At 39.1% G+C, this 72,089-nt stretch overlaps 4 protein-coding genes across 5 annotated transcripts in view; 2 read left to right on the forward strand and 2 right to left on the reverse strand.

Annotated features, from left to right (window-relative positions):
- Positions 1 to 1,739, forward strand: part of LOC149084700 (cationic amino acid transporter 4-like) — a 14,599-nt gene extending 12,860 nt beyond the window's left edge. Inside the window, exon 4 of the mRNA XM_089235362.1 lies at positions 1,558 to 1,739. Within this exon, the coding sequence (XP_089091488.1) occupies positions 1,558 to 1,739 (182 nt within the window). The remainder of the gene's footprint in view (positions 1 to 1,557) is intronic.
- Positions 1,740 to 16,383: 14,644 nt separating this feature from the next.
- Positions 16,384 to 32,192, forward strand: LOC149084701 (cationic amino acid transporter 2-like). Its single transcript, XM_089235121.1, has 4 exons — positions 16,384 to 16,808; positions 19,856 to 21,443; positions 22,928 to 23,036; positions 27,842 to 32,192. The coding sequence occupies exons 2-4, from the start codon at positions 19,881 to 19,883 to the stop codon at positions 27,949 to 27,951; spliced, it is 1,782 nt and encodes a 593-aa protein (XP_089091247.1). The 5' UTR covers positions 16,384 to 16,808; positions 19,856 to 19,880; the 3' UTR covers positions 27,952 to 32,192.
- A 544-nt stretch (positions 32,193 to 32,736) lies between these two features.
- LOC149084702 (pantetheinase-like) lies at positions 32,737 to 43,814 on the reverse strand. Of its 2 annotated transcripts, none has more exons than XM_089235123.1 (3): positions 43,706 to 43,814; positions 36,166 to 36,400; positions 32,737 to 34,267 (listed from the first exon to the last, which is right to left on the reverse strand). In XM_089235123.1, the coding sequence occupies exons 1-3, from the start codon at positions 43,774 to 43,776 to the stop codon at positions 32,861 to 32,863; spliced, it is 1,713 nt and encodes a 570-aa protein (XP_089091249.1). In that variant the 5' UTR covers positions 43,777 to 43,814; the 3' UTR covers positions 32,737 to 32,860. The 2 variants fall into 2 exon arrangements, with proteins under 2 accessions (XP_089091249.1, XP_089091250.1); XM_089235124.1 differs by having other exon boundaries at positions 43,665 to 43,757.
- Positions 43,815 to 48,051: 4,237 nt separating this feature from the next.
- LOC149084703 (pantetheinase-like) lies at positions 48,052 to 54,143 on the reverse strand. Its single transcript, XM_089235125.1, has 3 exons — positions 54,028 to 54,143; positions 51,024 to 51,257; positions 48,052 to 49,629 (listed from the first exon to the last, which is right to left on the reverse strand). The coding sequence occupies exons 2-3, from the start codon at positions 51,252 to 51,254 to the stop codon at positions 48,262 to 48,264; spliced, it is 1,599 nt and encodes a 532-aa protein (XP_089091251.1). The 5' UTR covers positions 51,255 to 51,257; positions 54,028 to 54,143; the 3' UTR covers positions 48,052 to 48,261.
- Between the last annotated feature and the right edge of the window lie 17,946 nt (positions 54,144 to 72,089).

Below are 72,089 nucleotides of genomic sequence, written 5' to 3' on the forward strand. Positions count from 1 at the left end.
CGGAGTGCTATTTCCAATGGCTACAGGTTGAAATGGACGACTTCAGTGACTTCAAAGCTTCGCGTGGAGGCTTTCTGCTATAGAAGGTGTTGGGACAGTTGATAACTAACTGTTCTCCTATTTACTGAGAAATTGAATTTTCTGGATGTTATGCCGAAACTGATACTTGGAAAAAAAAGTTTCGGCATAACATCCAGAAAATTCAATTTCTCAGTATATTTCAGGCCGGAAAAATACCATCTGTCCTCCTATTTGATGTCATTTCAAGCGTCCTCCCACATTTCGGAAAATTCGCCCTTTTGTCCTCCTTTTCAGGTTTCCAGAATTATTTCCTTTTTTTTTCCTCCACTTCGAAACACACATTTCTCCATTGATATGAGTGTTTTTGTGGGTTTTTAACCCCACACGCATTCCCCAATTTAGCCATCGAAATTCCCAGAATTTTGTCTGTTTCTGCTTTTTATTAGCAGTTCGGTTTCAGAGTTGAGAAAAGAGTGGTTGTGGCTTGTTTTATTGGTCAGAATAGTGATGCCATCTATAATGAAAATTAGGATAAGTGATGCTACTAAGGGTGCGTGCGCAGGCGTCCTCCTTTCTCAGTTTTCTCTCTCTCTAATCTGGTAACCTTACCTTGAAGCATTTTTCTGGACACGTAGTGACAATCGCAATGGTGCTTGTATGTATATCAAAGAATTATGTAATTGTGTAAAAATAAATATGTATATATTGCATCAAAAATGAAGAGTCCTCTTGAACACTGTACATCAAGGGTTCTCAACCTTTTACAGAGTGTGGGCTACTTTATTGGTTTGGAAACATGTCGCGGGCTTCTTAAGTCATGTGGAACTGTGCCTTGGGTAGCTAAAGTAATCTAAAAGAGCCGTGGGTCACTTCTTTAATCTATAAATGTGCCGTGAGTCACTAAAATGGATCTGGGACTGAGTGACTGGTTACTTCAAGCGACCCGTAAACATGCCACAGGCTGCTTTAGTGTTCTGGAACTTCGCCGCATGAAACTTCATTGATCTGTAAGTGCGTCGAATGTTACTCTATTGATCTGGAATTGTGTCACAGGCTCCTTTAGTGGTCTGCAACTGCGACGCATATTACATGGGTGAACTGAAAGTACGCCGCGGGCCGCATAATTGATCTGTAAATTCCCGCAGGCCGATTAAGTGAACGGAACTAACATTCACAGCACAAGACCGTAATGTGGGATAACCACTATTTAACCTACCTATACTTGTACGAACAATAATGAACAATGATTATGTTTATTTTAACAAAATAAGGATCGTGGTCGCGGGCCACATCCGATGGCCCCGCGGGACGTGGATTGAGCATGTGTGCTGCACGTACTGGATACAATTCGTGAAGGTCTCCGCGGCCTACATTTCACTGGTACAGTGGGAATCCGTGGACATCATCTTATTGGCATAATGGGTGTGAAGAACACAAAAAAACTTAAGAAGCCCCCGTTTGAACGAAAAAAAAAACCTATTTTCTAACAATTGTCACAATAATTATTAATTGTCGTTACGCAATGAATCATTCCAGGTCTGACGGTCTATTTCGGTTACGGAATTTCCCATAGCAAGCTGAACTCTCCATCGGAGCGGGAATCCGGTTGTTGCTGCTGCTGTCCTGGAGCGATTACGGAATGTACTTCGTTGAAGGAATCGCCATCATCTTCAGAGGAAAACCAGTTGGAAAATGCGATTATGGTCACGCATCTTTGAAATCATTATATTTATAAATTGTTATTATATTATATTTCAATAAATATATTATTATCTTCTAAGAGACGTAATGAAAGTGAATATTTTTTTTTTTTGGAATTGGATTTTTCTATAATATGTGACCTAAAAACTGTCGCGAGAGGCATTCAACTGCATTTTTATCTTATCTCAACCCCTTTTCAAATCGTTCTGGTAGGCAATTCTTGGTCAGTGACTCTATGCAGGCTTCGCGATGTATGTATTGTGAACTTTGTTTCTGTGTAAAGCTTTTTATAGTGCTGCCATCTACTTTTAGATTGATGAGTGAAGAGTAACGATTGAATATTTGTAGCGCTGTGGGCCTGTTGCTCTCTCAGGCGAGACTTTTTAACGGGGAAATCGGCTCGAATTCTCGCCTTGAAGTTAGGAACTGTGTCGACGGTGGAATACCATGGAGACAGGTGGAAGAGAAAAATCACACCACAGATGTGAAGAATTTAAGAGAAAATTAGGCAAAAAAGCAATTGAATCAACTAATTTTTCCTCACAGCAGAATGACCTATAGACCTCTCACAAAAGGCAGGCTGAAGGACATGTAGACTGAAGAGTACATGTTTATATATTTTTTGTAAAATGCAAAATTACACTCGCACATCAACTAGGTAAGTAGAATGGGCCTCGCTCCTGGATGTTGGGGGAGGGGTGCACCAGGGAAAAATATGACCCAGTGAGAGGAGGCGGCTATGGACTGAAAAGTTTAATAATTTTGTGCAACACTGTGATAGACCGTAGAACTAATGCGAATACGAGCCGATCTCCCCTGTAAAATTTCTCGCCATAGAGAGTTACAGGGCTATGACGCTACCAATATTCAATCATTTAACTTCATTCAGTTCACAGAATGGATGACAGATAGCAGCACTATAACAAGCCCGTTGCACAGAAACAAACTTCCCGTAAGATTCACAACAAATACACACACATGTACTCATTCGTTAGAAATCCCATCGACTAATATGGATGAGGTGCATGTGTGGTTTAGAGTGGTGGTAGCCTTCGCGATGCCCTGCATATCCATTAATATCCCTTACTTGAATCCCTTCGAGCTATCGTTTCATTCTACTAGATATTGAGCCCATTTGTCAGCAATCAATGGTTCCTAGTTCATTGCATGACCACTCCGGGTCTTGAGTGAGGGAGCTGCGTGGCAGGCTATTGAGGATTACGCGATAAATAATTAGACGGCTCAGAAGAGTCAGTGGTCAATTTTCCGAAAATTACTTTCATACTGCACAGGAGGCTCTACATTGTTAAAACTTTCAGTTGCCAAGGCATTCAACACACTATCTCTATATTGCAACGACAGATAGCGCCACTTATACTGGCCACGGAATCAGTGCTGTCTTAAGGGGACGTCTCACAAAAATGAGAACATGTTCAAATTTTCGAGAATTCCCCAGGTAGGGCGTCAGAAAAATCACTTGACCCGGGGCCCATGATGCTCTTAAGACGGCCCTGCACGGAATAAAATGAGCCTTGAAAAAGCACAGAAAGAAACACACACCAAGACTCTATCGCTAGAAGCAAAGTAAACACTTTTGTCCCTAAGGGTATTACCAGGACGCTTATAAACAATCCCCTACATTTCTAGCTACATTGTAGACATTTAGCGCATCGTGATTGGCCGAAATGAGTGATGAACCATTACGTCACTCATGGTGAAATTTCTGCTGGTGACGTTCATTGTGCCTGAATCCGACATCCACCGTTGGAGTAATGGTTATAGTACGAGACTCTCGTGCCGAAACTTCTACGACCGATTCGGTCTGAAACCCCTCCAAACTTTTGTTGCCATTTTTGTTTCTGATTAAATCAAATGAGGTTCACGTGCATCGAGAAGACAATAATAACGGTTCGCGAAGCGAGCGCCCAGTTATCATTTACCGATTCAAAAAAAAATGCATTCATTTTTCGTTAATGAACTTTGATATTAAGTTTCGCCCGAAACTTCACCTCTCGTGACGTCTTGCTAGCTTTTTTGCTCGCAGTAACCAATCACCGGCGTGCTAATGGTTCCTGCGCTACTAAGAAAAAGTAGGGATTGTAATTACTCTACCCGGACACTCTGAGAAAAAAGATGTCTGCGTACATCATGCACCGGGAGGGAGTGGGATGCACCCCTCTTCGATGAGCCTGTATCCGCTAACGCGTCCTACACATTCCACTTTTGTAGAGCAGAAATTCTATGAATTTCAACGAGAAATTTCTGAAGCATGAAAGATTGCGAATCATTAACCCTTTAAGCGGTTTCTAAAACTTTCCTGATCCGCATTTCGTAACTGTGACAGTGAAAATCGCTAAACCTTCTAGAAATTGCCACCTATTTTCTAGAAGCATACATTTTTTTTCCGTTCTTGTTAGCTGCTAAATGCTTTCCCTCAACACAAAAAAAATAATAATAAAACAAGGAGGGGTGGAACAATAGTTTTCTGTTATTTAGACTGTAAGCACAATCGATTGCAACTTCGAACGGAATCCTTTCTCTCCCTTCTTCTGTTATCAGACTTTGAAAAGAAGCTGAGTCCGCCCACTGACAGTTGATTAACTGGACCGGGGGTGGGGGGGGGGGCGGATGAAGCATGTTATTAGGAAAAGAAAACTTACAACGATATCTGGGCTCAGGCTTGCTGTTTTGAGGCAGTTTTACAAAACAGTTTGTTTCCGCCAATGTAAGGTAGTAGATGTAGTAGACTTCGCCAATGTTAAGTAAATCAGGTATCGTTATAAGCCCTCAGTGACTCAGGTTTAAGAGAACTTGAAAACGTCGAAGTCGGTTTTAACAAGAAAATTTTGTAGAATATTCGATGCCGTTAAACCGTGTTTTACTGTTTTGAGACGAATATTTGTGTATACATATATGATAACATTTCCTGACTGATTGATTCATCATCATCATCGAGCCGGAACTACTGAAGCTGTATCAAATATGGTCAATAGTTTTGTTTCACGACGTCAATCAACTGCCAGTGGGCGGAGAGTTAGCTTCTGTTCAAATTCTGATAACAGAAGGGGGGGGAGGGAGAGAGAAAGGATAATTTCCCTTTGTAGTTGTATACCACTGTGCTTACAGCCTAAATAACAGAAAAAACTATAGTTCCCCCTCCCCTCCTCTCTTCCTTGTTTTATTACTATTTTTTTTAATAAAGACTCGCTTTAAATTAGACCCCTGAGGGGGTCAAAAGGGGGGTTCAAACGTAATATATTGAAATAATCTCGAGCCATAACTACTGAAGCTATAATCATGAAATCTGTTCAGAAGTGTCACTTCATGACGTAAAAAAAGGCGAAGAAGGGGTTTTCCGAAATTCGACCGGATTCGGATCAAAAGGGGGTTTCGAAGGTAACGTGTAGATATCATGCCGAACAAAAACCACTGAAGCTATAGTCAGGGAATTTAGTCAGTAGTTTCATTCCACGAAGTAAAGACACAATTGGGCAGCGTTTTTCGAAATTCGGCCCCTGGAGGGGGGGGGGGTTCAAAGGTTACATAGAGACAGTTGGCCCCCTCTCGATAGAAGGCTCTAGGGTAGAGAGCAATGTAGGCAATGTAGGCTTTCAATGACTTTTTCGCGTCGGTTTTTAATGGAGATAATGATATTCGATATGCGGGTGTTGCATGGGGTAATAAAACCCTCAACGATATTCACGTAGAAGACGTGGAGGTCCTAAATCTTCTAAGAAATGTATGTGCAAGCAAAGCACCAGGACCAGATGATATCTTTCCCAGGGTCCCCCAGGGAATGTGCTAATGAATTGTTGGGGCCAGTCGCACAGATATACAGGAGTAGTGTTGCTGAGGGTATCATCCCAAGAGATTGGAAACTTGCTAACGTTGTTCCGATATTTAAGAAGGGTAGTAGAGAAGCGGTGTCAAATTATCGTCCAGTGAGTTTGAAGAGCTCCCTCTCGAAAATTTTGAAAATTATTATCAAAAGGCAGTTTGCGAAGTGGATAGACGAGAATAATGTATTGTCGGATAATCAGCATGGGTTCAGGAAGGGAAGTCATGTGTAACTAACCTCCTTTGCGTCTATGATTACGTGACTTAGGCTTTGGGTGAGAGAAAAAATGTCGACGTTGTTTACCTTGATTTCCAGAAGGCATTCGATCGGGTCCAACATGGCAAACTCTTGAAGCGTTTACACGAGATTGGAATAGGGGGCAACTTGCTGAATTGGATAGAATCGTGGTTAAGAGATAGGTCGCAACGAGTTATGGTGAACGGGGAATTCTCTGGTTGGACAGACGTCACAAGTGGAGTTCCTCAAGGAAGTGTCCTTGGCCCCATACTTTTTTCACTTTTTATAGACAAACTCGATCAGGGTATCGATGGGATTACTAGCAAATTCGCAGATGATGTGAAGCTAATGGGGGTAATCGGGAATGAAAGCGATAGGGAGTTGCTCCAGACCAGTCTAAACAGGATTGCAGCATGGACAAATGAATGGAGCATGACGTTTAGCGTAGATAAGTGCATGGTCACTCATTTTGGTTCGAACATCCCACGGTTCTCTTACGAGTTGAATGGTGTCTCTATCCCGGATGCAACTAGGGTCACCGATTTGGGAATTCTCATTGACGAGCGACTTAGGTTTTCTGAACATTGTTCAGCGGTGGTCAAAAAAGCGAATAGAATGCTTGGTCTCATTTTCAAAAAGGTCTCTTCACGTTCTCCTCAAGTCATTCTTCCGCTTTTTCGAGGCTTAGTCGAGACCATACCTACAGAGGGACATAGAACACACATGTAGCGTGTCCTTGTTGGCACACGGGGCTCGAGTTATGAAGAGAGACTTCATTTTTTGAATATGTTTACATTGGATGAACGCAGGTGTCGAGGAGATATGATCGAAGTGTTCAAAATTTTCAATGGGATGGATAGGATGGACCATGAACTTTTAGTACACCGCCAATCGACTGCTTTTACAAGGGAACACCAGTATCGATTGGTGAGGGACAATGCAAGGTTATGGTGTCGCAGGGAATTTTTCTCTAATAGGGTTGTCAATAAATGGAATAGCTTACCCCCGGATGTAGTAAATTGTAACACAATTGACACGTTTAAAAAGAAATACGATAAACATGTTGGGGTAAATCGAGAAGCTATCCATTCTTAGAATAAGACAACCATAAGTATTCTTCATGGGCATTGTATAATATTTTATCATGTGTATATATTGTTTGTAATTTGTGTTAATTGCATTTTTAATTGGGTTGCTGTTTTTTTTTTTTTTTTTTTTTTGAAATATATGACATCCATATTTTTATGGGCATCTTTTTATCAGACACCTCGTTGGGCATCTTGCCTGTTGTGGCGTTGTATTTGTATACAGAGAAATCACGCCGAGCCGAATCCACTGGATCTATAATTATGAAATTTGGTCAGTAGTTTTAGTTTATAATGTAGAGACTCACTAAAAAGGTATATTTCAAAACTTAACATCTAAGGGGGTCATATGTAGGGGGGTTTCAGATAACAGTTTTCAGATAACCAAATCACCCGAACGAAGCGGCGGGTTACAGCTATAGTCTGTTTCAGGTTAACTGTGCAGTGAAGAGAAAGGTAGAGAGTGTGTTCCTTCGCCGCAAAATATAGTTGTCATATATCGGAGGTTTAAGATGAACATTTATACTGAATATTTCAATTTTTTCTATGATTTTGAAAAAAATACTGAAAAAAACATCGTTTTGAACCGATGTTTACTTTTTTAAAATTGTTGAATTATAAAAAATATTGGTTACCATTATTAAAAATCCATAGCAACGGCAACGACACTCTGGCGCGATATCCTATAAATTTTCCCCGGCAATATCACTGTCGTGTTTTTTCCGTTACACAATTGTATACTGTATATGTATATTTTTTCTCGTTATTTGGTTGAATTTTCCATAACGATTTAATTTTTCATTCAGGTTTACATGCAGTTATAGGCTTACATAAAAACGAATATTCAATCAGTTTTATTTTCTCCCCAAAATAGGCTTCAGTGAGTTCAGATATTCACTCATAGCTTACAAGCAGTGTTTCTCTTCCACAAGAGCACTGATATTGTTATGAGAGGCCCTCTATAGGTGTAGAAGTTTTAGGTTCTCCTTTTTTTTAATCATTGTTTGCCATGTTTACGGGATAGTTTTAGTTTCTGATCACGGAGAGTGTTGACATGAGTCGCGACTTCCACTCACACGAACGGACACCGTCTTCCACCCACCTGTTACTCCAGATGCCCCTTGCCTTTAGTGTCTCTTCAGATAAAATAAATGAGGGGGGGGGGGGTCCACAAGTGGTTTGGGCTTTCATCTTTTATGTGACAGTTGTGTCTTAATTTTCACCAGAGATAGCCACGCTAAAGTTCTCTGCTCTTCCATTCCTGAATTCCTGAATACTATATTTTTGGTTTTTGAATACTCGCTGTAAACAAAACTCCATAAGAATAATCCGTAATAACCATGAGCAGCACATTAACCGTAGCAAAAGACTAAAACTGTCGTGAAAACAAGTGGCATCGACGTATACCATTCGGGGAAGGGGGTAAGGTCGAGCGACGGAAATTTCGGCAAGAAAAGTGAGTGGAAAAATTCTAAACTTTTCCGTATCATTATCATTGTTTGGTGCTATTCCTGCATTTACACGTGAAAACAGAGTTAATCTGCTTCATCTCAATTTTATTTAACATTCATTTTTTCCATATAAATTGAAGAAAAAATTAAAACTCCCCAAGTTTTTGGGAGTCATGGTTAATATACAGTATTTTAAAATTATACGTTGCTTTCATAATACTGTTTGGATTTTTTTTGTAAATAAATTTCAACTAAGGGAAGGGAAATATTGCAGAAAAATATGACTGTTTTTTGAAATTTTTAATGTTACTTACGGCGCATCAATGAAGAGTAAGTGACACGCTGATAGAAGATAATTATTTTTTCTAAATTTTAAAACACTTTCTAATCAAAAAACAAAACAAATGATTTCAAAAACCTCACTTTAATATTTCTGAAAGTATCGGCAATGGTTTTCTTTTAATTCTATAATTATTACTAATTTAACTGTGCAATTACGTTACACGTGGAAAAGATTTTTCTCAGTGAGATTGGCGAGAATCGGCCATACCTTACCGAGGCCGCGCATCGATACATTGGTTAAGAGGCTTTCGTTCCCATAGCAACGAGGTTCCCTCGTAGCTTCCCCTTCACTGCAAAGTTAACCTGAAACGGACTATAGTAATCATATATATAATCATGGGCGCGGTAGCCCAGGTCGATAAGATACTCGCCTAAAGTACCAAAGGATGTTTAGAAGTGTCTCCAGTTCGTCCTTGTCAGAATACTTTCCTGACACAGGGGTTCAACAGAAACGGTGGTATGTCCGCAGAAAAAATTGCCACCGCAGGAAGTCTCCCATCGAGGGGTTAGCGCACCAACCTCTCGATGAGTATAAAAAAAAACAAGCCGTTCGGAATCGGCAATAAATTGTAGGTCCCGCTCTAATTAGCCCTCGTATATAGAAAAACCGTGGTGCGACAAAAATGATCAAATGATATAATCATAATATAGTTTATATAAGTTACACACAAATTATCTTCATCTATAAATTAAAGAATAAAAATTCAAATAAGCTAAGTGAAAAAAAAACTGAAAACCCGATATTTTTTGAGCGGGGGCTTCTCCCTCTCTCGAACCGGGACTAGTTGCAACGTATAATTCACACATAATTTCTAATATAGCCTAAGTCACATTGGGACCCTTTCCTTGTTAGATGCGGAAGCCCTAGCTGGGGTACCATGTATTAACACTAGACGAATGATTTGTTCATACATCAAAACATTGCTCCTCAAACTGTGTTTCGACTTCGTATAGCAGAATCTCTATTAGATTCTTCAAAAAGATCAGAGCCTTTCTGATTTTGTTGTGGCTCCTGAAATTGAGTCTTTCAAACAGGATGACTCCCAGGTAGCGCTTAGTTTGAGTCGATGGCACGGTATCTTGTTCGCTCTATGATGGACTTCGTGTTTGATGGGATGTCTCCGTTCGTGAGCCATATCATCACACATTTGCTCACATTCAACTTGGCGTTATTTCATGAGTTCCATCTTTCGAACATTCATGATCAGCTCCTGGAAGTTACGTAGCGCCTTCAAGGGCTTTTTGTCGGTTGAAATTAATATAACATTGTCAGCTTATAAACCCAGGATATGCCCTTTGGTACCATAGAATAAATATCCATGAAAATATTGTGGATCATCGGACCCAAGTTTGAACCTTGATTAATTCCTGCGGTTACACATGTTTTTCTGATAATGAGTCGTTTATCTTGACCTGAAAATTCGAAAAGACAAATATGAAGGCAAAAATTTGATTATGATTGCAGGGTCACCCCTACTTATTATATTAAAGGGAATCGTACCAGTGATGGTAACCTCGTCAAGCAAAATTTCCCTCGAAAATTTCCCTTTTGACTAAATTTTTCCCACACATTCCGAAATTTGTGCTGCCATCTATCAGTGTAAATATATAGTAAATTATTTTACACTAGCAAAGCATTGTTTTGCATTTATATATTTTATTCAACAAAAATTGTTTTGTTTGATCTCTCATTATTTACCACGAGTTACCATAACTGAATCGTGCGAATTAACACAACTTCGTAACATTAAAAAAAAGAAAAACACAAATTATATAACTTAAAATAATTCACATAAATTTTAAACGATTTTGAAACATCATAAAAAATTAACGCACTAGACACTAAAGTGTACTTTGCATGCTAACTGATATTATACGTTTTGAACAGCAACTTTTTTCAAATTCTAGAAAACAAATTAGTTCAAACTAATGCTAATAGATGACGCTACAAAAAGCCACTCTTTTGATAATATGTCGCCAATTTGACCACTTTTTTAAAAAAAAACGCGTGGAGCTCAACATCTTGAACAAATTCTCTGTAATGCCGGGATTACATTATAAAAGTTGATAAAATATTACAAAACTTGAAAAACGTAACCAATATGCGGTTAATCCAAGGAGACCAAACCAGATATTAGTGAACCCCAAACCTCATAGAAACATTCAAAAGTTTCATTTACCTAGCATCTAAAAAATATAATACTTTACCAGTAAATCTACAAAGCATTCAAAATGAGTATAATTTTAAAAAGATCCTTGAAAAAGTTTGTACTCTCAATATCCGATATAGAAAATTGCTACTGAACGAGGGAATTAATTCACTGCTTTCTGTGTATAAGTAAGCATGTGCAGTGCCGTCTTAACGCATGGGTCCACCCGGGCCTCAAGAGAAGAGGGGCCTCACAAAAATGAGATCCGGTTGAACTTTTCTGGGATTTAATAGGTAGGGCCTCCGAAAAACCACTTGGGCCGGGGGCTCATGATACTCCGGCCCTGAGCATGTGTACATATGTACCAGGAAAACTCTTGTGTATGGTTTTTTGCCCTCTTTCTTTCTTTGCATGCATCATATATGTATATTTTTTATTATTTTTCTTTAAATAAACGCCTCGATGACTGAAAATATTTATTTACAACACGATCTGACACTGTGGTCGGCTGAAGTTGATTTTCTGTGGTTCCCAACTTCAAGGCGCAAATGCGAGCCGATCTACCCGTTTAAAAGTCTCGCCACAGAGAGCAACAGTCCTACAACGATAAATCATTCAATCATAAGACTTCACTCATGGTTAGAAAAACTGGTGGCAGATGGCAGCACTACACATAGCAAGCATAGCAGAGAAACAAAAAAACGCAACGTACACGCACATTCCCGCATGTACCGATTCATTGGGGGTTCCGCGAGGGGGGGGGGAGTGTGGGCGGGGTGCATGTGTGGTGTAGCAGTAGTAGGTAGGGCCTCCAAAAAATGGCTCGGGGATCCATGATGTTCTCAAGTCAGCCACCTCGTCGGGCAATTTGCCTGTTGTGGCGTTGTATTTGTATTCGTATAAGGTATTTGTATTCTGTTCGCCACCAACCCCATGTATTACGAAATTTGAATTAATCTTCCCATTTTTTCCCCTTTTTTTCTGGATTCATTCTACCTTAATATTCAATCAGACTACACTTTGTATTAGGCCGGGATTACACTATAAAAGTTTGATAAAAGTACTTTTATAAAACATTAAAAATGATACCAATAACATTATTGGTTACATTCTAGAAAATAAAACCGATGATCTTATTGGTAGCATTTATCAAGTTTTATAAAAGGACTTTTATCAAACTTTTATAGTGTAATCCCGGCCTTACACGTGTTCCATGTTTGTGTATAGTTTGTAATTTTTAGGTTTACTTGCTTTTGTTTTTTGAATATTGTGGCATGTCACATTGATTAACTTTTTTATAAGCACCAACATGGTCCATGCGATCCCTGGTGTTTCGAACACCTAATGATGTGTAATTACATGCCATAAATAAATAATCAAAAAAAATAAGCACATCGGTTGCATTGGAGCGAATTTAACCAGCAGGCTTACTGGTTGTTTTGTAAAATATATTCTACCTAACTTTCGCCATGTAGTTACGGATTTGTATCGTTTTCATACTATTCAAGTTTTATGAAAGTTCTTTTATAAAACTTGGAAAATGTCCATTAAAATATGGTTGCCATATATTTCAAAAATACAGCAACCAAATTAAAAATGCAATTAACACTAATTATAAACAATATATACGCATGATAAAATGATAACATATTATACAATGCCCATGAAGAATACTTATGGTTGTCTTATTCTAAGAATGGATAGAGCTTCTCGATTTACCCCACCATATTTATCTTATTTCTTTTTAAACGTGTCAATTGTGTTACAATTTACTACCTCCGCGGGTAAGCTATTCCATTTATTAACAACCCTATTAGAGAAAAATTCCCAGCGACACCATAGCCTTGCATTGTCCCTCACCAATCGATACTGGTGTCCCCTTGTAAAAGCAATCGATTGGCGGTGTACTAAAAGTTCATGGTTCTTCCTATCCATCCCACTGAAAATTTTGAACACTTCGATGATATCTCCTCGACACCTGCGTTCATCCAATGTAAACATATTCAAAAAATGATGTCTCTCTTCATAACTCAAGCCCTGTGTGCCAATAAGGACACGCGTAGCTCTTCTCTGCACCCCTTCAACCAATTCTATGTCCCTCTGTAGGTATGGTCTCCAAAACCTTACAGCATACTCCAGCCCACGAACTAATCCTCGAAAAAGCGGAAGAATGACTTTAGGAGAACGCGAAGAGACCTTTTTGAAAATGAGACCAAGCATTCTATTCGCCTTTTTGACAACCGCTGAACAATGTTCAGAAAACCTAAGTCGCTCGTCAATGAGAATTCCCAAATCGGTGACCCTAAGTTGCATCCGGGATAGTGACACCATTCAACTCGTAAGAGAACAGTGGGTTGTTCGAACCAAAATGAGCGACCATGCACTTATCAACGCTAAAGATCATGCTCCATTCATTTGCCCATGCTGCAATCCTGTTTAAGTTGGTCTGGAGCAACTCCCTATCGCTTTGATTCCCGATTACCCCCATTAGCTTCACATCATCTGCGAATTTGCTAGTAATTCCATCGATACCCTGATCGAGTTTGTCGATAAAAAGTGAAAAAAGTATGGGGCCAAGTACACTTCCCTGAGGAACTCCACTTGTGACGTCTGTCCAACCAGAGAATTCCCCGTTCACCATAACTCGTTGCGACCTATCTCTTAACCACGATTCTATCCAATTCAGCAAGTTGCCCCCTATTCCAATCTCGTGTAAACGCTTCAAGAGTTTGCCATGTTGGACCCGATCGAATGCCTTCTGGAAATCAAGGTAAACAACGTCGACATATTTGCTCTTACCCAAAGCCCTAGTCACGTAATCATAGAAGCAAAGGAGGTTAGTTACACATGACTTCCCCTTCCTGAACCCATGCTGATTATCCGACAATACATTATTCTCGTCTATCCACTTCACAAACTGCCTTTTGATAATAATTTCCAAAATTTTCGAGAGGGAGCTCGTCAAACTCACTGGACGATAATTTGACACCGCTTCTCTACTACCCTTATTAAATATCGGAACAACGTTAGCAAGTTTCCAATCTCTTGGGACGATACCCTCAGCAACACTACTCCTGTGTATCTGTGCCACTGGCCCCAACAATTCATTAGCACATTCCCGGAGGACCCTGGGATAGATATCATCTGGTCCTGGTGCTTTGCTTGCACATACATTTCTTAGAAGATGTAGGACCTCCACGTGTTCTACTTGAATATCGTTGAGGGTTTTATTACCCCATGCAACACCCGTATATCGAATATCATTATCTCCATTACAAACCGACGCGAAAAAGTCATTGAAAGCACTACACATTCTCACGAAGGTATCTAGTACCTTCGTGAGAATGTTACCGATAAGCGCGTATTGTTCTTTTATTTCCAATTTCTGTTAAACATCTCTAATCAAGCTTTTATAGTGTAATCCCGGTGTGTGTGTATTACTCCATGAAAGTTTTATAAACAAGTATTTTACAAACTTGGCTAATGTAACCAATTAAGCTGACCAGTTACATTTGCTCGAATGTAATCGATAAATTGATTAGATGCATTTCTAAGTTTTACAAAACAACTTTTATAAAATTATATTTTTTCGGCGCAGGCGCAGACAGGCATTTTTATGTTAAAGAATGTATGCCGTGTCTGACACAACACGGTGAGTATCTGTAGATGTGAAAAAATCGATCCTTTTCCTCCACATAATGATCTGTTCATCGTTGTCATGTGCATTTCAGAAGAGCAATATTTTGTCGTTCTCCTTAACTTAGTTATCATCAAACTTTTATTCGTTTATTTTGAATGTAATAGATAACTAACTGCTTTCATTTACCCATTTTAGGTATGGGGAAGTATCAAAAATTATATAAAAAGGGAAATTTATAATAGTATAGTATAGAACCGAGCACGCCCAGGCTCTGTCACTTTTGCGATATAAGGAAATTTATAATATGTAAATAGCGTATATATCATATAAATATATTATGTAAATATGTGTGGGTAATTCAAATGTGATCGCTGCCACCCAGCACTGTGAACGGGGGCTGTTCCCGCAGTATGATAGTAATTTTGTAACCTTGAAAATTTGTATTATGAACTCATGGTGATATTTTTACCCAATACTACCTTCATAGTAATGTTTATGTGCATTACCAATAGTATAAAAAAAAAGGAAAATTTTTGTAATGTAAATAATGTATGCGCCTAATTCAAATATGAATGCCCAGCACTGTCAACGGAGGCTATGTTTGATTATTCCCGTCGTAGTGCAAGCAGGCTCTGTGTGTTTTCTGTGTGTGTGTATATTGCATATTCTGTAAAAGGAAACGGAAACAAAACTGCCCAGCACTGTAGACGGAGGCTTCGTTTCCCGTCACAGTGGAGACGCTTTGTATATATATATTTTGTATACATTGTGTATTTAGACCATTCTCAAATCTCTTCCTTTCAACATGTAGCTTCTTCTTCTTTCTTGTCCACAAGTCTTTTCCACACTTCTTTCGAAATCCCAGGCTGCGGTCTCCGGCCCTCATGTGTCACTGGGCGCACGTGCAATTTTTCTCCCCTATTCATTGGATTCAGTCACCCATTTTTGTCAACGTTGCATCGAGTTGGTTTCTGTCTTCATGGGGGAGAACGACGCGAGTGATTCGAAACTTGCGAGCAAGGGAAGCCACCACTATAAATCTTTGCCAACTTTTCCGACACAACTTTACCTCTTTTGAGGTAACGGTAGTAAGGTGCTTTGCATAAGTCCGGGGTTGTGAGCGGACTGATCTTTCTATCTATCTAGGTATGGGGAATGTAGCAATGCCAATACAGGCTGGAATGAGTAGTCAAATAAGAAATGGAATCTTTCACGAAAACAAAAATATGTATCTTCTTTCTAAAATGCTATTGGTTGCAAGTTCTCAGTCCTATCACCATTCTCTCGTCACATCGATTCAACTAACAGTTTCAGTTGAAATCCCTAACACCTTTCAATGGGCCTGGTCAATTGACACTGACAAGCCACATTGAACAAGGTGATGGCAGGAACACTATAATCCAACCACGAGGGCTGTACTAGAATGGAAAAAAAATTCATAGGGATTCTTCATTCTGATTGACGGCCTGTCAATTATAAATAGGCATAATAGTCCAGGGAAAGAAAACATTACGCTCTTAGACACAAATATAACAAATTTAGTTGCACACGAAAGCTTCATAATTGAAAATGTGCTTGGATTTCTTCAAAAACCATTTTTGGGGGTGTAGGAAAACATCGCAAAATTAGTCGTATAAATTAAAAATCATATAAATGAAAGAAAAACAGCATAAATTTCCTATCCCTTGGGCCGGGAGCGCAGGAATCGTCTTATACCTGAGACAAACGTGTAAATGTGAGGGTGTATGAATAAGAGATCAGTGTAATATGCAGAATGGCTAACCATAACAAATTCATGAAGGAAAGAGAGGTAAAACAAAGAGCACACAACGCACTGGGCCACGTGTCTGAGTTGTTTTCTTCTTTTTTCTCTTCAAATAACAGCCGTATGTCTCTCTCTCTCTCTCTCTCTAAAAATATTGCTTTCGTTGTGTACAGAGACGTCTCTGCCGTCCGGAGCTTGGCTCGTAAAATTTCCATTTGAATGGAGCAACTCTCAAATATTCTCAAGAAAAATGGGAAAAGAAAACAAAAAAAACAAGGAAGTTTGTTTTCCGTGAAGGCCGCCGTTTTTCAATTCGAAAAGGCTGAGGCGTTAGGCCTATTTCTCATTCTTAATATTCGAGGTAGGCAGGCGGGAAGCACGACACATTCGTAATAATGCGGACATTACTATTCGAAAGCAGTGATTCGATCCGTCACGGACTCTGGTTCTTAACCTACAGCGGCAGCGGCAGCAGCTTCTTCGAGTCGGTCCTTCTCTGAACGACACGTCAATGAGTGACTTTAACTTGAAACCAGAGACCTACAATTTCGCTTGTCGGTTTCAACACATTATACATGGTAAGATTTGAATATTTGTCTCATGTTCTTGACTCAAACCTACAGTCCAGGGACCTCTAACACAGGGCCGTCTAGTAGCCGTGTTTCGTGGCCCATAGAAAAACGGGCCACGAAACACGGGCCCGTGAGAAATGAATGAACCCATTGGGAAACGATTAACTTAAAAATAATAATAATTTGATTATGCTCTAAGTGTGTTCAACCTATAGGAGAGTGCGGGCCACTTCACTGATTTGAAAAACGTTTTGCGGGCAATTTGATGAAGTGATCGGATCACTTGAAATGTGATCACATTTGCGGAATCTGCAAATGTGCCGCTGGAACTGTGCCGCGCGTAACTTGAATGATCCGTAAATGTGCTGCGGATCGCTCAAGTGCCCTGGAAGTGTGACGCGTCGGTCTGTGAATACGCCGCTGTTGACTAAAATGATCTGAAAGTTTGCCGCGGACCATTTGAATGATCTGTAACTGTGCCGTTTTTATGTGTAAATACGCCGCTGATCCCTTTAATGATCTCGGAATGCGCCGCGGGACACTTAAGCGATCTTGAATTATGTCATGGGCCACGCATTCGCGATGTGAAATTCCACTGCGTCGATTCACTGAATCGATCTGGAAATTTGCCCGCAAAGTTCATTTTTACAACATTCGGTTTGGAGTCACGGGCCTCATCAGATGACTCCGCTGGCCACTGGCTGACTATGTACGGATTAGGCCCTCTCGAGAATAATACTAATATTTTGAGTATTAATAATATTGTGTAATATTTTGGTATTGTGTGTGATGTTGGACCCCCGATGCTCAAACATATTTTGGGGTCTCTAATTTGATATATTTCTGTACAGAAAAGTCGTCACATTGATAAAGGGATTAGTAATTACAGAATTTACACAGAAATGACGAGAAAAAAATATCATAATTAATGCACGAAATAATTTCGGAATTGATGAAAGAAATAATTCCAGTATTATCGAAATAATTTCATAATTGATAAAAAAAAAGGTCTAATTAGTGAAAGAAAAATCCCAGAATTACGAAATAAATAATTGCTTAAATTATTTTTGAAACAATTTCAAAATAATTGCATAAATATAATTGTATAATTGTATTAACAAAAGTAATTGTAGAGTCATCAATAAAAATAATTATATAATTAATAAAAGAAATAATCTCAAGATTTTTTTGAAATGAGAAATTTTAAGGTTCATTGAAGAAAAAAGTAATTTCTTAATAATTTTTTGGAAAAAAAATTAATTTCTGAAGATTCGTTGAAAGAAGTAATTTCAAGAATTATCGAAAGGAAGTAATTTTTTAAGATATTTTGAGGAAAGAGCAGAAATTTCTAGAGACGTAATGAAGGAGGAAATAATTTCAAAATAATTACCGAAATAGGTAATCACAAAATCATTTAAAGTGATTTCAGAATAATTAAAAGACGTAATTAATAAAAAAATTATTCCAGAACTAATCAATATCGATAATTAATGAAAGAATTGACTTCAGAAGAAATAACAGCCTTCAATTATTTTTGTCCTTGTTCAACTCGGGGAACAATTGGCTATTAGGATGTCAATTGTACCGGAGAGCCCTTCACATCTTCAAATTACAAATACCTCATTATGAGTTAGTTGCCCACGGGCTTCGTGGGAAGTTAGTGTATGGCCCCGCCATGTTTGAAAGGTCGACTTCTTGTTTTTTTCTGGCGCACATGAATTCTCATTTATCATCAATGGTCCAAATATTACTGTGAGATAATGAATACTACCTCAGGAAAGCATTCCAACATCTAGACACAGAGCACAGAGACGCCTTCATGATGAAATAGTGAGGGGAGCTTGAGAATCCTGTTTGGTTAACTTACCCCTTCCCGACGAATACGATTCGCCATACGGGGGTTCCCCTGAAAGACCATTTATTTTCTCAGTGAAAAAAAAAAAAGAAGTAAATTTCATCTTTGGGGCCACTCAAGTATTACATAGGCAGATTTTCAGCCATTTTTGACCCCCCCCTTACCCCCCCTTGTCAGCAAAACACTGACCCCCCCCTCCCCCCATCAGCAAAATTTTGTCAGCAGCTTAGAAAATTTCATATCTTCAGAAGGGGATGGTTGATGACGTAAGCAACCTTCAAACCCCCCTCCTTGTCATCAAAAGTCAGCAAATCCGAACTCCCCCCCCCCCCGATGCTGACGTAATACTTGAATGATCCCTTTCCTCAGGAAGCACTATTAACGTCTCTCGAGCAGCAATTTGGTGCCCATGGATCTTACCACAAAAAGAATGGATCTCTTATAAAACAAATAATGGAAAAAAAATTGTAGAACACTATATACATAATTCATAACTGCATACATAATTATTCATTTGTAATAATATGCTCACAATATGTTAATGTAATCATATGCTTATAATATGCAAATATAATTATATGCTTATAATATGCAAATATAATTATATGCTTATAATATGCAAATATAATAATATGCTTGCAATATGTTAATGTGATAATAAACTGACAATATGCTAGTGTAATAATATGCTGACAATATGCTAGTGTAATAATATGCTGACAATATGCGAGTGTAATAATATGCTGACAATATGCTAGTGTAATAATATGCTGACAATATGCTAATGTACAATATGCTAGTGTAATAATATGCTGACAATATGCTAATGTACAATATGCTAGTAAATAATATGCTGACAATATGCTAGTGTAATAATATGCTGACAATATGCTAATGTACAATATGCTAGTGTAATAATATGCTAGTGTAATAATATGCTGACAATATGCTAATCTTTCTCTTTAATGTAAAATTCATGTTGTAAGTTGTCCGGTATATAAAGAACTTAATCCTAAGCCCATGCACAGAAAAAGAGTTGCATTGTATTGGAGGGGCAAATAGTCTCAGTTCCCAGGTCTCGGTGCCTGTGTCTTGTCATGATTCTGTAACATTTAGTGATAATTTATTGTAGTAATACATATCTAAGTATTACACCTTTGTTCTTTGCTCTTATTATCCTCTTATCTTTCACGTGCAGTTGAAACGTGTCAAGAGTGAGCAACATGTTTCTTCAACATGTCCTACGCATCAAGACCCTAGACATAGACGACATCCTCACAACAAAACTGCGAAGATGTCTCACCGTCGTCGATGTCTCGCTTATTGCTGTGGGCAACGTTCTCGCACCATCCATCTACGTTACGGCGCCGATATTGGCCAAGGACGTAACTGGACCTGCGTTACCGCTATCCTACCTGCTGGCCGGGATGTCTTTCTATTTCACTGCTTCTTGCTATACCGAACTCGGTGCTCGTTATCCCAAGTCGGGCTCGGCATATTGCTACACATACCTGGCACTCGGAGAGCTTCCGGCTTTCTTAGTGGGTTGGTGCGACATCATGGCCAAAGTACTCGAGATCTCATCCGCGGCAAAGTCATTGAGTGCTTACCTGGACTATCTGCTTGGTGGTGCTATCCGTGATTGTTCCATTCTATTATTCGGGAAGGCAGACTTCATGTTTGCGTCAGATTATGTGGACATTGTGTCGTTTCTTGTGGCTTCGTCGATTGTAGCTGTGCTCTGTTTCGGAGTGAGGATTATGTCTCGCCTAAGTAGCGCTTTAACGCTAGTAAATATCGCAGTGATGGTCATCTTGTGTGGAACTGGAATCTACATGTCCGATATTAAGAACTGGGCTGGTGATGGTGTCCATGGCTTTGTTCCGTATGGATTATCTGGTGTCCTGGCAGCAGCGCCATCCTGTTTGCGGGGCTATTCAGGTTTTGACGTGATCTCGACAACCGCAGAAGAATCCAAAGATCCAACGAGAGCGATACCAATATCATCATCTATAGCCATGTATGTGCCGATCATGACCTACATGACAGCATCATCTGTGTTGACACTGATGATTAATTATAGAAATATCAGTGACCGTGATGGTTTCTCAGAACTTTTCGAGAAGCGACATCTTGAATGGGCTCGAATCGTAGTATCCGTTGGCACTTTCAGTTCGATGTTGACGTTTATCGCGGGTAATATGTTTGCATTGAGTAGAATTGCTTTCTCAATGGCCAATGACGGTTTGATGTTCGCGAAATTCGCAACACTGGGCAAAAACTCTAAAGCCCCTGTTATCTCCGTGTGCTTCTTCGGTATACTAGCTGCTGCACTTCCGGTGATTCTGGACATGAAATATTCGGAGGACCTACTTTTATCCGGATACATGATCTCGTATATTGCGGTGGGCGCGTCGTTGCTGGTGCTACGCTACAGACCGACTGAAACTGCTTCCGCCAATCGCGACGAAATAGCAAGTATCGGAGAGTGTTCTATAAACGTTGGCGAGAATGAGTTGGCTGGCCAATTCAAGAAGCCGTTTGACGTCATCGCTCGTCACTTTTTCCGTCGACCGCTTTGTCCGGGAAGAATGGTTACTGTGCTGGTGGTTCTGATGGTACTTTCGATGCTCACGTTGAGCAGCTTCTTGAAGTTTTTGGCCGGTCAGGCAGGAGCATGGGACTCGTGGAAGATGGCGGTATTAGCTGTGCTCTCATTTGTTGTTTCGGTGACGTTCTTCGGAATCGTCCTCCACACACAGTCAACCACCCCACTGCGGTACAAGGTAATGTTTCTGTTCTTCATTTCATCTGCGGGTTGTTTTAAAGTAAAAACATCTAATGGTGAATCTAAGATTCTCAATTACCTGAACCAAAACCCGGTACACCCGATAAGGTGTGCCAAAACCCGATATGCTAATTCTGATCGAATTTTCTCGAACAACTAGAAAGTGAACAGCATTGTTAAATGATAAAATAAAACTTTATGACCCCTTTGTAAACCCTCGTTTTACGAACTTAGCACGTTCCTCAAGTCCATTCGTAAGCCGAATTGTTCGTAAACCGAAACAATTTTTCCCGTAACAAACAGTGCAAAACGAATTGAACCGTTCTTGGCCCTACGAAGATTTCTGGGGTGCATTTTTACATGTGCATGGCGTGAAGCGAATGAAAATCATTAAAACAGTAACTTTATTATTTTAATTATTTCCATAAGAGGCCGTTCAAATATTACGTAAGCAAATTTTTAGAAATTTATGACACCCCCCCCCCTTTTCAGCCAAAGTCAGCAAAACGCTGACCCTCTCCCTCCCCTTGTCTGCAAAATTTCATCAGCTGTGCCCCTCTGTATCCTAACTCATGTTTTCATAAAGGGTGGTTGATGACGTAAGCATTATCTAAACCCCCCTCCCATACTATATACAGAATCCCACAAAACCACCCATAAAATCAGGGCCGCTTTAGGGCATGGACCCACTCGAGCCTCACCACCTACATTTTGCAGCAGGTTCCCTAGCAGGACCCCGTCTAGATTTTTCACAGACCCCCCCCCTCCTATATTAAATTTATAGTGAAAAAAACAAAAAATGATGAAAACCATATCAGGTTCCGGGCTGCAGCTCTGTCAGTCGCACTCTTGTGAGGTGTCACGCCCGGGGGTCTCATGTCCATAAGTGGCCCCACCTTATGATATTTCGTATAGTACAATAAATTTTGAAAATAAGTAGGAAATATGTAGGCTGTTTATTTCCGGCTAAGTATGGGACTACCATATCATCACTTTTCCTAGGGGGGCCCCCATGATGTTGAGACGGCCCGGAACGGAACTCGGACTAGCGGGGAGCTCAATAAATTCTAGGCCAGTGGTCTGGAGGCCAGTCTTATAAGCAAAATTTTCGTTCAGTATAAACTGACTGAAAAAATCAATTCAATATGTATAAAGGATCTTGCTTGTAGATGAGGGTCGAAAACTCTGATATGGTTCAAAGGGGCCCACGGGCAAAAAAAGGTTAAGAAACACTGGTATAGACCGTTATATAGAACGTCGTGCTCCAGGGCAGTGAATAAAGTTCTCATTCTTGTTTGTCCCCCGACTCGCCACCAGGCGTTAAATTAATTAGACTACACCCAGATGACGAACAACCATGGATACATGGTTTAATAAAAGAAACATAAATGTACTTATACAGGTTTTTGTCACATGTATAGTAGGATTTTAAGCGTCCTAGCACAAATTTGACAGATATTTGCTCTTCTGTTCAATATTCAGGTTCCATTGGTACCGATCATACCTTCCTTGAGCATATTCATCCACATTCTCATCTTGATAAATCTTCATTCCACAACGTGGATGCCACTTGCGGCGAATATTATGCTTGGTAAGAGATTTTGTGCTTCTTTATTTGTTATAAGAAGTATTTAATGAAATAACAATTCGAATTTGGTGGTAACAAATTTATCCAAAATAAAGGTGCAACCAATAAGGAGCTGGCGCTGTGACGTCACAAAACTTGCGTTCGCGTGCGAAATAGACTCTCGTGTAGCCAGGAAGGGACTTTGCGGTGTCACGGGGAGTAGGGGAAGGTAATAAACTGTCTTTGTCCGACGCAAACCGTGCAAACCAACCCTCCTTCCAACTGTATTTCCTTACATCGCGGAACCTCTATTGACATCCCTCCACAACCCTTCGTCCCTTCAACCCAGTGATGGTAACTCGTGGGAATTTCCCATATTCATGGGAAAAATTGGCTAAAATTTGCCCAAGTGGGAAATTTCTTAGCATTTGTAAGAAATTTTGAGAGTTCATCAAACAAAATAATTTTTGCAAAAAATTAAGAAATTAACGCAGTGCAATACTTTTCTATTGTAAAATACTTGATTATGTGTTTGCCCCGATAGATGGCAGCACATTTTCTGAGTGCATGGGGAAAATTTAGTGAAAAGGGAATTTTTTGAGGGAAATTTCGCTTGAAGAGGTTACCATCACTGCTTCAACCCTTCCCATCTGCTTCCCGGACCTTCATCGCACAACCAGTTGGAGGGGAAGCTTGAAACATTACTCCGACCCACCCCGTAGGATATGCGGCATTATCTGTAGATCGGACGCCAGAAGAGCAGTCCAGACCAGCACGAGAAAAGAGACACCACTTGTGTCCCAACTCAAGACAGCATTATCTTATGCCAAAACTTAATATTATGGTTAAGATCCTGTCTGGGTTCCCACTTATCCTGACTAATTTCTTATTAACCGCTGATTAGCAAATTTAAGCTTTACATTTTTTACAAAGCTTTAAAACTAAAATTTATATGTTTACAATATCATAAATCAATAAAATCCCTCATGTGGGACTTTTACAATTTATTTTTCGACAATTAGCCGTAATTTATGCGGTCTTTTAGTTTATTGCCTGTATTTGTAGGGTTCTACACTGTCCACTGGTACACAGATGATCTGTGGCCCACTTTTTCCCTGTTCTGTTCTTATTCATAAATTTTACGTTTATAATTTTTGTTAATTGCGTTTTTAATTGGGTTGCTGTATTTTTTAAATATATGACATCCATATTTTTACGGGCATCTTTTTATCAGCCACCTCGTTGGACATTTTGCCTGTTGTGGCGTTGTATTTGTATCCTGCACCTCGCTATTTTTACATTTCTTCTCTGATTTGCATTTTCCTATTTTATATTCTTGGGATCCACGCTGTTTTGCAGCATGTAGGACTCCCACATTGTCTTGCCAAATGATTAAAACCCCAGCATTTAAAACACTGGAGGGGTCTCGATGTGTATATTGCTCCACTTCCCATCAATTCAGTATACGTCTTTGGATCTACTTGCAGAATCAAATTATTTCTACCTCTAAATTCGTTATTAGTAATCACGTTTTTCCTTCTACTTCCTTTTTCATACTCCAATTCGCATATTCACTCTATTATTTCATCCTCTTTAATTTATTTATCGACTTGATAGATTATAATTTTCGGGTCTTTACTACTTTTTCTGCCTTATATTTACATTTTAAATGTTTCCTGGAATTTACTCACTAACATTTTTCGACTTCAGTATTATCTTTAGTTTCTATTATCACTGTCCCTTCTTTGGTTTGCCCCAGTGATCTTTAATTCTTATTTTATTCTGTGCGGGTTTAAAATCTTCTTTTAACTCTTTAAGTAAAGGCCCATTTACACGACGCAAGCGCTTTAGTTGGTAACTTAATTTTTAGTTGCCAAGTACGATACAATGTATGCAGACGATAAGGGCCGTTTACACGGCTTTAGTTGGCAAGTGCGCAAGTGCACAAGTGATTTAGTTGGTAAGTGAAATAAGAACGGTTCTATTTTTTCCGGTTAAGTAGACCTATGCGCATGCGCCAGTGGGCGTGAACTGTCGCTCTGGAGGGGTCTTTTTGCTCTCTCACGGAGGGGTTTATTTTGATCTCAAGCGTGAACCTGTTCATACTCCGTCGTCTCCTGAAGTTTCACTAGAATTCCGCGGAAATATTGGATGGCGAGGTGGCCAGAGGACACAAGCTTAAAGTTTGTTGAAAAATATCTTCGCCATGAGTGTTTGTTGAACTATTGAAATGAAAATTACCTTAACAAACAAGCTAAAAATTATGCGATGTTGGAAAAAGCTATGGAATATTCTGTCGACGTGATGTCAGGAGTTGAAAAAAATTGAAGATTCAAAAACATATATCAGGTGGGGAGGATTAATATGTTAAAAACTGGAGAGAGGAGGGTTTCGAATATTTCTCTCGTCCAGAGCGAATTTGCTGTCATCTGTTGTAAAAATACATGATCAAATATTTAACATAAAGATGTCATCTCTATAGATTAAATTCAAAAATAATAATGATTTCGAAAATTTGGAAATAATTTTTGTTTAATGGATTTTTATTATTTAATTTTTAACCCTTGGAATTTTCTACGAATGCCAAGAATCTTCTCCCGTATTTTCGGCTTCCATAATTTATCTCCTCTTCAACTTCGATTAAAATATCATGTAATCGATATTTACAACTTAGAGGAGAAATAGAGAAATCTTATATTTCTTCTCGATGACTTACGTAAGTTTATAATATGTTGTGTATTCTTTTTTCCCCCTGTGGCGTCATCTCTCGCCCCCCTTACGTGGGTGGCAGAGGCGAAAAAAGGGGACAAGCGAACTGTTTCCCTAGCGTGACCTACTTCTTGCTCAGTGTGTTGCTCTCGCGCAAGTGAGAAAAAAGTTTCCCCTTTTTTATTGAATAAATTTATATTCTTTAAAAAATATATCATATAATGTGCCCACTAAAGCGTTTGTCTCGTGTAAACGGGCCTTTAGTTGGTAACGTAATTTCAACATACCGATTCTTCTTGAAACTGTCCACACGATAAGTGGTAAGTAGGCGCGCATTGGATAATTTTTACGGAGGTGAGCGCAGTTAGCGCATGCGCGCTTCAGTCTACTCAAATCCACAGAGAGAGACAGACGCACAACGCGCGGGAGAATAATAGTAATAATTTTTTATTTATCTGGCATTCAGAGAGGTGCTTTTTTTAAAGCTCATAGCTTTCGTAACGATGGATGAAGATGATCAGGTAGAACTTACGATTACTGTGATCAGAGTCACATTATATGATATTTTTTTTAAAGAATATAAATTTATTCATTTTCACTTACTCAAGGGGGGTACAGTTATATGATACACATTGAGGACGATGTATATTCTGACTCCAATTGAAGAAACGGTTGATAATATTTAAGTTCATTTAATTTTAAAAAACTATTTACATAGGTTAACAATATTAATTCCAAATAATAAAAAAGGAGAAACTCTTTTCTCACTTGCGCGAGAGCAACACACTGAGCAAGAAGTAGGTCACGCTAGGGAAACAGTTCGCTTGTCCCCTTTTTTCGCCTCTGCCACCCACGCAAGGGGGCGAGAGATGACGCCACAGGGGGAAAAAAGAATACACAACATATTATAAACTTACGTAAGTCATCGAGAAGAAATATAAGATTTCTCTATTTCTCCTCTAAGTTGTAAATATCGATTATATGATATTTTAATCGAAGTTGAAGAGGAGATAAATTATGAATTATGTAAGCCGAAAATACGGAAGAAGATTCTTGGCATTCGTAGGGAATTCTAAGGGTTAAAAATTAAATAATAAAAATTCATTAAACAAAAATTATTTCCAAATTTTCGAAATCATTATTATTTTTTAATTTGATCTATAGAGATGACATCTTTATGTTAAATATTTGATCATGTATTTTTACAACAGATGGCAGCAAATTCGTTCTGGACGAGAGAAATATTCGAAACCCCCTCCCCCCCCTCCAGTTTTTAATATATAAATCCTCCCCACCAGATAAAAAAATTGAAGATTCAAAAATATATAACTCCTGACATCACGTCGACAGAATATTCCATAGCTTTTCCCAACATCGAATAATTTTAGCTTGTTTGAACAAGGTAATTTCCATTTCTATAGTTCAACAAACATTCATGGCGAAGATATTTTTCAATAAACTTGAAGGTTGTGTCCTCCGGCCACCTCACCATCCAATATATCGGCGGAATTCTAGCGAAACTTCAGGAGACGACGGAGTATGAACAGGTTCACGCTTGAGATCAAAATAAACCCCTCCGTGAGAGAGCAAAATGACCCCTCCAGAGCGGCAGGTCACGCCCACTGGCGCATGCGCATAGGTCTACTTAACCGGAAAAAATAGAACCGTTCTTATCTCACTTACCAACTAAATCACTTGTGCACTTGCGCACTTGTCAACTAAAGCCGTGTAAACGGCCCTTATCGTCTGCATACATTGTATCGTTCTTGGCAACTAAAAATGAAGTTACCAACTAAAGCGCTTGCCTCGTGTAAACGAGCCTTAAGTCTTTTTTACCTCAGTTTATAACTACAGGATTTCTCGATTAAGTTGGAGGGGAAAAGAAAAAGTTGTGTTTTGTGAGGAAAAAGAAACCGTTTCAATTTTTATGATGAATGTTCCTTTCCCTCACAGAAATTAACTCGTGTCGCTTTTACTGTTATGTCGCTATAGAAGTTTCACTTCAAAAAATGAGAAGATGAAATTGAAGGAGTGTCTTTACATTGAAACATAACATATTATGCATTTATAATCAATTATTGGTGTGACTATATATAAGCGTACCGTTCTTTTTTTTTCAGGTCTGTGCATTTACTTCTGTTATGGCTCTTCCCATAGTCGTCTCAGAAGAAATGCGAAGGAAGTTAGTGGATCTTCAGGAATTAGTGGATCTTCCCAAGTGGATCGATAGGAAATCAACAATTGCGGCCATCCACTTATACCATGGAACGATTGATTCACATTCAAATTGAGTGAAAGTTTGACGTGCGTCATTATGAATTCCAACATTTGGCCTGCGCTGATCGTGTGAATGACGAAGTAAGCGGGTGAGTGACCAAGCGAGGGGCTGAGTGACCATATGAGTTGAATAGGTTAGTGAGTGACATCACGGCGCCCCACAAGGTTGCGGCTGACGGGGCTTCAGTCCTGGAGCCCGGGACGATTCTCGTCACTTATTTGTTTTTTCACGCTATAAACTTACTGCAGAAGGGCCCGTGAAAAGTCTGGTCTGGGGGCCCGCCAAAGGTTCTAGCCTAGAAGCCTTGCTCCAGGATGCTGGGGCCATGAGTGACATGACAGTACCAGGGACCAACTGAAGAGTCGAATGACCGTATGAGTGAATAAGAGGTGATGGCCGTATGAGTGAGTGACAGTACATGACCATATGAGAGACCGAGTGTGGTCATACAGTCGCTCACCTACTCACTTGGCTACCCAATGGTCACTAACCCACTCACTTGGCTACCCTTATGGTCACTAACCCACTCACTTGGTCACTCTTTTGATCACTCACTTGGCCATTCACTCACCCATATGGTCACTCACACACACATGCACACTTGCTCATACGGTCACTCCCTTGATCACTCATACGTCACTCCCTTTATCATTCATACGTCACTAACCAACTCATACAGTCAATCGCACACTCACTTTGCCATTCATACGTCACTAACCAACTCATACAGTCAATCGCACACTCACTTTGCCATTCATACGGTCAATCACGCACTGAATTGGTCTCTGCGAATCCCTCAATCTTTCCTTGGAGCTCGGGTACACTTAAAGGGACCGTATATGGACGGCCGGACCTGACTCGGTCCAGGCTCACATCTGCTGATGCTGCCACCAGATGGCGACTTATGAATGCATATCGTCACTCTCCGCTACCATACAAAGGTTTTTAACAACTAGCTGTTGCGAAGATTAATTTAATTTTTGGAAAGAAAGGCCTTTGGCCTGGGGCGTTCAGCCGGAAATTGAAAGGACGTTGGTTCGATTCCCAGCAAAGGCAGTTGAATTTTCTCTCCTTCCGAAAATTCATCTTCGCAGCAGCCAGTTATTTATAACCTTCGAAAAGAGATCCTTTACGATACGCCGTAAGATGAATAGTAATTGAATCCCAGAACCTTTCTTTTCATATCACAACGAAAAGGTTCCAAGGTGCCGTCTGCGAAAAGTTTTGAAAAAAATTACCACTGTTTCTGCTCATTTAAATGTGCACGGAAGTATAAAACAAATCCGGCGGAATTATTATGGGCCACTCACAAAGAAGTGCCTAAATAGTAATGATTTGAACGCCAATAAAGGTCAAGAATGGATATAAAAAATCCAGCAACCCTAGATTGACGTCATTCACACAATACAAGATCCGGTACAGCGAACACGAACACAGCGTACACGTGTTGGTAGTGCAAAGAAAAAGAAGGAAAGAAAAATGAGAGCTGTAGAGAGAGTGGAAAAGAAAGAAAACAGTGAAAAGAAATTTTTTTTATAGATATATCGCCAAGAAGTGCGACAGGCGATGAGTAGTCAACTGTTGTCATTTTAATAACTTTTGTCGGTTTCAATACAGTCGAATCCCGTTATAACGAACTCGAAGAGACCGTAGAAATCACTTCGTTATAAGTAAATTTCGTTATAAAGTAATTAAATGTTTTTGTGCATTGTTTCCTATTTAAACTTATACGGGGGATTAGAAATGTGTTCGTTATATAACGGTATTCGTTAAAACGGGGTAATCGACTGTAATTGCATCCCGCCAATAATTTTTTCGATTTTTGTGTGTTTCTGGTTGAGATGCGTGTGCTTATAATTTTTTTGAAGACGACGCCACGTTTGGAAACCTGTCAGATCACAAAGTGCTGTCTTGCACATTCTTTGAACTGAAATACCGGTGCAATGTTGTTTGCTTTCGTTATTTCCAGTCCCAATTGTTAGAATAGAATTTAATTTACTCGACGTTTCGCAGCCTAATGAGGCTGCTTAACGACACACTGACAATTGGTAATACCTATGCATAAATCAGACGAACTTGTTTGTAATGTTTTCTATGATCTAGCTCAATTTTAAAACAAAGTGACGTCATATTTTATTGTTTATATTAGGATTTTAAACATTTTTTATATAAAAAATGCATTTTTTATATAAAAAATCCTTTTTTTTTAACGCACCGCATCTTTTTCTGCAGACGAGGGCTAGTTAGAACGGGACCTACAATTTATTGCCGATTCCGAACGGCAGCCTGGTTTCATACTGATCGACAAGTTTGTGCGCTAACCCCTCGATGTGGGACTCGCTGCGGTAGCAATCTTTTTTCCGTGGCCATGTCGCCGTTCCTGTTGTACCCCTGCGCCAGGAAAGTTTCTGACAAGGACGAACCCATTGTCGAACTCGCGTCACCTTTGAGCATCCTTTGGTACTGGGCTACCACGCCCAAATATTCTCGACAATACTATAAGATTGATGGAACTATGTGAATGTTGTGATGAAAAACTCTGAACAAACAGTGATATAACTTTATCTTGTTTCTTTAAAGACAAAAAAAAGAGTGTTCAATATTTTATCAAATTAAAATTGAATATGATTATTTGAGCAATTAACTTTCGCTAATGTGTTGTCACCCGTTAGACCAGACACGACCCAGGCTCTTTCCCTCCCGGGATATAAGCCTTGTACCCGTGTGTGGGGGGTGAATTGTCACCCGGTACCGCAAGAATAAATATCACCAGTAATCGCAGGGCAGCGATTAGTTTCTGGATCAGCTGTTCTCAATGATGTTGGGCGATTCCTTGAGCTCTTTGATATATTTCAGACATTTTAGTTGCCCAAAAAGTCCCAAAAAATATTGCCTTCGTCAACCCTCCCCCCACCCCCAAAAAAAAAATGCTTATACAACCTGATTATTTCCACCTACACCTGACTTCGCACATGCTTTTTGGAAATTGTACATGAATGATTGTGACTCAGGATCTTTTAAGGTTACACGCCGGGGCCATCCATTTATTCCTTAATTTTTGTGCAGTCTAAAAGAATTTATACTTGTACATGTTTGTCAAAGGGGTCCCCGAACTTCTTGTATAAACTGGCCATTTCCGTTATTCCTGACCTCGCACATGGTTTTGGAAATTGTATCTGGACAAACACGACTCTGGGTCTTTTAAGCCAGCATTCTCACCTGACTTGAATCCGATACAGCATGTTTGGGACATGCTTGGCCGACGAATTGCAGCCCGTCAACCACCTCCTATACAAATACAAATACAACGCCACAACAGGCAAATTGCCCAACGAGGTGGCTGACTTAAGAACATCATGGATCCCCAAGCCATTTTTTGGAGGCCCTACCTACTACTGCTACACCACACATGCACACACACCCCCCCCGCGGGACCCCCAACGAATCGGTACATGCGGGAATGTGCGTGTACGTGTAGTGAAACCTGACGTGAAGTTTTTTTTTGTTTCTCTGTAGTGCTTGTTATGTGTAGTGCTGCCATCTGCCACCAGTTTTTCTAACTATGAGTGAAGTGTTATGATTGAATGATTTATCGTTGTAGGACTGTTGCTCTCTGTGGCGAGACTTTTTAACAGGGAGATCGGCTCGCATTTGCGTCTTGAAGTTAGGAACCACAGAAAACCAACTTCAGCCGACCACCACTGTGGGGTTCGAACCCGGATCCTCGCATCGGGAGTCCGTCACTATAACCTCCTACATGAGTACCGGAACTTCGTAGAGCATTGCTTGCTGAGTGGAGTGATCTTCCCCAAGATCAGATCGATAATTTGATACCCAGCATGCCTAGGCGTTGTACGGACTGTATTTCATCGCATGGGAGACATACAATGTATTAACCATCATACCAACCATGTAATAGTAAGTTTTCGTAAAGGAGATATTTTTTACAATTGCTCCAGGAAGCAAAAATCGTAGTTTTTATGAATGGTATCATACATGCACCATCGTTTTCGTTCTTTATCTTTTGTTTAATAAATGGGCTTTATGAATAAGTAACGTTTGTTTTGTTTCTGAACCTTTATTTGCCGGAGCTGGCATTATCCTCAATTTATGGACATGAGTGTATTTCCAGAAGCTTTATTAACGTTGCTCTTCCATCACTTCTCAATACCGAACCGAACCGATGGTGTGAAATAGCAATTTAGTTGTTCCCCTGCATAGTCAAATACTCCGATTAATCGGATATTGTGGGCTGGAACTGTCGACATGTTACGGTAAGTGTGAAAAATCGGTTATATATTATACATAATAACCAGTCATTTTGAATGCTTGCCAATCGTTTCGTTAAGTTTGTTAAATTTATCACTTTTACCGGTGAATATGCATAATACCCAAGCGGCGTTGGTGAGTTTGATAAATACTAAAAAAATTATCACTTTTATCTGTGTATAGTATGTCATATAGTGCGAATTATCACCCACTACGTGACACTTGGGTATTATGCATAATCACCGGTAAGATTGATTAATTTGGGGAGTTTATCAAAATTTCCAACGATGCTTGGACATTATGCATAACTGCCGGTAAAAATGATAAATTTAGGAAAATGTATCGAACTTACCAACATGCTCGGCGATTATACATAATAGCCGGATGTATCACGTTTATTGTAACAGATATACGTTCAAGTGGAACCGACTGTATGTGCCATTTTCATGAATGATCACCAGAAAAAACGACCAATGGAAACATTAATTTATTGCATACAAAGTTCTGAGGACACCAAACGGCAGAGTCAAGCAAATGCAGAATTGATCCAAAGAGGTTTTTAAATAGTGTTAAATTAAAATGGAATAATGGGTCAGTGGTTATACAAACTTTGAGGATGACCAGTCCGAAGAGCGTTGCGTGGCGGATCGCGGTCGTAGCATCTGGCATTCAACGAGGCGACCAGCATCGGTTTGTCCTTGTCGCTTTCGTAAGTCAGTCGCCCACAATAACTGCCGCCGACATCATCTTCGACGCCGAAATCCCATTCGTCGACTGGTGATAACCGGAATCCGCATTTCAAGACGGACGGATAAACGAACTTCGTCGTGAAGTTGGATCTCAGTTCGAGTCGTTTGAAGACCGTCTCGGAATGCGACGGGAACGTGTTGCATTCGGAGCCGTTGAAATGATCGCACCGCACGACGAAGCATTTCTCTTCGCACCAGCGATAGCGGTCGAATGCGTTGTGGGTGCCGTTGTAAACTCCCAGGTAGAACGACTCGTTCATCGAATCCGCGTCGTACGTCACGGTACAGCACAGGCCGTTGTTGCAGGCTTCCACGGTTCCGTTCGTTCCGTTGAGTCGCTTGAACGTATAACCAGCTGTCGGTTCTTGGAAGCATCTGTGCCCCTTACTGTAGTCCTTACCTAGAACCTTATGGTAGCACACATCGGGAATGTTCTGCCCTTCACCGTCTTCGTCGACGTCGTAGGGCTTCGTTCCATCGCTGGTGATGGCAGTTATGCTCGCCTCGTCGTTCTGAAAAGTATCGCGATCTTGGTTGCCATTTCTCGGCACCTTAGAGACGATGAGCTTGGGCTGTTTGTCGATATTGAAAGTGTATTTCAAAGCTCTCATTTTACCCGCGAAAATACCGCTTCCAGTGGAGATATATCCAGGTATTTGAACGTTCGGAGCGATCAGGTTAGCTTCGTTACCGATTGCCCAAGACGAAAAATGCTGCACGGCCGAATACATAGGCCGATAGTCGAACCAAACGAGTGACAAGATCACAGCGTCGATGCTGGTGTTCCGTCCACTGAGAGCCATCGGCTTGAATAAGCTGTCGAACGAAATGTACATGGCGAAGGTTCCGAAGTCTGTTGTGAAAAACGGGTCCTGGGGTGTGGTTGGCACGTCCATACTCTGTTCGAAGAGCAGGTGCTCTTTCCTCGAGACTCCTATCAAGCACCCGTCTCTGTCGAACGCGACGATGGCGTTGTGGTGAAAGAAACCGTCATCCGGACACTTGCTGTGCTGTTCTTTGGTGCAGGGCTGTATGTCACCCATGGAAGAAACGACGACGATCTTATTTTCTCTTGCCATGCAGCTGAGCCTACGCAGAATCGGACGCTCGGAGAACTCTTCTGTTTGTTGGCATGGATTGCACTTTTCCTGTTTGTGATCTGGTATTGTCTCGAGGTACACCCTAATATCTTCCCGTTTTCGTTTGGCTGGAAATAACCCGTATTCAGGAAATACAATGATGTCCGCACCCTGGAGAGAACAAAAATCAAAAAATTTGCTTTAGGCCGGGATCACACTATAAAACTTTTACGAAGGTTCTCTCATGAAACTTAAAGAGAAGTGAGTGTAAAAGAGAAAACGACTTACTTATTGCCTTTACATTTATTACATGCTGAATATATTTCTGTAAGAGGTCTCCGGCATTTGTATTATTGGAGTCCGTGGAACTCCAATGAGGTTATGCAAAACTCTTGCAGTAGAGGAGGACCTGGGATATTTAATTAGCGATTTTATAATCATTCTGAATATTCAGGGATGACCAGTTCAATCTTGATATTACTTTGGGCAACAGTGCCTTGTTTCCGGGCTCCAACATGGTTCTTTAAATAACCGAAGATTTTTTTCTTTTATTAGCGTATACATGATTTTTAATACTTAATAATATTGAAAAGGACGCAAAAACGCTCAGGGACGTCCCTTACGATGTTAAAAGAATTTTATGGACAAATATTATTTGTGAGGAGGACCTCTGTGTTCTTCGAAATTCTGTACACGGTGTTGAGTGCAGAAGATATTTCAGCAGGTCTTACTGGCGTAAATTACCTTTTCCATTCTAATAAATTGCAGTCAAAACAATTTCGGTTGTTTTGATAGACCTCGCCATAATGAAGGTGGTAGAGGTTGCCTTATGCAGTGTTTCTCCTAAAGCTTTTCTTTTGCTCATTCCCTCCCCCCAATTGACTATAATTTATTCCCGTGCAGCCCCCCCCCCCAGTCTTATGCAGGGGCTTCTCTATCCTAATATAGGAACGAGACATTTTTCACATATTGAATTTTTTTGCCACCTCCGGCTGTCTTAGCTCAGCGCGGAGTGATCATAAGATGACATCGTAAAGAACTCACGAAATCTCTTTGATGATCCTACCACAGGTACACCTACAGCTATTCTCACAGGTTCACCCGCACATACTGAATTGTATTTAGTCAAATCTGTATTTATAATGAGCAAATTGATTTTTATAAATAAGATCGATCGCTCTCTCTCTGGGAACGCTGATCCAAACACGGATTTAGGACAGAAAAGACCTAGCACGACCAGGCTCTGTCGCTTACGTGATTTTTTGCTCATTTGCCCGGATAAAGAGGAAAAAAAAGGGGGTGATCATTCCTGCCAAGAGCCAAATTATATGGTAAAAATAAGTCTTACTTGAATTATACAAGACGATTCGCTGAACCTACAGCATACCCTGGGTCCTTCTACTCGCGTTAGGGGGGTGCATCTTATAGAAGGTGATACTTCTATAACAACTTGACTTTAAACATAAAAAAATATATCACGACGCTGAATAATATCGAAATAGAACATATTTTCATTTTTTAAGAGCTGTTCCCGGTTTAATGTTACCACATTATACATGTGCATTGTAATATTATAATGAGCTATTGCTCAAGCAATAAATATTCAATTCAATACCCTGGGGTAGAGCTCAGTGAACTCCCTTATTGTTGAGACGGCCGTCTGAACAAGGCAAAATGATGTACTCATGCTTAGCTGGAAATAACACCTATTTACATACTTGCACACTCGAAAATCCTCCCACTAGATCCCATCATATATGACCACTATGGACACGAGGCCCTGGGACATATGTCCTTACGGGCTAAGACGGTTCTAGCTCTATGGACAGCTTTACTGGATTCTGAAATAAGTCACATTCTTCCCCCCCCCCCCATATAAATATGTATGTTATGCATATTTTTACAAGTTTACATGTTTCTCCGGAAAGCTTTATTTCTTCATAGCTGCCTATGCCTTCACCACTGTCATAGCTCCTTTTCATCTGATTTTCCACCCGTGACCCCCCCTGAGAATATCCCAAAACAGCAAGGGAGCCATATGGCCCCCGGTTGAGAACCACTGCACATACCTTTGAACTTGCGGTCTCTGCAGCTCTGTCGTAATAATCGAGATTCTTAGCGACGATCTCAGCTGGCGTATCGGTGGTCATGTTGCCGATCCTAACGTGTTCGTAAACGGCCGCCGTGAAACAGTCCTTCTCCGTCTCCGGAATTGTATCCTGCTGAGGTGTGACCGCCGCCAGAGACGTTCCAGCAAAAAACAAAATCAGTGACATGACCATCGTGATAGAAAAGCTCATCTTCCTGTAACATAAACAAACAAAATCTAGAACATGTAATTGAACAAGTTTTATAAAATAGTTTTTATACAACTTTTATGGTGTAATACAGACTTCAAAACTGAATTTTCTTTAAAATTTGCTTATAGTATAGAAATGTTAAGATGTGCCGGAGGCCACTCAAGTGAGCTAGGAATGCACTGAGTGTCACTTAAGTGTTCCAAAACTGTGATGCGGGCCACTTGAGTGATCCGGAAACGTGTCGCGGCCCGCTTAAGTGATCTTCAAATATGCCACGAGCCGCGTAAATGATCTGGTAATGCGTCATCTACCACTCAAATGATGTTGAATTGAACCGACCCACTGTTTACTTTAGTGATTTGGAAATATGCCACTTGGTTCATATTTACAAAATTAGGTTTGACATCGTGGCCTCAACAACGGATTCTCTCCGAGGGCCACATTTAGGCAGCGGGCCATGGGTTGAACGTGTATGTTCTGAACGTAAAAAATCGAGAGATTCTAGATCATTCGAACACCAAAGAACCTTCAGAGAACACAAGAGAATCCTCGATAGAGAGAGGGTGAAATCCTTAACCTTATTCTTTAGAGATTTGATGACACGGATTTTTATGAAAAATTTGTTGAACTGTTTCAGTGGTATTAACGAGATATCTCGCCTTCTTCTAACCCTAAGATCTTCCTTGATGAAAGAAAGGAATGATCTTATCCTAACAGAATGCGAAGAAGAAAATGTTTTTTTACATGAATAGAGTGATTCCGACGGAACTCGGAAAGAAAAGTCAAATTGTCTACGCTGGGAATCGAACAAGGTTCTCTGCAAACAGGGCAAGGTTGGGGAAGATTTTCTCATGTCTCCAGAGATGTACATCTATGTGTGTGCAACACTTGCCCGGTTTACAAGAGAACTGGCTCGATTCCCAAAGAAAACCAGCTGAATTTTCTCTCTCATTTCTGTTCAGCATAATATCCAGAAAGAAAATGGCATTTCTTGATCTAATGGGCTGAGAAACATCATCTCACTACCCTACCGCCACCTGGGGGGGGGGGGCATTTGCTGAATTTGAGGGGACACCACTATGGCTCTACTGCCGCGCCTTACTCCACGGTGTGTGAATGGGGAAAGTATTGGTCGCGTCTCTAGTGGTATAGGGTGCCGCTGCGGTGGTCGAGTGGACATAACGATGGATTGGCATTGTGCGAGGACGCAGGTTCGAATCCTACCGCCTACCGGCGCCATAGTGCTTGTCGTCGTCTGAAGTTGGTTTTCTGTGGCTCTCATCTTCAAGGCCCGATTATGAACCGACCTCTTCCGTTAAAAAGCCACTGTGAGCAACAGGCGCAACAACGGTACAAAAAATCGATCATTAAACATCACTCATAATTTCTGAAATATAGATGGCGACACCGAAAAATCAGACGCAACACTGAATGCGCACTAAGAATGTTACGTAAGCGCACTTTGTTCCAAACTCTCCCACGAAGCTGGGCTGGAACAGGTCTCGGCAATGGGATAATTCCGATGACAGAGCAGAGTCTTGGCGTTCGTTCAGTGGTGCATATGGACGGTGCTCACGCTCCGATTCCCAAGAAAACCTTAGTTCGATTCGCGGAGGAGACAAGTTGGCTTTTCTTTCCGAGATCACCTCGGCATAATATCAAGAAACAAAATAAAAAAATGTCTTCTCTTCATCTATTGGGTTGAGAAACATCATCTCACTCTTAATTTACAGGGGTTCAGTTATTTCTACTGCGTTGGGTTGAAGTAAACGGAGTGACTCAAATTACGGCCGCACGTTGTCTATTGCTACTACATGTATCACACACTACATCTACAGACAGCCTGGGTGCAGAATTTGCTTTTTCCGGTCCCACACCAAACTAAGAAATTAGGAATTTAACGCCGAAGGAAGATCAGAAAAAAAATGTTGAAAATATTTTTTGTAAAAATTTAAAATTACAAAAAAAACAGGGTGATTATAATTAAAATCGTGATTTTAAAACACTATGCAGAAAGAATCATTTGTCAGAATGACCTAAAATTTGACCTTAATATACGTGAAGCACTCAGGAATTTGTCCGGTTTTAAAAGAAAAAAAATTATTCGAAATGTTATCAATAGATGGCACTGTGCTCGTCTTAACATGCAAATTAAAAGACGCTTGTTTAAAAACGCGGGGTAGATGCAGTTGACGTTATCCTGCATCTGAGAAGCTCGTCATGACTCTGTCAATGAAGGATCACGCTCTGCTTGTGAAGCTGTTTCAGAAGAACATAAGGACGATATATACGTGCTAAAGATTAGCAGGATAAAATTCACCTGCGCATGGCATTTAATAAATATCAGGCTCAGTGCCGTAAAGAGATTCGTAAAACAAAATTTACTTCCTGGCGTACGCTATGTGAAAGAACGGCCTCTGAATTTGGTACCGTATATCACGCTCCTATTTCCTTCAAAACGAAACCACAGCCAGTTTGGTGACGAAACAAGAGCAATATCTAAGCAAGAGATAAAAATAATCGTTGACCACAGCTTAATATGCGGAAAGTCCCAGGTCTAGACCGAGTGAACAATAGAATGGTCAAAGCGATAAATAAAGCATTTTCAGACCTTTTACACTTTTACACTGTGCTTGCAACTGGGATGTTTTCCAAATCATTTCAAGGAAGGCGAGCTGCTCCTTTTATTGAAGGAAAGGAAGACGTCCAGGTGACCCAAAAGTTTACCGCCCTATCTCTTTAGCTTCGGAAAAGTACTGGAAACGATTTTGGTACAACGTCAACGTTGGTCATGTTTTACACGGAGAGGCAAGGATTCAGTCTTAAGCCGCATTATCATTATATATTTTGGACAGCTCATATAGCAAGGCTAACTTGTAAAAAAGTTCGATTGATTCTACGCAGTAGTTTTTGGTTGGTGCCCTTTCAAATATGGAAAGTGAAAAGCAGCATTTTCGGCATGTTTTACTTTTTTACTATGTTTTGTAATTACTTGTTGTTACTATGTTTTACTATGTTTGCAAAACTAGTTTGCAAAATTTCGATCCAGCAATTTTGATGTTGAAGATGCACCAATTTCTGGAAGGAAGTCAAGTTCTGTTGAGAAGCTGATGAAGACATAATAAAGGCATTAATTGATGCAAACCGGCGAATAGCAACTCGTGAGATCGCTGAGAGATTAAACTTACCGAATTCGACCGGTCATGATCATTTGAAACGCCTAGGTTTAATCTCAAAGCTCGACATATGGGTTGCTCATGTTCTTACGGAAAGAAATTTGTGTCGTCGGGTTGACGTTTGTGATTTGCTTCTCAAATGTCAAGAAAATGATACATTTTTGAAGCGCATCATCACTGGGGACGAGAAATGGGTTGGTTGTCTACAACAATGTTAAACGCAAGAGATCATGGAATAAAAAGTAAAAAGTAAATATTTTTTTTTTTTGTGCTTCTGCCGGACAACACAACGATCAATTCTAAAGTTTACTGTCATCAGCTGGACAAATTGAATGATTCACTTAAACAGAAAAGGCTAGAATTGAGCAATAGAAAAGGTGTAGTGTTCCACCAAGATAATGCGAGACCTCATACAAGTTTGGTAACTCGCCAAAAGCTTTTACAGCTTGGATGGAATAATACTGCCACACCCACCATATTCTCCAGATCTGGCGCCTTCTGATTATTATTCGTCCCGGTCTCTACAAATTTTTTTAGACGGTAAAACCTTTACTTCAAATGAGGAGGTCAAAAATCACCTGGATCAGTTTTTTGCCAGCAAACAACAAAAATTTTATGAGCGTGGAATCATGCTACTGCCAGGAAGATGGCAAAAGGTATTGGACCAGAATAGACAATATATATTTCAATAAAATATTTATTCACTGCAAGAAGATCGTCTTTCATTTTCATTAAAAAAAACGAAATTACTTTCCGAACAACCCAATAGAAGGAGCGTTCGATAACCACAGATACTCGTATATACGCCGTCGTTTAGCAACAGCGCCCATAGCACAAGGTCATCTTATCAGACCTTTTGAACCACCGCCGAACGGTGTTGATCACGAACGCAGGAAAAGCTGAGAAAGAGCTTCAGAAGGGTTACTCCTCAGGGCTCATGTTCCGGCCCCTTGTTATGGAATTTTGTTCTGGATGAGCTGTTGAAAATTTAGTGGTCCTCAAACGTCAAAGTTCAGGCTTACGCTGATGACCTTTTGGTAATTGCATCTGCCCCTACAGTCAAGGGATCAGGTGTTCTAGCAGAGGAAGCCCTTTGAACAGTGCCAAATTGGCTGCACATTGCAATTGGCTGCGAGCTCACTCTTTCTATGGCTAAGACAAAATTCTTGTGGATATCAAAAGAAGTGACCTCTCACTATCTGGTTCTAAGGAGAAACCATCAAGCATTACTAATGAATGAAATTTTCACATGCGGATTACAAACCACTGGGTACTATACGATTATTTCTTTTCTACGTCTCTCCAAGTTAGTGAAATTTGCATTTGCGGGTTGTACGCCACGGGGAATATACCCAGGAGATAAAGATACTTTAAATTCTTATCAAGTCGATCTTTCTTCATATGAAAATTCAGTTGATTTTTGATTACGCGCGTGAATGTTAAAACACGATACGATTTTTCATCTTGCCTCTACAGGCTAAGTTGGAGGGTTTTGGATAAGTGAAGACCTAAATATGGGAGTAAAGTAAAAAAGAAATTAAAAAATAAACACTCAGACTTGGAAATTCAAAATCTCAAAACACACTTAAAATCAAAAAATATAACATATCAAATCTGCAAATAAAAACACCGTATGATTTTATGAGCGACTATTCGACAAGTTTTTCTGTATGACAAGTTATTGGTTATATCAATACTTCCATCTCATAATAAATATAAATCTGTACAGTAAATTAACTGCAAAAGAAAAAACAGTAGTTATATTTGTTCTATACAATTATATTCTATTACAGTTTGTAGGAATATTTCTAACTAAATATTAAGATAGATTAAAATTAAGATTTTGGTTTTGAAAAATATCATGGATCATTACGCTAAGCGGCCGCATGGTTATATCTTGATTTAGATACTGTGAAATAAAATCTTCTATATCATTTGAATGTAATAAAATCTGTAATAGTTAAAGCTCATATGTGTAACACTAGAACGGCCGGAACAGTCAATTTCACGGTTTTTTGATTTTGAAAACGCTATAATCTCGGCAGTATTTCACGTACATACTTCATTTTCGGTGGCTTTTTCAGTATTTCTGTACTTATCTCTGTGTTCAAAAATTTGAAGACATTGAAGGTATAGTTAGGGAGATATATCGACGTTCACACCTAGAACGGCCGAGAGCAGTCATTTTGACTGCTATATGTAAATTGTATATGCTTTCTCCTTGTGGTGGGCTTTAGTGTATACTGTTGTTTTTAGGTTTATTCCTTATCATTCCGTGATGGCACACATAACACAACATTTATTCATTCACGAATAACATACCAATAAAAAAAATGAATAAAATAATGTTATTCGTTGCATCATTTTACTAGGCAATCTAAAGAGTCTATTGACGGGGACAGTATGTATCCACAATCAAAACTTCATTTCTTATTCAGCGCTATAGTCACTGGCTCTGTTACGTTGAAGAAACTTTTCTTCTGATAGATTCACCTGGCAAGCTCAGTTTTTGTTTTAGTTTGACATTTCATAACTCTTCATACCACCATCTGCTTTGAAAGCTTCCTAGGAAACAGAGGTTCATTCACAGTGTGTAGAAATGGCTCTTAGAAAAATGATGTATTAGAACAAAATAGTCTAATTTTATCAGTGCTGAATGATATTTCGGACAATACATATGAGGCTGTGGAGACTTACGATGCAAACTCTGACAACGAAAGAGAAAGCAATAATTCCGGAAGTGACTGGTCTGAATCAGATTGTACTGACGACAAAGAAAGACAAATATGTATTTTGATACATATTTGTATGTATCAAATATGTATCAAATTTGAAGTTAATTTGTAGTGTGAAATTTTAATAGTGCCTTAGGTTTTCCTCGATAGTGCAAATTTACAATGGTATAATAGTATATGTTATCCATAGCGTGCGCAAACAACTAAATAAAGTGAATAAAAAAAAGACCGTGATACACATATAAAAATGTGTACATCATCAAAATGGAGCAATGTACGATATGAAGTAAATGCTATGTTTATCTATCTTTTTTCATGACAAATCTTGTCCACACACGGTAGCCCTCTAATTTTTTTATATTTGTAGTTGGAAAATGAATTTATGGACACCCTGTATGCTTAAGAAAATGCAAATTTCGTCAAAATTAACAAAATAACCATGTGGGATAATTGCTTGTTATTTTTTATTGTAAAAATTTAGTTGTGATTAAATATATTGCACTAAAAAGAAGCAGCAGTCAAAATGACTGCCAGCGGCTCCTTCAGGTACAACGTAGTCCGGCCCTTCTAGTGTTAATATGGAAGATTTGTCTCACAAGTCCTTCGAATACAGTGTATGTCTAAAAACGTTACATCATATAATGCGCAGTTGGGAATTATAATGGTTTTTCAACGTACAGACAGACCGACATGACCACTGACAGCACAGAAATACCATCCTAAGATGATTTGCGCTCTTTCCCAAAGGAATGGACGGTCTCGGAGAGCTTTTCAACGTATCTGGTATATCCGACACAATGTGGCGAAAGGGCAGGCCGGATAATAAAAAGCCGGTTAGTCCGGGGAGTTCTGTAAATAATCACTTCCTACTCGCACATATACCATTAAAAACATCCCTTTTTATACCAAAGTCCACTCTTATTCATATATTTTGACCTCTGTAGTACAAGCCAATACATTATAAATCTTTGTTATGCACGCCTACTATGCGTTTTAAAAATTTATAACGAAAACATTTATTTATCACCTACAAAACATGTGTAAAAAAGTCGAAACATTAATGGTTAATTATACAGTATTTTAATGGCATTTCTATATTAGAGAACAGCTTGCACACAATGTTAAAAGTTATGACACCCCTTAAGTATAACATTAGCAAATCAGATACCCGAGCAAATTCGGGAGAAATCAAGAGAACTCACGAACGCGTTACAGGGATAAATTGGTAATTATAGAAACATGTGGTGATTTTTGGATATTATAACTGGTATAGTAAATAAATAAATTTAAAACCATTAGTATTATGAAACACCGAGTATATTCAAAGATTTTTTCAGAACTAAAGAAGCATAATTACGTTTTATTCTAGAGGGAGAGAATTTAAAGATGGTCACTCACCCTTGTTCAGACATGTAACTAGACGAATGATAGAAACCAGTTGAGTATTGACCATGAATTCTCCTCGACATTACTATTTATACACGCTACTGATTCAGCCGGCAGAAAGAAGCAGCTCGGGTAGATAAGGCGCGATTCTCAAAAAACAAAACCTGTTTCCTGTGTCTGTCGACAAAGGCCTGCAGTTCAGAATTTATTATACATTCAAATGCACGTGCCCCCAGGGCTTTGTCTCGAGATATTTCCTGACTCTTCGCCACCGTCTGAAGATTCCTTAACATGGAAGTGACCGCTCATCATCAATTTGTTTATTGAACCCTGCTGCCCTGACTGACGCGTAGTTATTTCTTTTCTAGAAAATGAGTTTTGGAATCTCTGAAACGTACAATCGACTTACCAGCAGAATATGGCATCGGCCTTAAACATCGTTGGCAGTTCTCTGACATTAGGGGCCGTTCAAGCATTACGTAAGCAAATTTTTAGCCATTTTTGACCCCCCCCCCTGTTAGCAAAAGCCAGCAGAACTCTGACCCCCCCCCCCTCCCTTGTCAGCAAAATTTCGTCATCAGCTCTGCCCCTTTGGATCCTATATAAGGGGCTATATAATGATAGATCGCATAAAGGTCCTTGGCCCGCGGACCAAATATAGCCCTGGGGGTTATCTGATGCGGTCTGCCCTCCTCAAACCTAATTTTGTAAAAATGAAGTAAGCGGCACATTTGCAGATCTGTTAAGTGTCTCGTGGTACGATTCCAGAACATTTAAGCGGCCCGTGGTACAATTCCAGAACATTCAAGCGGCCCGTGGTACAATTCCAGAACATTCAAGCGGCCCGTGGCACAATTCCAGAACATTCAAGCGGCCCGTGGCACATTTTCAGATCACTTAAATTACCCGGGACACAGTTCCAGAACACTTAAGCGATCCGTGACACATTTAGAGATCCCTTGAGTGACATGTGACGTGGTTTTATTCCACTTATGTGGCCCCCAGTGCGGTTCTACATCATTCAAGTTACCCACGGCATATTCTCAGATTATTTAAGAGTGATCCGCGACATATAATTACGGATCACTTGAGTGATGCGTGGCATAGTTCCAGAGCTCTTAAGCCTCCCGGACACATTTCCAGAGCACTTAAGCCTCCCGGACACATTTCCAGAGCACTTAAGCCTCCCGGACACATTTCCAGAGCACTTGGATCCGCGAAATATTTAGATCATTTGATCATTTTTGTCGCACCACGGTCATTTTCTGCACACGAGGGCTAATTAGACCGGGACCTACAATTTATTGCCGATTCCGAACGGCAGGCTTGTTTTTTATACTCATCGAGAGGTTGGTGCGCTAACGCCTCGATGGGGGACTCCCTGCGGTAGCAATTTTTGCTGCGGTCAAGTCGCCGTTTTTTGTTGTACCCCTGTGTCAGGAAACGTCCTTGTTTCTGACAAGGACGAACTGGGTATCGAACTCGCGACACCTCTAAACATCCTTCGGTACTTTAGGCGAGCATCTTATCGACCGGGCTACCGCGCCCCGAAACATTTAGAGATAACTAAAGTGGCTCTGTAGGGCACTTATCAATCAATGGCGGAGGGGGGGGGGGGTGGGAAGGGATGTTACTTCAAGTGCCCACAAAGTATCGAAAGGTTTTTTTTTCGTTTTTGGCGCACCGAGTAAGATGCCATTAAGTACATTTCATGTTTTCATAAAGGGTGGTTGATGACGTAAGCATTATCCAAACCCCCCTTCCCCTCTTGTCATCAAAAGTCAGCAAATCGGGAACCCCCCCCCCCCCATCGATGATGACGTAATACTTGAACGGTCCCTTATAGTGATAAGCTCATTGTTCGTTTATCGTTCATTACTGGCACCTGTCGTTTTAAAATGGCTTTACTTCCATCGCACTTATTAAATTGTAGTGAAATCCCCCTCGCCTTGCGCTCTCTAGTGTGCCTCAGACGATAGGGGTTTACGAAAACGTGCTCCCTAAATTCTCCCCTAGCACGTTTTGTGTCCGGTATATATATCAATCTCTGATATTTTGCTCCACTCACTTTCTCAAACACTCACATAGTCATTCATACGATCACACACTCACTCATACAGTTATTCACCACCTCACTTGGTCGCTCATACGGTCACTCGCCGCTCCGGTGTGAAATGTTGGGGGTGAAATGTCCAGGGGCGAAAAAAGCCAATAATGAAATGCCACAGGTTCTGAATTTCCTCCGATCGAATAGACTCGAGAACTAGCTTCTACTTTCGCGGCCTTGATAAACTTCGACCATAGACTAAAGATGTATGCTATTATAACTCTGACTTTTTCACTGAAAGGTATAGCTTAAAGCTGCATTAAGAACTGTCAAGCGGCTTTGGTATAGCCGATAGAGATAATCTGCCATCATTGGTCCAACGATAATGTGAATTATAGCAACCCCGATTGTTGACAGACAGTGGAAATGAAACGAAAGCCATCTTGTAACAGTCAATGGGAGAAATATATATATATATATATTAATATATTAATAATAAAATAATATTTTTTTATTTCAATAATGATTATTTATTATAAGTGTTTCTTACTTTTGCATTATCTGCGTCAGGTTTTTCGTCGCACTCAAAGCCGATTACTACTAGTTTTCCGACATCCTTGGAAATTCACCGCCAGGGCGGCGCACTGAACCGTTCCGCAACTCAGCCAGCGCAACATGATCCCCGCATCTCTCAGGGTACGTCGGGACACTAATTATCGGCTTTGAGAACAAGTGAAAAGTAAATCAAAAATCATTTTAAATATGAAAGAAGGAGTAAGTAGGAGAGGGGGCAAGGAAACGAAATTACAGGGCTGAGCATATTTTGAAAAGGCAAATTTCCGAATATTTTTCGCCAGAAAGAGCTAACCTGTGTGTTCTCGTCTCCAGCAGTTCCTACAGAGCCAGGGAGCAGGAAGGTTCTCTGCCCTTTTACTTAGTGGTACAGTATCAGGGCCGGGAGCTTTGGTTCCCTGCGCTCAGCAATAAGCATTCCTACGATCGCGTGGATATGATATCCTACGATATCGCGGGATGCGATGTTTATGCCCTTAGCAGTAGCCTAGGGGTCAGAGGCTGCGGGTTCCGGCCCCCATTCATTGTTTTAAAGTTGGGGGACGTGGCTGAACGTCTTCATCTTTGGCGTCGCAGCTAGTAAGACGTCGGGGCTCGTCCTCTGCAGTGTCATATGTGCCCAGGAGCAGTGGAGGGTTGACCACAGAAGTTATTTCAGGGCCAAAGGACTATGGATAGTCCTCAGCAGAAAACGCTCCTATATCTATTACGGTATGACAGGAAATTTCTGGTCCACATTGCCTAAGTGCTCAGCAGCAGTGAGGTAAGAACTGGAAGCGGGGGGGGGGGGGCTGTCGTTGCTAGTCCTAATACGTTGCGTTAGAGCCGGGGACTTAGGGTGCTCATTCTTTGCATTGGCGTCGTAGCCAGTTAGAACCGAGTGCTAGTCATCTAACCGATGTCGAGTTAATGACTCCCAACTCAAAAAACGCACAGATGTACCCTGAATTCAAGATAATGGAATAGTGAAGGCGTATGAGTAGCCAATATATTCTACCTTTGAGAGCTCAGGAGAGTGATTATAGCATGCTATCAACAGGCCGCTGCTGGTTCTTCTGCTATTTATTAACTTTTCACGGTGATCTTAAAGTATTTTACGATTGTGATCACCACTCCAAATATGCTGGTATTTCGATAATAAGGAACTTCTAAACTACGGATACGCTGCGGTGAGTGACAAATCGGTTATTATGCGTATTTACTAATCGTAAATTTTTGATAAATTTATCATTTTTACCGACGAATATGCGTAATTGGTAAATTTGATAAGTACTGAAAAAAAAGCACTTTTATTGGAGATTATGCATAACTACCACGTGTCACATGTCATTGGTAAATTTGATAAATAATTGAAATTTATCACCTTTATGTGTGGTTATGCATAATAGGCTACCGTACTGAATTGACAAATTTGATATGTATGAAAAAAAAATTCAAATGAGTCTAGTCTGTGATGAATATTGTCTGACCCTGATATAATTATAACGGAATTTGTAATAGTACTCCGATATAATAATACAATGGATGTATGAGTCATTATGCATAGTACATCATATAAGTACAATTTATCGTGTTTACCAACGACGTGACGCTTGGGTGTTGTATGCATATTCGCCGGAAAAAATTATCAATTTAAGGAAATTTATCAATCTTACCAAAATGCTCAGCGATTACGCATAAAAACGAGTTATTTGTGCATAAAAATACAAAACCACAACAGGCAAAATACCCAACGAGGTGGCTGATAAAAAGATGCTCATAACAAATATGGATGTCATGTATTTCAATAAAAAATGCAATTACAAACAATATATATACACATGATAAAATATTATATAATGCCCATAAAGAATACTTATAGTTGTCTTAGTATAATAACCGGATTTCTCATAACAGATATACCGTTGAATAATTTTTGACAGAAATCACCATCTCCGTATCATGTAATTTATCTGACGTATGGAGGATCTCGATCGTAGCATCTGCCTTCCAACGCGGCGTTCACCATTGGCTTATCGCTGTCACTTTCATAAGTCAATCGTCCCGAATAACTGACACCTTGCTTTTCGACACTGAAATCCCATTCGTCGACTGGAGATAAGCGGAACCCACTTTTCAAGACGGACGGATAAACAAATTCCGTCGTTAAATTCATGTTGAGTTCAAGTTTCCTGAAGACGGTCCCTGAGTGGGACGGAAATGTGTTGCATTCGGAGCCGTTGAAATGATCGCATCTGACGACGAAGCAGACTTCTTTGCACCAGAAATATCGATCGAATGCGTTGTGCGAGCCGTTGAAAACTCCAAGGTAGAACGACTCGTTCATGGACACTGCATCATACGTCGCCCTACAGCACAGGCCGTTATTACAGGCTTCGACTGTCCCATTTGAACCGTCCAGTTTTTTGAACGTGTAATTCGTCACCGGTTCTTGAAAACACCTGTGACCTTCGCTGCAGTCGTTTCCCAAAACCTCGTAGTAACAGACGTCCGGGATATTTCGTCCTTCATCGTCTTCACCAACGTCGTACGGTTCCGTTCCGTCGCCGGTGATGACAGTTATGCTCGCTTCATCGTTATGAAAATCATTGAGATCTTGGTTCCGGTTCCTTGGAACCTTGGAAACAATCAGTTTCGATTGATAGTCTATGTTGAAAGTGTATTTTAAGGCTCCCATTTTGCCAGCGAAGATGCCGCTCCCTGTAGTTATGTAACCGGGATACTGCATGTTCGGAGCTAGCAAATTGGCTCCGCTCCCGATGGCCAAAGAGGAGAAATGCTGCACTGCCGAAAGCAACGGTCGATAGTCTATCCACAACGGTGAGAAGACGACAGCATCGATGCTTTCGTTTCGGCTGGCAAGAGCCATCGATTTGAATATGCTGTCGAAACAGAGATACATGACAAAGGTTCCGAATCCTGTCCTGAAGAATGCGTCCTGGGGTACGGGAGGTAAGTCCATGCTCTCCTCGAAGAACAGGTGCTCCTTCCTGGAGACTGCGATCAACGTCCCGTCTCTGTCGAACGCGACGATGGCGTTGTGGTGCCAGAAACCATCGTCCGGACACTTACTGTGCTGTTGTTTGGTGCAGGGTTGTATGTCTCCCATTGCAGACACTACCACGATCTGGTTTTCTCTGGCCATGCAACTGAGTCTGCGCAAAATCGGACGTTCCGAAAATTTTCCTGTTTGTCGACAAGGATTCCATTTCGCTCGTTTGTGATCAGGTATCGTCTCGAGGTATGGCCTCATGTCTATTCTTTCTTTCATGAAAGGGAAGAATCCGTATTCTGGAAACACGATGATGTCAGCCCCCTGCAAACACAAAGAAATTAGGAAGTGTGTCAAACATTCATCAGCACCCTAAAATAGCCATCAACGAAATAGCAAGATTTACGGAAAATCCGACAACAATTCGCCGCCACGCAATTTACCGATAGGACAATTCAACGACGGGAAAATCACTGCTTGGAGAATTCACCAACAATTGTTCATCACCAGTGAGTGACCGAGTAATTGAGCTAGTGAATGAGCTAGTGAGTGAGTTGGTGAATGAGTAACCACCTGAGTGATCAAGTGAGTGGGTGAATGAGCAACCGCCTGAGTGACCAAATGAGTGAGTTAATGAGAAACCGCCCCTGAGGGACCAAGCGATTGGGTGAGTGACCGTATGAACGAACAAGCGACTGAGCCAATAAGTAACGGTATGAATGGCCATGTGAGTAACCGTATGAATGGCAAAGTGAGTAAAAATATGAATGACCAAGTGAATAACCGTAGGAGAGACTGAGTTAGTGGGGGAGAAGTATAGGATTGAGTGAATAAGAATAAGTCAGTGAGTGAGCAATTGAATGAACAAGTGAGTGTGTGAGCAATTGAGTGAACAAGTGAGTGTGTGAGCAATTGAGTGACCATATGAGTGAAATGGTGAAGGGTGAATGAGTGATTTAGTGAGCCATTGACCGTGTGAACAACCGAGTGAGTGATTTAGTGAGCCATTGACCGTGTGAAGAACCGAGTGAGTGATTCAGCGAGTCAGCAACCATATGAGTGTTTAAGTTTGTGGGTAAGTTACCGAGTGAGTAATAGACTGAATGACCGTATGAGTGGCTCGATCATTATCTCACCTGCTCACTCATCAAGTCCATGACTCACTTGGTCATTCATTTGATGGTTCACTGACTCACTTCTCCTGCTCATATCTTCATTCAATATGCCACTTGGTCGATGAATTGTTTGTCGGTGAGTTTTTTCCTAGCCGTAAACTGTCATGTCGGTGAATAGTTGGCAATGAATTTTCGGTGCACGAAATAACAAAGGCTCATAATTTATGCTACCAGTTTCCAAGAATTCTAGCACCAACATATTCGTAGAAGGCGTACCTACCTACACAATGAAATGCGCTGCGTACCTTAAAATGAAGCGAAATAAAAAGAAATGCGCTGCGTACCTTAAAATGAAGCGAAATAAAAAGAAATGCGCTGCGTACCTTAAAATGAAGCGAAATAAAATGCGTGCGTATACCTTGAAATGCGTACGAAGCTCCCATATTCCTAGAAATGCGTATAGAGCTCGCGTTTCTAAATACTGTGCCTATAGTTTTGCTCTATTTTGCTCCCTACGTCATTTTGGATTATTTTCCACGTACCTCGAATGGTGCGTATCGGTAAAGGGAACGCTTACCACTGATTTATAATTGTCATATCTACCTTGGTACTGGCAACTTCAGCAGCTCTGCGGTAATATTCGAGATTCTTGTCCACTATGTGAGCCGGCTTATCGGTTGTCCAATTGCCGAGTCGGAAATGTTCGAAAACGGCTGCCGTAAAATGGTCCTGTTCCTCTGTCATCGAAATCGTCACCAGTTGAGGTCTGATCGCCGCCAGTGATGTCCCGGTCAAAAATAAAATTCGCAACATAAACGGCAACACAGAAGCCATCGTCTGCAACAAAAAACGAACAAACATGGCAATTTACGAGTTTTTCGGCAACATGAAAAAAAACAATTACTACGAGACTACAAAAGTTAATACCATGTACATTTTTTGAATGAGTCTGTTGACCAGTCAAAGTACATTAGGACCCTGTATAATAACGTGACATATATGAACTGACTGGCCGATTTGTGACTTTGGTCGTAACATACACACTATTCAGTGCTCTCTCTCGCTGGGGCTTCTTCTATTACCATCAGCGGATAATCACCACCGCAAATGTGGCTTTCTGCTGTGGCTCGCTGGCCATTTTGTTTTAGGAAATAGCTGAAAAAACATCGGAAATCAATCATTTTCATGAAGCCCGTAATTCACTATCATTAATGTCGTACATCTGTACAATGGTCATCCCAGGATGGTCTCTCTGGGTGGTCAGCGGTCATGACTGTCTGTCTGTACATCTGAACATTAGCAGGGCCGTCTGAGCAAGTTGGGGGAAGGGGGTATTTGAAGATAATTTTTAGGGACGTAAATTTCATTATGCTAAGGGTAATGTCGGTATGAAATGCTGATTAAAAAATAATAATTTTTGGAACGAACAATTTAAAGTGACAGAAATAATTTCAGAATTAACGTCAGAAGTTATTTCAGAATTAGTGGCAGAAGTTATTTCAGAATTAGTGGCAGAAGTTATTTCAGAATTAACGTCAGAAGTTATTTCAGAATTAGTGGCAGAAGTTATTTCAGAATTAATGGCAAAAGTTATTTCAGAATTAAGGTCAGAAGTTATTTCAGAATTAGTGGCAGAAGTTATTTCAGAATTAACGTCAGAAGTTATTTCAGAATTAACGTCAGAAGTTATTTCAGAATTAGTGGCACAAGTTATTTCAGAATTAGTGGCAGAAGTTATTTCAGAATTAACGTCAGAAGTTATTTCAGAATTAGTGGCAGAAGTTATTTCAGAATTAACGTCAGAAGTTATTTCAGAATTAGTGGCAGAAGTTATTTCAGAATTAGTGGCAGAAGTTATTTCAGAATTAATGGCAGAAGTTATTTCAGAATTAACGTCAGAAGTTATTTCAGAATTAGTGGCAGAAGTTATTTCAGAATTAACGTCAGAAGTTATTTCAGAATTAACGTCAGAAGTTATTTCAGAATTAACGTCAGAAGTTATTTCAGAATTAACGTCAGAAGTTATTTCAGAATTAATGGCGGAAATAATATCTGAGATTGAGCGACAGAAATTACTTCAGGATTAGAGCAATATGTAGCAAAAATAATTTCGGAATTTGTGGCAATGATGGTGACATAATTTGTGAAAGAAATTACTTCAGAATTACTTACAGAAATAATTTCATTACAATTAAAAAAAAAATTCATTTCATAATGATCGAAAAAAAATAGTTTCGAGAAGTATTGAAAGAAATGATATGGGAATTATTAAAGGGAATTTTAAAATTTATAAGAGAAAAAATTAGTTAATTAAATAAAATTTCAGAGTAATTGAAAGAAATCATTTCACAATAATTGAACAGAGTAATTTCGAAAAATATTGCAATAAACAATGAAAGAATCAGCGAAAGAAGTTGTATCGGAAATTAAAATTCATGAAATTTCAAAATTAGTGAAAGAGAAATTATTTGACAAACAAAAAAATTCGTCTGTCATTTGGGGCCGTGTTTGGCCAATCCGTTAAGTCGCTACAATACATTACATCAAGTGTACGTGACCCTAGAGATCCTGTATTGCGGTTACAAATATTTAATACAGAGTACATAATACATAAATATACAGAGTTCAAATTTAGCCCGCAATGTCTGAAGTGTTTTGAAGCTCCCTGCTTTTGTTATCTAAATGACGCCCCCTGGGACCCACAACTTGAACTGAGAAGTTGATGCACGACAAGCCACGATCCAGCGTCGGGAGCATAGGCGGACACGGGGGGGGGGGGTTGGATGATTGGGCGACTACTGCTACTACTACTAAACCACACATGTACCTCGTCTACATTCCTCCGCGGAACTTCTAACGAATTTGTACATGTTGGGATATGCGCGACCGTGTTGTGAACCTCACGTGAAGCTTGTTTCTGTGCAATGCTTGTATACTGCTGCCATCTGCCACTTATTTTTCGGACTATGAGTGAAGTGTAATGTATGAAGATTTTATCGTTGTAGGCCTGTTGGTCTCTCTGTGGCGAGACCTTTTTAATGGGGAGATCGGCTTGCATTCTCATCTCGACGCTGGGAACCACATAAAACCAACTTCAGCCCACCGCCACTGTGGCGACGGCGGAGATGATGGGACGACTGTTCCGCCCCCCCCCCTCAACCCAATCTGTGGGGAAAAAAAATGTATTTTTGGCATAGACGATAGAAGACAGTGCAAAGACCCATGCAAGTATAACTTCAATTATAAGATATAAAGAGTGATATCTTGTATAAAAATAAATTTAAATGGCGGAAATTCGCCCCCCCCCGTTCACTTTACACACCTTCGATTATTCATTCACCTTCCCCCCCCCCCCAATCTTATTATACGAATAGTCTGTATCCGATTACAAGTAAACACTTCAGAAACAGTCTATAGCGGCGTAATACCGATTCTGATTGGTTGATTTGCAGTTCATGGATTCAACGTCATGTTTCGAAGGAAAGCAACACACTTTCACTTAAATAATAATTGCGTTCTTTTTTTGAGAGCTCTAGAATGTCAAGTTATCTCATTAGTCAAAAATATAGGGTATTTTTCTACTGAAAGTGAAAGTCGTTTTACTCACTTGATTTGTCAGGTCACAACAGAGAGAATTCTGGGAAGTAGGCAGGAAGCTTTTTCAGTCCGCTCGGGCGAATCGGACGCTAGGAACCGATTTCAGTGGGAAAGTGTCCGCAACACCGCACAAACCTGTTTCCTTGCTTATTAAGTAAACGGGATGCGTCGTGACTCCGTTGCAACCTTATCAATACAAAAAAAAAAATCACCATTCAACAACCGTTAAAAAAAAACAAATCACTAATATTCTACGAGAAACCAGTTTTTCTTCTCATTTTTGTTTGTCTGAGAAGCAGTTTTTTCCAACGTTTTTCGATGTAGCGGACACCTTGTAGTGAAGATCCACGCACGGTGGACCTTCCCCCCCCCCCAACCCCGTAAGAGCCCGAAGGACAATTTCGACGTCCGCCTCCGATAGAATGGAAAATGCCTTTCCCCCTCCCCTTTCTAATTTTAATATTATAAAAAAAAAAATGCAAAAAATGCAATTTCACGGCACAAAATATGTCACTCGTGTCTTTTCTTTCCAACCGAGCACAACTCAGGTCTATCACCATCTATGGGCGATTTACTACCTAGTGAGTTGTGCCGGAAGTGTAACCGTGTGTGACCTAGCAGTCTTGAGTGCGTATGTAGTGCTCTGTTTGATTTTTTTTTCAGTGCCGTCATCTATATTTCAGACGTGAAGTGAGTGATGTGTTATGATTGAATTACATTTTTAATGTTTGTAGGTCGGTTACTCTCTGTGGCGAGACCTTTTTAGAGGGGAGATCGGCTCGCATTCGCCTTGAAGTTGGGAATCACGGCAAACCAACTTTAGCCTACCACCACTATGGCGGTGGTGGGGTGACCACTGGACCACCATAGCGGCAACTTGGGGTCTGGTGCCCCCTCGAAATATGAGAAAATGACCGAAAAAGGGAAAATATATGGCCAAATCTATTGTTCCATCACTTTTGTCCCCCGAACGAAATTTCTGGCTACGGACCTCCAGGTGTCCACGGACTACAGATTGGGAAAAACTGTCTGAAGCAAGGTAATTCAACCTCTAGGAAATTGCTGGCTACTTCATTGATTCTGGAATCTTCTCACATAAGTGAAATGGAACCGTGCCCGGTGTTGTCAACGTGATCGGTAAATGTGCCACGTGTCGCTAAAGGGAGCTGGAAGTGTACAGCGGGTCACTTGAGTGGCTTCTAAATGAGCCACGGATGTCTTTAGTGATCTATAAATGGATTGCGGGTCGCTTAAGTCATCTGTAAATGGGCTGTGATTCGCTTAAGTCATCTGTAAATGGGCTGTGACTCGCTTAAGTCATCTGTGAATGGGCTGTGACTCGCTTAAGTCATCTGTAAATGGGCTGTGACTCGCTTAAGTGAACTATAAATGCACTCTGGTTCAAGTTATTGATGTGTAAATTGGCCGCAGATAGCTTAAGTTATCTGTAATGGGCCGCAGATCACTTAAATGGTCTGGAAATGTGCTACGGACCACTTAGATGGTCTGGAAATGTGCTACGGGCCACTTAGATGATATGGGACTGTGCCGCTGGTCATTTAAGTGACCCGTAAATGTGCCACTGAGTATTATGAGCCTTACAAAATTATTTATTACGGACAAAGCCCGAAATCCGACAGGGTATGAGGTGAATAATCGTATAAGTGATCGACCAAGTAGATGAGTAAAACTAAGAGAGTGTGTGAGTGAGCGATTGAGTGATTGTATGAGTAAATTGGTGAATGGCTGAGCTCTCGAGTAAGTGAGCGATTGAGCAAGTCAGTGAACGTATGAGTATGCGATTGAGTGATTGTATGAGTGAACCGGTGAGCTATCGAGTAAGTGAACGATTGAGCAAGTCAGTGAACGTATGAGTGACCGAGTGAATAAGTGATTGAGTAACCGAATGAGTGGGCCAGTCAACAAGTGAGTGCACGATTGAGTGAGATGACAGTATGAGTGACTCACTCACTTGCTCATCTGCTCGCCCACTCGCTCATCTGTTTGCCCACTTGCTCACTCACTGGGTCACTATGTCATTTGTCGATGCATTGTTAGTTGTTGAATTTCCTGACCGTGAATTTTCACATCAGTGAATCGCGTTGCGGTGAATTTTCCTTTCGGTGAACATTTTGGTGGTGAATTGTTGGCGATGCGTTTTCAGCACACGGTGGTTCTCGCCTCGTAGAGACATTGTTTTCTCATCCAAGCTCACAGACCACGCAAAAAACTCATTGTTTTCACATTCATATGCGCAGATTAGAATAGAAACAGTAATATAGAATATTATACTACCAAATAGCTTCCAATTTTTCTTCATAAGATCCGTGGACTTCATCTCCGTAGCACATATTGTCAATGAAACACAGAACTTCAAGAACCCCCTGGGCGAACCCATTCCAAAAAGAACAAAAAACAATGAAAGAGAAAGAAATAATTCATCAATAAATTGTGTAAAAAAGTATCAATTTGACTTTCAAGTTGTTACACAAAAAGATTTATACTTTTGACACAAAAATGGTTGGAGTTTAGGATGTCGATCGGGTTAATCACGCCAAGTGTTGGCGAAACTCCGCCACAGGAGTTCTGAGAAGTTCCAAGCCTTAATGGAGAAACTCATTCTCGAATTGCCCCCTTGTGGTTCGTTCGCCCCCACGTTGAGAATCACCGTTCTAGAATATAAGCGTGAAACACGTACCCAACGTACTTCCGATGTTTTTGTTTATCAGTGATTATAGTTGTGTAAGTGTCTAAGCTGATATAGAAGCATTAAGTGCAACAGTTTCCCTGCAATTGCAAGTGCAACTATCGGTGCGCTTGGGATTCTGCACTTCTGTTATGATGAGCGTGGCATAAGTTATGAAGGTACCGACGTACGTCAGTATATTACTTCTACCTATATTGAACATATCGGCGGCCGTCATGTGAACGACTTCTCTGTCGGCGATGGCTTTCAGAAGCTGCGAATAGTCCCCCGCCTGTATATTTCGTCGTTGTACAGATATGTAATTTTCGTATATGCTTCTCCATTTTTCCCTGATTTCATGTTGAGCATGAGATATCTTAGAAGAGATTATAATAATTCCAAACATTGCGGAAACACTGTATGCCATAGTAATCACAGAAGTCAACCTGAGTCCAGGGTCACAGAATTCGGAAATAAAGTCATGAGTGAAGCCACGGAAAACAGGCTACAATAACTATCTACAAAAATTATAAACAGTGTCGCAGAGAAAGCGTCTCTCATTTTTTGCAGTTCATATGCCACTCTTTTATGCAAGTAAAACAATATCGGCAGGTTACCGTCCGATATCTCTCCGATATTCATAGATATCGCCTTGAATGCCTTGAGCATCGAGTAAATTTCATCTGCGAGCAAACAGTAAACTAACATCAAAAACGTTGACATAATTGATGAGAAATACACATCTAGAACCACACCGATTACCGACGTCAACACCGACAACATTTGAGGGCATTTTTCGAACTCGAAACAGTAATACGAAATGAAAACATCTGTGTGACGGAAAAAACCAGAAAATTGAAACCCTATCGTACTAATCACGTTCAAAATGGAGATGACAAACATTTTGCGGAACGAATGATACTTCGGTTTAGGAAAATTATTCTGCCTGAATATTTGGTTCAGGCGATGAGAAATAGCAATTATGTCACTGGATTTTGATTGCAATATCAACCACTTTGTTATACTAATTATCAAAGTACACACGTCGGAAAACTCGAAGAAGAATCTCCAGGATTCCTCGGTTATCTTCACTGCTGTCATGATCTGTAAAGTCAGAATATATGCATAGCAAAACATACACGGAATCGTAAATTTGTTAGCAAATATTCTACACAAAATGCTCCGATGACGTGAGCGAGGATCGATGAAACATATTTTCATCAATTTTCTTATGCATTGCGTATTCGTGCTGAAGTTAGAGTCGTGCGAGAGTTGTCTAGACATCCTAAAAAACTGCATCGGATTCAATAATGCTGAGACCCTAATACGACTAAATTCAGAACTAATGTTGATGTTAGTTCAATGTCTCAATCAGACTAGTAGTAGATAATCACTTTGAAGCAGGGTGACTTTCAGTCTGGTAGATAATCACTAAAATCATGTTGTTCTCAAATCTTTTCGAGTAGCGAGTGCTGCGTATGGCCATCATCAAAGTGTACTAGCCATGTAGCGACTGTGACAGTTGCTGAATCACCATAACATAAACACTAATCAGTACGATCTTAATTTTCATTTGCAACTTGGATATATTGAATGGGGTCTTTAGTACGGGTGTGAATGTAAGTGTACGAAATGGGACTGAAGCATCGAACACCTCTCGAAGTTTCAAATAATAACTCAGTGCAAACAAGCAATAGGTTGAAAATCCTTCGAAGCTTCAATGGACCGCTTGAGTTTGAACGACAAGAACGATCTACATGTCAGCTCGGCAAGTTCTCTCTATAAATTTTTTAACGCACCAAATGTGCATTATATGTACTCAATATTTTTCCGTTTTCTCCCAGTCTTGTGAAACACCTTTTCATGTTAGAAATTCATGAATTCAGAAGCGTGTCATTATATATTGTTGTACAGGGAAAGAAAATATCTTTAAATGAATTTCGATGTTCTTATAAGAATTATAAATACAATTTATTTGAGAAGTCGCGTGGCAACATCTTGGGAACAAGAGAGTGAATAGAGCTCACAGGGAGAGAAAAGTTCAAAAAGTCCACTATTGTCTATTACATTTATAATATGTCTTTGTGAATGCTTTCGCTAGAGACACTCATTATTTTCTGGAACCATATAAGCCAAAAAATGGTCGAGTAACGCATAGTATTTTTCTGGCGAATGTGATTATTATCTTGCAAAAATTCATCGTAATAACTATGCGGTTGTTTATTTCCTAAAGACGAGCATATATATATGCAACTGTATGTTACAAAAAATGATTTGTATGATGACAGGCTCTAGCATTTTCGCAAAACATGTTTGACTTTGAAAAAAATATGTATCAAATCGATATATACATGTTGCGGTATATATTATTAATCCGGTTATTGTGCATGAACCGCCAAGCATTTTGGTAAGTTTTCTAAATTTCCTTAAATTAATCACCTTCACCGGCAATTATGCATAGTACCTATAGTCCGTTTCAGGTTAAATTTGCAGTGAAGAGAAAGGTAGAGAGTGTATTCCTTCGCCGCAAAATATAGTTCCCATATATCGGAGGTTTATGATGATCATTTATACAGAATATTTCAATATTTTCTTTGGTTTTGAAAAAAAAATACTGAAGAATTACCGTTTTGAACTAATGTTTATATTCGTTTAAAATTTTTTAATTAGAAAACATAGTGGTTACCATTATCAAAAATCCATGGCAAGCGATTGGTATCGAATACCAGTGCCGTCTTACCGCATGGACCCACCCGGGCACGGCCCTGGGGCCTCAAGAGGAGAGGGGCCTCACAAAAATGAGAAGTGGGTGAAATTTTCCAGGTAAGGACTCAAAAACATCACTTGGCCCGGGGGCCCATGACGCTCTTAAGACGGCCCTGTTGAAAACTAGAATTTTGAATAAGTTAGGCTTAATTAAAAAAAAAAAAAAGGATGAATGCCCATTAAAAAAAAATGAAAACTAGAAAAAGCGAAGCTTTGTCTTTCGCAAACGCACAGTTCTCTCACAAATTGAAATCGAATGCATGAGGTGGGTCCAATGGACCCCATCGGTAGTCTAAAGGTTAATTTTCCGATAAAAAATTATTATAACTGAGTGTAATTGTTCAAAAATGAGACTGGTATACCAGGCTTTTGGTATCCAGCATGTAACATCATCATTCCTGACACGGGGGTGCAACAGAAATGGCGACAACACGAGCATGCAGCAAAAGATTGCTACCGAAGGGAGCACACCGAGGGGTGAGTATAAAAAGACAGAAATGATGTCGAATGCGGTCTTTCGGAATCGGCAATAAAGTGAGGTCAAGGACTAATTAGCTCTCGTAAGTATAAAATGACTGTGGTGGGACAAAAATAATCAAAATTAACATGAAACTTCATTTCTCTTTTTTTCTTTAATTTCGTAACTTATACCTTACGAATAAAGAATAATTTAAAAAAGGATTTTTTATGAGAAAACTCTTCGCATTCAATTAGAGTGAGAGAATCGTTCCAATATAAATTTGTACCGAAGTTGATTCTTAATAATAGAATCAGAAATATTTTATGATCAAGAACAAATAATCTCTTATTTGTCTATTTTTTCATTCAAGTTTATCTTTTGTTTCATGAGAATCTAAAATATTCCAATGAAGTCGGTATTGCACTATAAAAATATTATGAAAGTTACCTTTTATAGTTCTTTAAAAATGCAAACAATAAGTTTATCGGTTGCATTCGCTCGCGTGTAACCTATAAGCTGATTGGTTTGATTTTTCAAGTTTTATAAAATAACTTTTGTAAAACGTAATAGTGCAATCCCAGTCTAAAATACATACCGCAGGTATGAAATTGGATCACTCACCAAACCATGAAAGAAAAATTATCGACGCAGCGAAGTAAATAAGATTAATCTAAGTGGTCTACCTTTCTGCGGTCCGAAAATTATTGTCTTGTTACATAAGCTGCTGCAACTACTACTTAACCGTAAAATGCACCTTGTACGAATTTCTCGCTGAATTTCTAACGAATCGATCCATGAGGGATTGTGTCACGAATTAGTTAATTAATTATGATCTTAATTAGCATCAGGATCGTTGTGACTGCTAAATGATAAACTTTCAAATTTATGAAAATTAGAAAATTCGCATTTTTACTAATTTTTATGAAAGTTACTAAATGTCAGCTTTTACCGAAGTGCGTGGTAGAAGCCCGAAATGTATACGCTTCCGAGAGTATTTCGGGCTTTTACCAACTCGACTTGGTAAAACCTAGGTTTTAGCACTCTTCGGGCTTTTACCGTAACATATATTTTGAAGTGAAAGTTTCGAACTCAGCCTTCTCCTCCTGCTACAGAAAATAGCTTCACCTAATTCTGATCCCCCCCCCCCCCATGTCGATAACAAAGGTCATAACAAATTTACAATGAAAGAAAGAATTGACCAAAACTAGAATCCTTTATTTCAGGACATAATACATATAACCATAAAATTAATGAAACTATTCCATTTTTTCCTTTTGCCACCTCCTTCATATTAAACCGAAGCTGATTAAAAGTTTGTAAAGACTATGAACAAATCTACCCTCAAGTAATTTGTGCATTATCGAGCCTGAAAATAAGTGAAGCAAAAGTTAAATCCCTAATCTACTATATAAAGTCATTAAATGATATGATAATAGGTGATGTTCATAAGTCCTAAGACAAGGAAAGGGACCCAAAGTGATGTCTTTAAACAGTTTTGAAAGAATTATCACTACTTCTACTCAATTAAATATGCACAAAAATATTTTAAAAAATCTGGCGAAATTATTAAGGGTCATTCAAAAAATATAAATGCATAAAAATGTAAATATTTTAAACAGCAATAGAGGCCAAGCATGAATTTAAAACACCCACAATTCTCTACAGTGATGTCGTTCAAACAATACATCACGAAGTACGGCACAGACAAAGGAAGAGAAAAAAGGGAAATATAATAGTTGTAGATAAATTTCCCAATCTTCTGTAACTTATATATTATAGTGGGAGAAACCGTCGTTGATGTGGGACATCTGCTGCCATCTATCAAATTAAAACATTAATATTTGTTATCATTCTTCATATAAAATTTTTGTTGCTTCTAAACTGGTGTGCAGCATTAAAATGACTAGTATATGGTGTGATTCTCTGTTCTCGGAACTATAACAGAGAAGTTGGGGGGAAGAAAGGAAAATAATTTTAATATATAGATATCACTAAGAAGTGCGAGAGGCGATGAGTATCCGTACTGTTACCATTTTTAATAATTTTTTGCAGCTTTAATAATTGCATAATTTTTTTTTGCATTCATGTGTTTCTTGGTGAGATTAATATACATAATTTTTTCCATGATTTTTTTTAGGACCGAAGTTGATTAAAAATTTTTAAGGGCTATGGGCAAATCTACCCGAAGTAATTTGGAGCCCTTTTTCATTTTGAGTGATTCTGTTTCTTATTGAATGAAGGTAAATAGCAAAGAAGATCGCATTGCGTGATAATTCTATAGCGAAATGATTTCAAAGGAATTACTGATACAAAAACTTCAGCAGCCCATTCAAGGCGTGTTCAATTTGTGTAGAAGCTTCGGATATCATTGAAAAAATATAGCTCACTTTTTCATGTGGATATCCATACACAGTGATGAAAGTGATACAATATGTGTAAATGTAACCACACAAACAGCAATTTCGTTCTTATTTTAAATTCCTAGGCTACGATTACAAGCCTGAACTTATACCATGATATACAACCTATATATGACAAAGAAATGTAATTTAGTCTAAAATAGTTCTCAAAATTATCACGTAAGTACTTACGATTAACATCAAATAATGACGACTTGACTGTAATGTTGGAGGCTGTAAAAACATTTCTTATTTAGGGTGTTATATATACAACTAAAAATTATTATTATGATCGTAAAATCTCTAATTCCAACTCATATATACGTCGTAAATACTCCTAAACTGATAATATTATATGCATTTTAACCCCTTCAAACATTTGACTGAAACTGTTCAATCATTCAATATTAGATGTCTACATGAGCACAAGAGGATTTTGCTCAAAAGCACTTGCAAATCTTGTGTGATTAAATCAGAGAATGAAATACAACATTTCCGTTTTACTCAATATTATCTGTTGACTAGGCTTCAGTAGGAATCTGTCTATTACGTTGAACTGTGATGTTTCAGAATACACATGCGATGGCATGCATACGGTACGACTATTTTTGTGATGTTTCTAAGAATGATTAGATGTCAACAGCTGAAGAAGAAGTATTAACTGCGACATTTTCCCAGCAACTGCAATTACCATTGCTACTGCCACTATTGGGTTTCCGGATTTCTGTTATGAAGAGTACGGTATAAGTGATGAAGGTACTCACGTACGTTAGTATATTACCCCTGCCTATATCAAACATATCACCAGCCGTCATGTGAACAACTTGTCTTTCGACTATGACTTTTAGAAGCTGGGAATTGTCCCCTGCTTGCGTATTTCGTCGATCAACACAGATGTAATTTTCGTATATGCTCCTGCATGTTTCCCTTATTTCAAGTTGAGCACGAGATATATTCGAAGAGACTGTAATTATTCCAAACATCACGCAAACACTGTATGTCACAATAGTCACAGAAATCAATTTGATTCCTGGGTCATCAGAATTCGGATGTAAAGTCATGTGTGAAGCCAAGAGAAACAGAATGATATAACTATCAACAAAAATCACGAACAGTGTTGCAGAGAAAGCGTCTCTCATTTTTTGCAGTTCATGTGCCATTCTTTTATGCAAGTAAAACAATATGGACACGTTATCGTCCGATATCACACCGACAGTCATAGACATCGCCTTGAATGCCTTGAGCATCGAGTAAATTTCATCTGCGAGCAAACAGTAAACTAACGTCAATAACGTTGGGATAATTAAACAGAAATACACATATAGAATCACACCGATTACCGACGTGAACACCGACAACATTCGTGAGCATTTTTTGAACCCGAAACAGTAATACGAAATGATAGCATCTGTGTGACGGAAAAAAACAGAAAATGAAAACCCTACCGTAATTATCAAGTAGAAAAGGGAGATGACAAACATTTTGCGGAACGAATGATACTTCGGTTTAGGAAAATTATTCTGCCTGAATATTTGGTTCAGGCGATGACAAATAGCAATTATGTCGCTGGATTTTGATTGCAAGCTCAACCATTTTGTTATACCAAGTATCAAAGTACACACGTTGGAAAAACCAAAGAAGATTCTCCAGAATTCTTTGGTTATCTTCACTGCTGTCATGATCTGTAAAGTCAGAATATATACATAGCAAAAGATACACGGAATCGTAATTTTGTTAGCAAATGTTCTGCGCAGAACGCTTCGATGACGTGAGCGAGGATCAATGAAACATATTTTCATCAATTTTCTTATGCATTGAGTATTCGTGCTGAAGTTCCAGTCGTGCGAGAGTTCTCTAGATATCCTAAAAAACTGCATCAAATTCAATAATGCTGAGACCCTAATACGACTAAATTCAGAACTAATGTTGATGTTAGTTCAATGTCTCAATCAGACTAGTAGTAGATAATCACTTTGAAGCAGGGTGACTTTCAGTCTGGTAGATAATCACTAAAACCATGTTGTTCTCAAATCTTTTCGAGTAGCGAGTGCTGCCTATGGCCATCATCAAAGTGTACTAGTCATGTAGCGACTGTGACAGTTGCTGAATCACCATAACATAAACACTAATCAGTAGGATCTTAATTTTCATTTGCAACTTGGATATATTGAATGGGGTCTTTAGTACGGGTGTGAATGTAAGAGTACGAAATAGGACTGAAGCATCGAACACCTCTCGAAGTTTCAAATAATAACTCCGTGCAAACAAGCAATAGATTGAAAATCCTTCGAAGCTTCAATAAACCGCTTGAGTTTGAACGACAAGAACGATCTACATGTCAGCTCGGCAAGTTCTCTCTATAAATTTTTTAACGCACCAAATGTGCATTATATGTAGTCAATATTTATCCGTTTTCTTCCAGTCTTGTGAAACACCTTTTCATGTTAGAAATTCATGAATTCAGAAGCGTGTCATTATATATTGTGGTACAGGGAAAGAAAATAGCTGGAAATGTGAATTTCGATGTTCTTATAAGAATTATAATTACAATTTATTTGAGAAGTGTCGTGGCAACATCTTGGGAACAAAAGAGTGAATAGAGCTTACATATGGAGAGAAAAGTTCAGAAAGTCCACTATCGATTATTATATTTATAATATGTCTTTGAGAATGCTTTCGCTAGACACTCATTATTTAGCACCGTTTATATGCTCTGGAACTATCTAAGCCAAAAAGATGGACGAGTGACGCATAGTATTTTTCTCGAATGTGATTATTATCTTGCAAAAATTCATCGTAATAACTATGCGGTTGTTTATTTCCTAAAGACGAGCATATATATGCAACTGTATGTTACAAAAAATGATTTGTATGATGACAGGCTCTAGCATTATTTGCAAAACATGTTGGACTTGTAAAAGATATGTATCAAATCGATATATGAATTTTACGGTAAATATTATTTATCCGGTTATTGTGAATGAATCGCCAATCATTTTGGTAATGGTAAGTAAAAAAAAAAATTCTAAATTTCCTTACATTAATCACCTTCACCGGCGATCATGCATAGTACCTAAGTGTCATTGATGAATTCGATGAATTTCCCTAAATAATCACTTTTACCGGCTATTATGCATAGTACCCAATAAGTGTTAATAAGCGCATAAAGTAATAAACGCTAATAAATATAATAAATAGTAAGCAATAATAGTAACTATAATAAACGTTCAGCGCACGCGAGCTCTAACGAAAGAGAATTCGTTATCTTAGTAGTATAGCGGTCTAGGGCGCTCAACAGGTAAATGAGAGGACGTGGGCTCGATTGTCCGCAAGGTTAGTTGAATTTTCTTTCGTTGATTTATCTTCGCCACAACCAGCTCCGTAAACCTTCGATATATAATAAGTACTGAAAAACTTAGCACTTTTACTTGTGATTATGTATACCCAAGAGTCGCGATGATGGTAAACTTGATAAATCGCATTTTTTGATATACTATTCATGATAATTCATACATCCATTGTATCATTATACAGGGGCACGATCGCAAAAGTTATTCCAGTAAAGTCGGCATTACACTATAAAAGTATTATGAAAGTCACATTTTATAATTCTTTAAAAATACAAACAATAAGATTATCGGTTGCATTCGCTCGCATGTAACCTAGAAGGTGATTGGTTGGATTTTTCAAGTTTTATAAAATAACTTTTGTAAAACTTTTTATAGTGCAATCCCAGTCTACAGGTATGAAATCGGATCACTCGTCAAAGCATGAAAGAAAAATTCTCGATGTGGTGAAGTAGATATGATTAATCTACGTGGTCTACCTTTCTGTTGTCCGAAAATAATTGTCTTCTTACTTAAGCTGCTGCTACTACTGATTAACAGTAAAATGCCCTGTGGGGATTGTTATTATAATTTTTTTTTGTAAAAATCATGTTTTGGCCCGATGAGCCAATTTAGCCTGTATAATTGAGCGAGTAGTTTTTCTATGCTACAGCCACGAGGGTGAAGCGTTCCCAGTCAGTTCTCTCTGGATTTTCGACATGTTCAGTTCGCTCTGGATTTTCGACATGTTCAGTTAACTCTCAATTTCTCCGTGTATGTTTTTCCCTTAACACTTGTGATGTCGTATTTAGTTATGTAATAAAATGTTTAATACGTTCGCGAGTCGCTCATCTCTATTTTCCCACATCATTGGCAATATTCCGATAGCACCTTGTACGAATTTCTCTGTTGAATTCCTAACGAATCGGTACATGAAGGAATGTGTGACGAGTGTATGTGCGGCCCTAACATTTATGTTGTCAGAATTATGCGTGTTTCGTGTCCTACTTGTTTTGAGGCCATCTGTATTGTATATTTTGAAGTGAAAGTTTCGATCTCAGCCTTCCTCTAGCTACGGAAAATAGCTTCGACTGATTCTGATTTTTTTCCCAATGTCGATACCAAAGGTCACAAAAAATTTACAATGAAAGAAAGAATTGACCGAAACTAGAATCCTTTATTTCAGGAGATAAGAAACAGGTGATAATACATATGACACATATAATTAATCTATTCTATTGTTTCTTCTGCCACCTCCTTCATATTAAACAGCGAAGCCGATTAAAAACTTTGTAAAGACTATGAGCAAATCTATACCTTGAAGTAATTTGTGCATTAGCGAGTCTAAAAATAAGTGAAGCTAAAGTTAAATTCCTTATCTAAAGTCATGCTAAAATGATGAGACAATAAGTGACCTTCATAAGTCTTAAAAACTACTGACAAGGAAAGGGTGCCAAGGTAATGTCTTCAAACAATTTTGAAAAATTTACCACTAATTCTACTCATTTAAATGTGCTCAAAAATATAAAAAAATCCGTCGAAATTACTACGGGTCACTATATTTAAAACATAAATATCTGTTATCATTCTTCATATAAAATTTCTGTTGGTTCTAAACTGGTGTGCAGCATTAAAATGACTAGAATAATGAGTATGATTCTCTGTTCTAGAAACTATAACAGAGAAGTTGGAGGGAAGAAAGGAAAATAATTTTAATACAAAAAGAAATATCGCTAAGATGTGCGAGAGGCGATGAGTACCCATACTGTTACCATTTTTAATATTTTTTTGCAGCTTTAATAATTGCATAATTTGCCGCTAATTTTTTTGTATTTATGTATTTCTGGGTGAGATGAATGTACTTAATTTTTCCCATGATCCTTTTTTAGGAACGAAGCCGATTAAAAAGTTTGTAAAGGCTATGAGCAGATCTACCCTGAAGTAAATTGGGACACTTAGGACCATAGACTTAAGATATAAATAGACCGCGCACGCTATTCATAAAACTTGTCGAACGTGAAGAAAAGATGAGCAGTATTGTCGGGGAAAGAACAGGTTCTGCGCTATTACATTTGGCGCGTTTTCGCAGAAGCTAGGATGTTGCTGTAACGAAATTTGACTCAATTCGATCAAGTTGATGAAAACTTTCCTTCATTTTTTCAATGAATTTCACTCATTTTTATGTGAAATATTTAGGGAGTATCAGATTTGAAAAAATAAATTCTATAAAATAAACAAATATTGGAAAACGGAATTTATTTATTTTCCATTAAGTGATAATTCTTAATAATTTCTTAACACATGGGTTTTTAAATTTTAATTGAATATATAATATTTGAAGGAAGTGAATATAAACAGTATAAATTTCATGAAATAAATTTTTTTGGCACAGTTTTTAATAGCTTTCTAAATATCTATACACACACAGGAAACAAAATATTGTATACAACAAATATATAATGTTTATGTTACTGTAAATTTGATAAATCCGTAGTGCGCGTTATCTTCAGAAATTATGCATAATAGTTGGTAAATATATGCATAATTACCAATATTTTTAGTAAGTTTGATGAATTTCGTAGCATTTATCACTTTTTACGAATGAATCGAATAATTCTCAAAATGAAGTTAGTAAGTTTAATGAATATGGAAAAAATCCATGCTGAAATATCACTTTATTTCAACAACTTAGTTCTGTCCGTATGAGATGCGTGCACTACACATATTTCGCCATAAAAATTAAATTAATAATAAATGCGAAGATAGAGAGAGATTTTTTTTCATCGGCTTAGTTCATGTTGGCTTTTGCTGTATTTATCAGCATATGCAAACATAACCGTTACGAAGAGGGGTAAAAATACTATTATTTTTAGAGGTTGTTATGCATTTTTATGCAAAACTGCAATTGTCTAGAGGGGGGGGGGGAAGTTTTCCTCACATTCTATTTAAATAGAATATTTTTCATAAATTTCTCCATCTGAAAAGCATATTTTCTTCCAAGTTGAGCAAAACTCGAATGAACTCACTAGCTCGCCAAATCTCGCCAAATCTTGCGGAGACGTATATTTCAGTTAAAACTTCATAAAACTCACAATTTCAATCATTTATTGCCAAAAATTCTATTAAAACATTTAATAATGATTCATGCCATTTGAATTTTACCAAAACTTGGAACTTTAATTGAATTAAATCCAAAATGGAGTCGTTAGAAACTGAGATTACGTCAGAAATCCATTGCATCGTCAATTTAATATTCCAATTTTTAATTTATAAGAAGGGGAATAAGCAAAAAAGTATTCCTTTGTGAAAGGATAATGTTCCTCCTTTCCTAAACCGTTCAGAACATCCGAAAGCTGCACACGTGGTGACCATTCTAATGAAAAATAAGACAGCACTTGGAGATCGTCATACGAACAGCCATAAGGAAAGCATTGCCAGCGAGATTCCCTGACCAGACTTTCGACCGGAATCACGTGACTCCGGATCTTTGCTTCACATTGTAACCCCTCGCGCGCACTCTATAGTATTATTACTCTGTGCTTAGGACCCTTTCCTTGTGAGTGGTTCGGTTTCTCTTAACGGATAAAGGTAAACAGCAAAGAAGATCAATGCGTGGTAATCATTCACATCTATGGCGAAATGATTTCAAAGGAATCGTAGATACAAGAAACTTCAACAGCCCGTTCAAGGCGTGTTCGACTTGTGTAGAATTTATGGATGTCTATTGAAAATATATAGCTCGCTTTCACATGTGGATATCTATACACAGTGATGAAAGTTATACTATTTGTGTAAATCTAACCACAAATAGCAATTTCGTTCTTATTTTAAATTCCGAGGCTACGATTACAAGCCTGAACTTATTCCATGATATGCAACCTATATATGACGAAGAAATATAATCAAGTCTAAAATAGTTCTCAAAATTTTCACTTAAGCAAGTAATGATGGTTAACATCAATTATAATGACGACTGTAATGTTAGAGGCTACAAAAACATTTCTTATTTACATTTCTAATATTTTTTATTATGATCGATAAATCTCTAATTCCAACTCATACCTACGTCGCGAACACTCCTAAACTAGAAATAAATTACCTTTTGGGTTACAATTGAATAATCGACGTTAGATTTACCCAAAATTCCAAAAAATAACACAGAAAGGAGTTTTTTCAATATTTTCTTTCTTCTTTGTTTCTGCTACTGATGAAGGAACTTCATATAGTTCCGAAACGCGTATAGCCATGTTCTTTTTTGGAATTTTGGATAAATCTAACGTCGATTATTCAATTGTATTCACTCCTAAACTATCTGATAATATTATGTGCATTTTAATCCCTTCAAACATTAGATTGAAACTGTTCAATCATTCAATATTACATGTCTACATGACCACAAGAGAATGTTGCTCAAAAGCACTTGCAAATCTTGCGTGATTAAATCAGAGAATGAGGTACAACATTTCCGTTTTACTCAATATTATCCTTTGACTAGGCTTCAGTAGGCATCTGTCTATTACGTGGAACTGTGATGTTTCAGAATACACATGCGATGACATGCATACGGTACGACGATTTTTGTGATGTTTCTAAGAATGATCAGTTGTCAACAGCTGAAGAAGAAGTATTAACTGTGACATTTTCCCAGCAACTGCAATTACCATTGCTACTGCCACTATTGGGTTTCCGGACTTCTGTTACGAAGAGTACGGTATAAGTGATGAAGGTACTGACGTACGTTAGTATATTACCCCTGCCTATATCAAACATATCACCAGCCGTCATGTGAACAACTTGTCTGTCGACTATGACTTTTAGAAGCTGGGAATTGTACCCTGCTTGCGTATTTCGTCGATCAACACAGATGTAATTTTCGTATATGCTCCTGCATGTTTCCCTTATTTCAAGTTGAGCGCGAGATATATTCGAAGAGACTGTAATTATTCCAAACATCACGCAAACACTGTATGTCACAGTAGTCACAGAAATCAATTTGATTCCTGGGCCATCAGAATTCGGATGTAAAGTCATGTGTGAAGCCAAGAGAAACAGAATGATATAACTATCAACAAAAATCACGAACAGTGTCGCAGAGAAAGCGTCTCTCATTTTTTTCAGTTCATGTGCCATTCTTTTATGCAAGTAAAACAATATGGACACGTTATCGTCCGATATCACACCGACAGTCATAGACATCGCCTTGAATGCCTTGAGCATCGAGTAAATTTCATCTGCGAGCAAATAGTAAACTAACGTCAATAACGTTGGGATAATTAAACAGAAATACACATATAGAACCACACCGATTACCGACGTGAACACCGACAACATTCTCGGGCATTCTTTGAACCCGAAACAGTAATACGAAAGGAAAGCATCGATGTGACCGGCAAACGCACTAAATAGAAACCCGATCATACTTATCACGTAGAAAATGGTGACGACGAACATTTGGCGGAACGAATGATTCTGCGGTTTCGGAAAATTGTTCTGCCTGATAATTTGGTCGATGCGATAAGAAATCGCAATTATCTCGCTGGATTTTGATTGCATGTACAGCCACTTTGTTAAATTAAGTATGAAAGTAGTTATATCGGAAAAATATAAGAGGAATGTCCAGGATTCCTTGGCTATCTTCAGTACTGTCATGATCTGAAACGTCAGAATATAGATGTAGCAAATGGTGCACGGAATGGTAAATTTGTTAACAAAGAGTCTGCCCAGAATTGTCCGATGCCGCGAGCGAGTATCGATACAAGATATTCTCATCAATTTTATTATGCGGCGAGTATTCGTGCTGATATTTGACTCGTGTGAACGTTGATTTGATTCTCTTAAAAACTGCATTTTGGATTCAATGATGCTTATATCCTAATGTAACTAAATGCAAAAACTAGTGTCGACGTTAGTTGGATGGCTTTTTTACACTATTTGATACATACTTCGAATCGCTCATTGAGACTAGTAATTATTCAATTTTCAAGCACTCATTCAGACTATTATAAAATCACATTAAAGGAGGGGTCTCTTTCGGACTTGCAGATGAAATCACTTTGGTATAATGTTCAAGCAGGATCATATTTAATTTTAAGGACTGAATATTTTTTTAGCTTTGAAGCAGGGACCTCAAACGGAAATTTAATCCCTTTGGAAAAGGAAATATCCTCATTCAGATAGGTGGATAATCCAGTTCAACCAGGCTATTAAGACCAGTAGATAATCACTTTCATTAACTCAGCAAGACCAGTAGATAATCACTTTCAAGAACTCATCAAGACCAGTAGATAATCACTTTCATTAACTCAGCAAGACCAGTAGGTAATCACTTTCAAGAACTCATCAAGACCAGTAGATAATCATTAAAAGCAGGCTCCTTCAGGCTTCCTTTCTCTTTTCAGTCATTTAGGCTAGTAGATAATCACATTAAAACAGCTC

This window comes from Pholcus phalangioides, unplaced genomic scaffold, assembly GCF_987345545.1.
Source record: "Pholcus phalangioides strain wild (caught in Gottingen) unplaced genomic scaffold, Ppha-v1.0 ptg000008l_1, whole genome shotgun sequence".
Taxonomy (NCBI): Eukaryota; Metazoa; Arthropoda; class Arachnida; order Araneae; family Pholcidae; genus Pholcus; species Pholcus phalangioides.

Bases quoted from the DNA above. Each gene is read 5' to 3' on its own strand.
- LOC149084701 (XM_089235121.1), top strand. From the start codon at position 19,881: ATGTTTCTTCAACATGTCCTACGCATCAAGACCCTAGACATAGACGAC. The intron at 21,444-22,927 runs GTAATGTTTCTG...TTCAATATTCAG, and splicing joins CCACCCCACTGCGGTACAAG to GTTCCATTGGTACCGATCAT. The intron at 23,037-27,841 runs GTAAGAGATTTT...TTTTTTTTTCAG, and splicing joins TGCGGCGAATATTATGCTTG to GTCTGTGCATTTACTTCTGT.
- LOC149084702 (XM_089235123.1), bottom strand. From the start codon at position 43,776: ATGTCGAGGAGAATTCATGGTCAATACTCAACTGGTTTCTATCATTCG. The intron at 36,401-43,705 runs GTGAGTGACCAT...TTTATGTTACAG, and splicing joins AGTTACATGTCTGAACAAGG to GAAGATGAGCTTTTCTATCA. The intron at 34,268-36,165 runs GTATGTGCAGTG...TGTTCTCTCCAG, and splicing joins CAGAGACCGCAAGTTCAAAG to GGTGCGGACATCATTGTATT.
- LOC149084703 (XM_089235125.1), bottom strand. From the start codon at position 51,254: ATGGCTTCTGTGTTGCCGTTTATGTTGCGAATTTTATTTTTGACCGGG. The intron at 49,630-51,023 runs GTAGATATGACA...TTGTGTTTGCAG, and splicing joins CTGAAGTTGCCAGTACCAAG to GGGGCTGACATCATCGTGTT.